This window comes from Sarcophilus harrisii, chromosome 5, assembly GCF_902635505.1.
Source record: "Sarcophilus harrisii chromosome 5, mSarHar1.11, whole genome shotgun sequence".
In the NCBI taxonomy this organism is placed as follows: domain Eukaryota; kingdom Metazoa; phylum Chordata; class Mammalia; order Dasyuromorphia; family Dasyuridae; genus Sarcophilus; species Sarcophilus harrisii.
In genome coordinates this window covers 267,184,067-267,256,155 of record NC_045430.1, presented here as the reverse complement: position 1 = coordinate 267,256,155, position 72,089 = coordinate 267,184,067, and positions in this window count along the sequence as shown.

Genomic DNA, 72,089 nt, shown 5'->3' with positions numbered 1-72,089 from the left:
GCACATCCTTGGTCCTGCCATCCAATGACATGAATATGTAAACAGCATGGGGGGGTTTGGCATTTTGACAAGGTTAACCTTTGCCATGTGGGCCGTTGGATCTCATTAGCAATTGCAGACAGCTCTCGGGCTCTGCTGGAGGAGGGAGCGAACATGTGATAGATGTGCGTGGAGAGAGGTATTGGTGATATACATTTGTTGGCGTTTACATTTGGCTTTATTGAGGCTCGGGCTGACAGCTCATTGCAGCATTATCATTTGTCATTCTTGTTCTGGAGGTGCACGAAAGGTAGCATTTCAGTGTCTGCAAGAGCGTTCCCACCCTTTTGCTGAGAAGTGGGAGGAAAGGTTTGGCGGCAGCAGAGGAATGGGAACTGAGCGGGCTTTCCATCTCACAGTGATGGGGAAGCTGTCAAAAGATGGACGTGTTTGCATGAGTGAGCCAGTGTGAGTGTATGTGGATGTGTGTGTGTGCACAAGTGTGACCCACTTAGAGAGAGCCCAACATCACCAAAGAGGAAGTTCGCAAATAGGTCGCCAACAAATCCTGTGGAGACGTCAGTTTTGAATGGTGCTATTTAAAGTTAAAATTATATATATATATATATAAAACTTTATATAATTTTATAATTTTAATTTATATATATAATTTTAACTTCAATTTCATGTGTGCATGCTTATATATACACACACATGAAATTGAAGTTAAAATTATATATTAATCATTATATATACTCCATATATGTATATATAAGCAATTGAAGTTAAAATTATATACACACACATACATATATATACCACATATAAAATTGAAGTTAAAATTATATAATACTACACACATACATACATGTAAAATATAACAAGTGATTTCAACCCAATGGAAATATACAACAAAAATTCAAAGAATGCTCTTCTGAACCAGATTCATTATTTCACTAATTGAGATTTGGCCATAAAACTTAAAAAAAAATACAGGAGGTGATTTCCAGCTCCATCTTGATGACCTTCTTCTTGAAAGGACTCATTTAAATATTAGCTCTAGAGCAATCCCCTGGTGCATTGGGGTAGTTTTATTTATAGATTAATTAATATTTTTCACCTCATCTGTAAAACATGAGGGAGGTAGGACTAGATGCAATCCAAGGTCCCTTCCAGCTCTGAATCGATGTTCCTATGCTCCAGAACAGGATTAGGTACTGGGGAAATAAAAATGGAAAACAGTCTTTGCTTTTGTTTAAATTCAGTTTTCTTATGTATAAAAGGAGGGGATTGGACTCAGTAATCTTGAAGGTCCTTTTTCGCTCTGACACGATGATTCCATAGTTATTTTGAGAGAGGGTCACTTGGGTGATTTCTGTAAATCCTGCCCCAGTGTGCCAAACCCTGAATTTTCATAGATTGCATTCAGTTTTGGGAACAGTCCCAAGAACTGTATGTTTCTTTGGCTCATTTTATAGAAGGCTGAGTCCAGAAAGCACCCCCTTCTCTCACAAGAAGGCCAAATTCTAATCTCCGGATGCTTTGGAAATCCTTTATCCTCTAGTTAGAATTCTGGGATTTACTGTCCAGTACCTAGTCTCCTGGGATATGTGGTTGACAATATATCTCTTCTTAACATGTGACTCTTCTAATCATTAACGGGTCTTGGTGGGGTGAAGCTGTTTCTGTTTCTCTCCTGCTTATTTCATTCTTGCATCTCTCCAGAAGAAAAGTAGAAGAGAAAATCTGAAAAAGAGAAAAGGATTGAAATCTTCAATAAAAACTCATTTTGATAGGATTTACAAAATATGGCTTCACTCACAATAGTCTGTCTTCTCATGTATTCATCCTGGGAGCAGTCCCCGTCATTGAAAAACCATCATCCAGTAATTGCCGAAGGGAGACTCCAAACCAATTAATTCATCGTATGGGTAGCTCTCCGCAGAAATGTTTAATGGGAAACATCTTTTATTATTTTTTTCAACAAGATACCAGTGGACATATCCGTATCTTATATATGGTTTGGAGACAAATCCTCTAGGGTTTTTAAGTTAATTTTAAGTTGATTAGGGGAAATCTTTTGTTCAAGTACTTATGCATTGAATCAATTAATGGAGAGAAAATATGCATAGAATTATAAGGAGGGTAATGTAGAAAGGATAGAGGAGTTCTGGGTTTGAATCCTGACTCTATCATCTACTGACCATATGACCTAGGGAAATTTAATTCAATTCTGAACTGCATTTGATTATTTGAGTTACATTCACAAAAATAAGGGATAATAATAATCTTACTACTTATAGTGGTAATATGAAGATCAAATGATCAATCAATCAGAAAGCATTTATTAAATATTGATTATGTCTATGTCAGGTTCTCTACCAAAAGCTGGAAGAAATGATAAAAATGAACATTATCTCCTCTCTAGTAGCTTACTTTCTATCAGATAAGAAAATCTGTACACACACACACACACACACACACACACACACATATATATATATAATATGTAAATATATATGAAACAAATACAAGGATATTTGGATTAGAAGAACTAGATGCTGGGAGTGGGGGCAGGAAAGACACCCTCATGGAAGGTGGTATTTGAGTTGAGTTTTGAAGGATTCTAAGAGGTGGCAGGGAGAAGGGAGAGACTTTTAAGGGCATGGAGATGGGAGATGGAGTGGAACAGCTGAGCTAAGCTTGACCATAGAGAAAGCAAAGGAGAATAAAATATAATTAGTCTGGAAAAGCAAGTTGACATCATATATGGAAAGTCAATTGTAAACCTTAACCTTTAATACTTTGGGGGGTTTATGAATCAATCAACAAGCATTTATTAACCACTTACCACATGTCAGGCACTGTGCTAAGTACTAGGGATCAACTAAAGTCAAAAACACTATCCTTAACCTTCTAATTTTATTGGTGTGGAAATTCCCTCCATCAACAGACATTATGACTTCTATAAAAGCTGACATAAATCAAGTTCTTTAAAATTTACAAAGTGCTTCACATATATTATCTTACTTGAATCTCTTGAGAGGCAATTGGATTTGATTGCCTTTAAGGTCCTTTCCAGCTCTAAATTTATGTTTTTGTGGTCCTATAAGATGATAACTCCTTGATAAAATGGGCAAAGTGTGTATTATCATTCCCATTTTAGAGATGGATAGAATGATGTGCAAAGAGATTAAATGCCTTATTTAGAGTCACATAGCCAGAAAATGTCAGAAGAAGATTTGAACCCAGAACTCCAGTCACCATTTAATATCATCTTTATTATTTAAGTTTTTTTTAATTCACTATATCCTCCCAAATCCATTATCCCATGGTTGACCTGGTGATGATAATTAGTGCATTTGTTTAGGCTGGTCCTTGGGTGGGAGACACGCCATCCATCACTGGGTCCATAAAGTCAGTCACTCAGTCAATTAGCTGATACAGGAAGCCTTTCCAGAGCAATAGTTTATCTCAGTGCTCATGTGTCGCTTTTGAGGATCCTCTGGCTGCCTCCACACCACCAGGAGGGATGATTCAGGGCTAGCTAAGCCCTAAAACATCATAGGAATATAGTAGAAGCCGACAAGTAAATATAATTTAATTTACATTGCCTGTATATTTAAAAAAAGAAACACACTTATTATATAAAGAGAGACCCACTAGCCCTAGTACACTGGTTGAGACCTACCTAAAATAAGGGTTCTGCCGTTTCCCACCCTCTTTAGATCACAGCAGAAACAGAAGCTGCTGTTCCAGAAAGGGAGGCACACTGAATAATTAAAGGTTTCCTTTTGTTTCACTTGATCTATATCTTGGGATGCTCTCTAGTTGGTCTCCTGCTGGGTGAAAGACGCAACATCCAATCTTTGGCATCGGCTGGGGGAGGTTTCAAAGAAAAAAAATTAACGAAGATTTATGAGGTGATTTATCTTTGGTTTTTAATAAAGCCAGGAAGCAACATTATAAGCCAAGGAGAAGCCCTGGGAAAAACAACCGTGTGCCAACAACAGAAATTACTTGTGGAAAACCACTTGCTTCCAAATGAAGCATCCTTTGGTTCCAGCCTCCAACCTTGAACATGTTTATGAAGCTGGGCTGTCTCAGGGGGGCAATTTGAAGCTCTGAGTGTGAAGGGGCCTCTTAAGGGCCGTCTCAGGGTGTTGCCCAACTCTTTGGTTGCTGTTTGAGCCATGATTTCTTCAGGGTGGCGGCTCCTCTCATGGACCCATATTGCTGCTGAGCTAGTCCAATTTTCTCCCTATCAACATCACCCAAGACGGTCCAAGCCAGTCTTATTCCATCCAATCCATCCATTAGGCCAGCTTAAGTGTTTATCAAGTGCCTATTATGTGCATTGTAGTAGGCACCGAGGATACAAAGACAAAAATGGAAAAACGCACCTTTTTCTTGAGGAAGAGCTATGAGGTGAAATGGATAGAATGCTTGACCTGGAGTCTGGAAGGTTTGAATTTAAAATCTGGCCTCAGCTTCCCCAATTGTGCCATTTAATTTGGGCTTAGTATCCCCTCGTGGAGTTGTGAAGACTAAATGAGATAATAATTGTAGAACATAGTGTCTCGCACATAGTAGGGACTATAGAAATATGTATTATTATTATTATTATTATTGCTTTTATGGCACTTACATAATACTGGAACACATGTTAAATGTCAAATGAACAAATAAACTCATGTTTCTTAAATACCTCTTCTATACCAGGATCTATTTTAAACCTGAGGAATTCAGAGACAAATAACCCTGTCCTCAAGGAGTTTCCATTTGGGGTAAGGAGAATAGCTTTTACATAAATGTTATATATATTTGGAGAGAGAGCCAGAGAGAGAGAGAGAGAGAGAGAGAGAGAGTGAGAGAGAGAGAGAAAGAAGGGAAGAATTGAGGAATGGAGGAAGGAAAAGAAGGAGGGAGAGAATATTATTGACTAAGTAAATTAAAAAAAATTCTGATAAGTAATCACTCATGAGCTAGTACCTGAAGTAGGTTTTGTATTTTAAGAAGAATTGTAGAAGGAATGAATTCCTAATCTGAGGAATAGCTTGGGTAAAGGGTACAAAGATTGAAGATTTAGTGTTTAGTTTGGGAAATGACAAGTTAAATGAGTTTGGTTGGAATTTGTTCCTGGCAAGGGAAGTAATATAGGGCTTGAGTGTAAAGGACTTTGAAGCCAGTTTGAAGAATTTGTATTTTATTGTAGGAGAGGAAATGAACTTGACTAGGGGAATAACATGGTCATACTCCTGCTGTAGAATTTTATTTCAGCCCTTTTCCAGCATCACTGTCATTATTCATCAAGTTTCTCTCTACTGACCCACCTCCAAATGGAAGCTCTTTTTTGCAACAAGTGTCATAAAGCAAAATTGTTCTACCTACTTTGTCTAAAAATGTATGACCCATCATCTTTCTGTCAAGAAGTGAGAGACAGACTTTGTGATCTGATTTTTAAAATCATAACTGGTCGTTGCATTGATCAGAATTCTTAAGTCTTTTGAAGTATGTTTTAGTTTTAAAAATTTTTTGTAGCCATTTAAAAAATTCCTCTTATTCTGCTCACTTTACTCTTCATCAGTTCATATAAATCTTCATGGATTTCTTTAAATCATCTTTTTCATCATTTCTTATGGCACAATAGTATTCCATTGCCTTCATAATTTGTTGCGTTGTTCCTTAGTTGGTGGGTCCCGATTTTCTTTCCAGTTCTTGGTTCAAAGACACACAAAATATTCTGTTCACATGGTTCCTTTCCTTTGCCTTTGACCTTTTTTTCACTAGTGCTATGATTGGTTTTGCTGAGTGTAGTAGCTTTCGAAGGGTGATTCCAAACTGAGAAGAGGTTTATGGATTTTGTAAAATAAAGGCATTGGAGCACATGATCACTAAAGTCCCTTCCAGTTTTAAGTCCCACAAGCCTCTGTGGGCACAGCAGAAGTCTTGGACCTCAGGGGCCCTGACTAAGCCTGTAGCTCCCTGAATTTACCAGGCAGGTCAGTGACTCCTTTGAATTCAGAGTAAAAGGAGAAAGTGTTAGATTTTGAATCAAATGGTCTTGGTTCAAATCTTTTTGCCACCATGACCCAAATTCTAATCTGACTTCAGAAGCTTGCTGGTTGTGAATTGTGGGCAATCTCATTGCCCTCAGTTTCTTTATACATAAAATGAGGGGAATCAGAGGACCCACTTCTTAAAGTTATTGTGAGAATAAAGTGAGATAGTGTTTGCCAAGTGTCTTGCAAATTAAAGGCTTACATAAAAATGCTATTATCATCATTTAGATTACTTTCTTTATCTCTAGAACTTACTTTCTTCAGGTCTAAATTTAAGAGTCTTTATTTTTTGATCAGATGACCTTGAAGGTCTCCTCTAACATTAATTTCCTATAATAACCTGATCCATTTCCCACACTTAGGGATCAAAAGCCATCATCTTGGCACTTTTCATGATGTCTCTATAAGAGACATCATGGTAGAGGAGATAGAGATCCGGGAAGATCTGGGTTCAAGTTTCTTTTTTGACATATACATGGCTGTATGATTCTGGGCGAATCAATAACAATTTCAAGGCTGTAGACAATTCTTTAAAACTAAGCTGCTGAGGAGGTGCTAAACTTCATCTGGAGAAGGCATTCCCTCACATGAGAATTCCTCATAGCACCGGAGTCACAAGCCCCTTTCTCACAGTGTTTTTGAACACCTGCCTTCATCCTCTGTGATAGGAACACCTGCCAGGTCCCCTGAGCCTTCCTACCCATAACAGCTATGATGTTTGTCATCCTTTCCTCCCCCAAGGGCATCAGATGCTTGAGGTTGCTCGAACCATTCTTTGGGAAATGCTGGCTGGGTGTCTGGAGCACTCTGCTGACATTGATTTGGGAAACTTTATCAGCTGGGTTGGACTTCCCATCTCTTTAAAATCTGGATAAATCCCTAGCTCCTAAGCAGCCCAACTCTAGAGGCGATAAAAACAAATAGCATTCCATGAAGTGAAGGGAGAACTGGATTAGGAATCAGAAGACCAACGTTCAAATTCAGATTTTGCTATTTACTTTACTAGCTGTGTGTCTTGGGCCAAATAGCTTGAATTTTGGGGACTTCTACTTTCTGGTCTGTCAAAAAAGGCAGGTGAATAGTCCCTAAATGTCCTTCTCATTTGAAATTATGCTTCATAATCCAATTTCCATAAGGAATGCTGACCATCAATGTGTAATGAGAAATGGTCTAAAAAAAAAAAAAAAACAACTTAATTGTGGGCCCTCAATGAGAAGAATCCTTTGGTGATGAATTTCTGTGTTTGGTTCCATTCTTAGAATGCTTCTGTGTTTCATTTCTTTACACATGACATTTCAGAGCTCCCTTGAATGGGCAAAGTGGAGAAGCAGATGAATGGCTAAGTTTATTTTTGGACTTGCTTTACTCATTCAAATGTGTTTCTTGAATATCTATTCTCTACATAATGCAGGGCCAGCAGAATCTCAAAGAGAAGCACAACACTTAATTCTTGCCTTCAAGAAGCTTATACCATTTAGAATCCAGGAAATGTTTTTAGTTTCCTTTAATATTTCTAAATATTCTTAGAATATTTTAATTAATTTAATAAATATTTTAAATTTTCCTTAATATTTTCAAATTTTTTTAGAATATTTTCATTAATTCAATAAATATGTTTAATTTCTCTTAATATTTCTAAACATCCTGGGCATATTTTAATTAATATAATAAAAAATTAAAATATCCCTGAATATTTCCAAATATTTTAGAGTATTATTATTTTATTATTTCAACAAATGGTTTAGATTTCCCTTAATATTTTCAAATGTCTTCGAATATTTTGGATGATTCCAAAAATGCTTTCAGTTTCCCTTATTATTTCTAAAATGGATTTCGTGCTTTTAAAAATACTACTGTCATTACTCAGTATCACACCTTAACTCATTCCCCATATGGAATCCTGTCTCTGAACACACAAGTAGAGCTAAATAAAAAGAAGAGACACATTAGTGATGCCTTAGAATATCATTCTACACCTGCATTCTTAGGGCTGCATTCTACATCTTTAGTGTATCACTTCCTTACTCAGAGAGGGTTGCAATAATCAATCAACCAACCATCATTTATTATATACTTATTATGTGTCAGGAGGTGGGCTAAAATCTGAGAATACAAGGAGAGGTAAAAATAATCCTGCCCTCAAGGAGTGTCTGGTCTATCTAATGACACTTCTCTGGAATCATGATCTGAGTACTGATATCTGTAAGTCTTGTTTTCCTTTAAATTACTGTAAAAATCCCTTGACTGCCAGGGACTCCTGCTTCCTCTACTCCCTAGTGGAATGGCTGGGCAATAGCTGGGCCTATGTCTGTCACAATGAACTAGAGATACACAGGCTGCCTGATCCCTGGTTCTCAAGCCAGTTTTCTCTTAAAGTGCAAATACAAAAAGATTTTTCTAATTTTTTCACCAGATTCCTCCTCCTAGTCCCCATTATGCCATGAAGGTATCCCTGGATCCTCCAAGTTGTTGCCAGCAGAGCTCAAGCCTGGGTAGGTTCATCTAGGCTAACACAGCTTGGCAAAAAGGCCCGGCAACAGTACAGTTAAGAACGGAGACATTTATCCTCGGAAGGGTAACCACCAGGATATGAATATTTTGGCTGATGTGACTCATAAAAATACATAAAGAAGCTTGACCCTGTGAGGTTACTCCTTGGATCTGTAGTAATGGTAGCATGGTGGTCAAAACTGGAATATAAGAGGCTGAAGATCACATAAGTCTTTTCTTTCTTTTTTAATTAAAGCTTTTTATTTTCAAAACATGCATGCATAATTTTTCAACATTGACCCTTGCAAAATCTTGTGTTCCAAGTTTTCCCCTCCCTTCTCCTCACCCTCTCCCCTAGATGGCAAGATATGTTAAACATCACCTTACTCTTAATGTTTAATTTTGTTCAAAGGTCAATGAACCGATAGTTTCTTGCTGTAATTTTTGGTAAATATAGGGACTAGAGCACGTAAAGAAATTGCCATTGCAGAGAAAGAATCCGTCTTGTCTGATCCATACTTGAGCAAGGATTTCCTATTCAATACACCCAACAGGCGGTCACAAGGCCACTACTTGAAGACCTCCAAGGGGAGGAAATTCGCCCTCTCTTGAGTCAGTCTATTATGCTGCTGGATAGTACTAATTATCTCAAGTTCTTCCTTATGTCAAATTTAATCTAAACCCCCTTTTCCACATAATGATTAAATAATCATGCGAGACTTGTCTAGGCCAAACATGTTTAGTTTATTCCATCAATCTCCACATGGAGGATGTAAGGCCCTTTACAAACCTATATTATATAGATTTTTTTTCAAGTTAACATCAAACCATTAATGATTATTCTTTAGCCCCAGCCACTCAGTATCTAATTGTACTATTGTCTAAACCATGTTTCTATCTTTTGACAAGAATAGCACGAGAGATTTTGTCAAACTCTTTTCGGAAGTCCAGATTAACTATTTCTTTCCTGAATATACCAGTTTAATTATATCCATGACTTTTTTTTTTTTTTCTTTCCTCCAGTATCTTTGGGTATGGTTTATCTGGGTCAGATTATTTGAAGAACTCATCAAGGTGCTTTCTTAATGTTTTTACACTTATTTGGCTTCTTCTGCATTAGTCACATTTGTCTTGTTCTCTCCAGTACAAAGGTCATTGCATTTGGCAAAGAACCACCCACACCCACACCCACATCCCAGTATAAGAATTGAGAAATCCTGTCTTCTCTCTCTTGTTTACTCTTTGCTCATCTAACCTATCCAATAGTCTTATTATTTGTCATCATTTTTTGGGGGGAGGAAAAAGCCCATTTCTTTTTGCTGACCTTATTTTCTCACCTGCAGCAGTTCCTTTTGAACTTTAGTTTTCCTGCCATGACACACTTCTTCTGTACTCTTCCTGTTGTTTGACCTTGTCTCCAACTTTTATAAATCTGAATTGTTTGGCAAGTTCCTTATTCATCCACAATGATAATTTCAGACAACTCACCTTTTTACTCCTCAGCAGAACAGGGCTTTTTTTGTCTTCAGAATTTCATTCTGGGTTGACTTCTCCACTAAAATTTCAGACCATGATATGCTGCCTATTCTTTGTCTCAGCCTTTGAAATCTGTTTACCCCAAATCCAGGGCATATGTCAGATAGTGCTTATTTTTTCTTTCCTTATCTATTACAAACTCTAAAAAAGGAAAGCTCACTTCTCCCTTAATTTACCATCATTTTGATTATAGCAAATAATTAGTGACAATCATATCAGAACAGAATTTCCCCTGGTGATTCCTTAAACTTTTGGAAGATGAGATGATCATTAAGGTGAGAATGTTGATTTTTCTTTGAGACTGGATTTCCTTATTTCACTTAAACTGAAAGCCACTCCCTCCTACCATTGATAGTCATAGAAATTTTGACCCAATCCATATCTGACCTGAGTTGATTTGTTCCTCCTTGGAAAATCTCATGGACTTCTGCTCCTGGGATCTCACCAATTTAGTGCCAACTTAGTGAGGACACCCAACCAGCTTTAGATCTGTTGCAAAGAACTCCTGAGCATGTGATGTACCAGATGTGGAACCAACATCCAGAAAAAGGGAAAGATAGAAGTAAAAAGAGAGAGACAGAAAGACAGATACTTAGACCCAGATAGATAGATAGACAGACAGACAGAAAGACACGTACATAGAAAGAAAGCAACTTCTAGTAAATGTTTGGACAATTGAAGATCCCCAATATCATTATATTTTGTCAAAGCCAGTGCCAGGCTTGTGGTTTTGTTTCCCAGCTAATTAATTTGTGTCTTCTTTCTGTTCAGGTGATCTATGGAAGGGGTTCTTAAAATTTTTGCTTGTCACATACACCCCTTTGGGGAATCTAGTGAACCTTATGGACCCCTTCACAGAATAATATGTGTAAGTGCATAAAATAAAAGATGTAAGATGATAAAAGAAACCAATTATATGATTTAGTGAGATACATTTATCAAAATATTTTTTAAAAAACCAAAGCAATTTCATGGACTACTGGTTAAGAGGAATAATAATAATAATAATATTTATGATGATGATATATTATCAATGTTATAATAATAATATTACGTGATATATGATAATATTAATAATGGTATCATAATGATAATTATATAGTACTTTAAAGTTAGTGGAGCACTTTGCAGATATATCATTTTGTCCTCACAACCTTGGCAGGTTTGAATTATCCTCATTTTGCAGATGAGTAAAGATTGGAGGAGATCATATAATTTACCTAAGATTACACAGCTAGATTTTGAGACTACTATTTGAATTCAATTTTTCCTGATTCCAGGTCCAGTGCTTTAATTACTGAGCCACCTACCTGTCTTCTAAAACCCAATGGAATAAACCAGTGGCAATGTGCCTCCCTCCACTGGTCTTCATACAAATGATTCCCCTGTCTGTTTTCTGATTTCTTAATATGCAATTTTCTTCCTATCCACCCTCTTACCATCATATCTCTAGTTCATTTTTATTGCTCTATATTTTATGCATTTGCATATAGAAATTTGAGGTTTGGGGTTCCACTGTGGGGCCCTTTCTTGGGTTTTGTTTCCTGAGAATATTTGGGTCTTTAAGACTTTTCTTTCTACATAGTTGTTCCTGTCTATGCCATTACATCTCTATCATATTGGTAGATGACCATAAGGTGACTTCTCCTGTCACCCTTTTGTTTTCTGTTAAAAAGCTCTTAATTAGATTAAAAAAATCAGCTCTTGTTTGGGGTTTTCAACCCCCAGTTTGGACCTATTTATACCTTAATTTCTGTATTTTAATGGCAGTAATTTCAAAGGGTTGAAATAGTCCTCAGAAACAATGCTCATCTGTTTCAGTGGCTTTCAGAATTCCAGACCTGATTCTGGGGCACTAAAATTTAGAGTTTGTGCTAGGCAATAGCAGGCAGGTACTTAGCCTGGGAGAAGGGGAAATATATATTAAAAAAAAACTTTATTGAAAATATTACCCATTAACCACTTAGGTTTGTCCTTTTGGCAATAGCTCTGACTGATGTGTCTTGAAACCTACTGGTGGAGTCAAAATGGGTTTTTAGCCAATAGCCTGGGGCTGTTAATCAACTGGGTCCAAAAAAATCACCAGGTGAATTACATTCATTGAAGGAGAACTGGACCACAAAAGCAGCTGAGGTTAAAGTGACCTAATTTTAATAGGGGAGTTCTGACTGTGATTTTTTTCCTCTTCCCTATTATTGGACATAATCTGACTCTGTCTATTATTTCTAAGAAAACTGAAGAAGCGTTGCTGGCTCCTGGGGGATTTCTCTCCAAACTGAGCTAGGATTGCTGGCTGCTGCTTTCTTAGCTGCATGTGCTAGGTCTTCTGTGATCAGTTGAAATAGACACCGATGAGCAAATCTGTGCTTTTCTCAAGGGATGAGTGAAAAGTGCCCATTGACTAGGTGCCATTTTTGTTTTTATTTGTATTTTCAGATCCATCCACTGAGTAACAAATGTAAAACAAAAGGGGCTTAATCCAATGCCAGTATTTATCTGGCTTAAGTTTTTGGGAATTTGTGTGTATATGTGCGTGTGTGTTGACTGCACAAACTCCACTCCCCCTTTTTAAAGCTGCTATTTTAGTTCAAGTTTGTAACCTGGGATGTAAACAAAATTCTGGGTGGTCTAGACAGAGTAATTAACCATATATGGGGAAAATCATGCTCCTGCCCTGAATGGGCTCTCTTATCCATAGTGCTCCCACTCCTGGATGCTTTCTAACCATCTTCTTCTTCCTTTTTTTTTCTTCTGAGGCAATTGTGGGTCACACAGCTATGAAGTGTTTAGTACCCAAGGTCAGATTTGAACTCAGGTCTTTCTGATTTCAGGGCTGGTGCTCTATCCACTGCACCTCCTGGCTGCCCCCTAACCATCTCCTTTAAGAAGTCTAGGGAGCTGAGAAAACTTCCCATGGAAGAGTGGAATAAAAAAAAGCATCTTCAAAGATATAGGAAAAGACTGGGGCTAGTGTAGTGTCATGGCAACCCAAAGATAAGATTATTATCCCCCAAAGGGATGCAGGGTCAGTGTGAAAAATAAACACAAAGCAATTTTGACAGTGACTAGGGGACTAATAATTGGGGGAGGTGACACTTGAGCTAGATCTTAAGGGAGCTAAGGGTACTGACCTCCAACCTTACACCAGAAATCGTACCACTGGTGGTATTGAGCACATGACCCTGAGAAGGAATTTAAATTCTCAGGCTATTCATTGGCTTGCGTTGGAAGAGGGAGTTCCCTCACCCTAAAGTTTCCATAACCAAAGAGATCACAGGTTCAGTAACTGTCTGCTATCTCTATCATTCTCTGATGAAAATGCTGGGAAATGCTCTTTCTTTCTCACTGCCCAACTTCTTTCTTCAACTCCTTGTAATTTAGCTTCTGTACCCACTGGTCTGTTGTATCACCCTTCCTAAGGCTATTAATCATTTCTTACTGGCTGTTCCATCCTTAGTCCTTCCTTCTTCGCAGGCCCTAGCAACAATGTCTTGTACCCAGTAGAAGTTCAAGGAGTGTTTGTTGAATTGAAAATTACTGACCATCTCTTGATGCTTGAAATAATTTTATCTTTGGGTTGCCATGACACTACACTAGCCCCAGTCTCTTCCTATATCTTTGAAGATGCTTTTTCCTATTTCACTCTTCTTCCCATTTGCAAATGGATAAGTCCCTTCCAGTTCTCTTATTACCCTTTTTTGTTATATATACATATTTTTTATTTGTGGAGGTGGGAAAGAAGAGGGAATAACCCTCCCCCTTCCTATGACTTCAGCTATGATTAATGGGGGAATAACTCTCATAGTTACAGTAAATTCCATTCACCAAGGTTGATCATGGTTTTCAAAGAAAACCTTTAGAAAGTTGCACAGAACACTATGAAAGACTAAGCAATTTGCCCAGAATCACTAATATGTGATACTCAAACCCAGGTCTTCTTGACTCTGAGGCTAGCTCTCTACCTACCCCACCTTCTGTATACAGGAAGTTCTTGGTTAATGTTTGTAGAATCTGTAGGCTATTGGACTCATGGTGACCCAGAGATTGATTGTGAATTATCAATGTATGATAATGTGGAGATTTCTTTTGGGGATTAGATTAAATATATTTCCACTAAAGTCCTCTACCAATGCTATAGTGCAAAGTGAAGGGGGCTCTGGGTTCTTGAAGCTGTATCAGTGGTGTTCAAGATCCTGCAGGTATTGAGGATTGGGAGGAACAGTAATTGAAAAAATAAAATAAAATGAAAAAAAAATTCCTGATGGAGAGGTCAAGTGGTAGATTAGTGTCATCTGCCAAGCTAAGCGTGTAAAGGCTCATCTCCATTTTGCCTTCCAAAGAATAGTTTGGTAAAATCAGGTGTTGAAGAACATCTGTTCCCAAGTTGTAGAATAATTGCAATCTGTCTTAGTGGACTGAGTACCCCAACTGATAAAGTCCCCTGTCCTTGAGGTGTGATGCCTTAATGCTCCAATTTGTGATCACATCTTTGTGGATAATCATTGCAATGAGGCAGGTCACTATATCTCCCGTGTGGTTCTTGTCTAGGTTTTCCCACATGAGCAGGAGCCCTTCCAATGTGCTCAGGACCTTTCTCTCGTTCTTTTGACATAATATAAATACTAATAACCTTCCACCCCTTTAATTACCCTTCATTCTGGCTATGTGAGGGGATCATCTCTGGTCATTCATCTCTCTGATAATGTCCTTCATTTCCCTTCTCTGGTGCAATCGCTCATTTCTAATGTGTTCTATTTATTCTGTACCCACCATGTGTCTCTCCGTTGCCCTTTGGGCGATTCTCATTTAACACAAAGCAAACACATTCTATTCTATGTAACAACGGGGGCACCATCATTAATCAGTTATATTTCTTTGTATTTGCTTAGGATCATAAATTGAGGAGGAAAATTAGGTTTCCCAAGTTGGGATCCTCTGACTCCGGGGACAGCGATCTTTCTAATGTATTCGTTATACATGTTATTTCTCCCAAATAAAATACAATTTCCTTGAGGACAGGGTTGATTTCATTTTTGCTTTTGCATCCTCTGTGCCTAACAATGTCAATCAACAAGGAAGGAACAAAAGAAAAAAAAAAGGAAGGAAGGAAGGAAAGACAAAAAAAAGGAGAAGACAGGAAGGGAAGAAGGAAGGAAAAAAAGAAAAGAAGGAAAGAAAGGAAGAAGGAAACATGTTCTTTTAAATGCCTACTTTGTGCCAAGCACCATGCCAAGCACTTTACAAATATTATTTCATTTGACACTCATAACAACTCTAGGAAGTAGGTGCAATTATTATCATCCATATTTTACACTTGAGGAGACTGAGGCAGATATTGGTTAAATGACTTGCTCAGGGTCACTCATTGGAGGAGAGAGTTAAACTCAGGTCTTGACTCTAAACCCAGCACTCAATCCACTGGGCCACCTAGATCATTCCAGCATTAATTAAACACTTACTGTGTGCCAGACACTCTGCTCAGGCTGTGAAAATCAGGTCTTTGATCTTTAAAAAGCTCACACTTGAATGGGGCAAGGTGTGCAAACACTGCATGTAAATGATCTCTATCGCTATCTACAGGCACTTGATAAATGCTTATTGATGAATTGATAACTTAATTTGTATTTATTTTGTATACACTTATCTGTATAACTAGATGGATAAAGTACTTATTAAGTGCTTGCCATGTGCCAGGCACAGTGCCAACCACTAGCAAAACAAATACAAGCAGAGGGAAAGCTCATCCCTGCCTTAAAGGAGCTTATATTCTAAAAGGGGAAAATAACATATCAAAAAAGAAATAAAAAACAGGAGGGAGGGCTGGGAGAGTGCCAGGCAGAACAAAGGGGAGAGGAGTCCAGAGCGGTATGACATGGAACGTCCTCCAGCAGAGGTTTGAGGAAGGAAGGAACCCGTGTATCCATGGGAGGAGGAGGCCGTAGGACTGGAGAAGGTTGCTGGGAAGGGAGGAGTGGAGACCTCGTTCAGGAAGTCCTGGGCTGAGCTGGCTTTGGAGGGAACATGACGTGGTCCTTGGAGATTGCCTTCCCCGATGGAATGAGTGGTCCCCAAGAGCAGGAATGGCTGATTTTGTGTCTTTGTATCTCTTGCACCTTGCTCTGTGTCTGGAATATATTTATTTATTTAATATTTAATAATAATTTCTAGTTTGATTGCTCGGTAGTCAACCCAACCTTCACAGCATCTGAGAAATGCTAAATGATAATCAGCATGTCTTCCCTCCCTTAAAAAGAGGGGAAAATCAGCTCTAACTGGGAGAGCTACCTAAGCTGTGTAAGCAGAACAGGACATCTTATTCCCAGCTAATTTTTCTCAGGAACACAGAAGGCTCTCCCCAGTCCTCCACTGGTGGGCACGTTATCCTGAAAGAGGGTTTTCTTGGTTTGGTATCATGACGTTGTCTATACAGCATCAGGGAAAGTCGACCTCCCACCCTTTGCCCATTCACAAAGAAATACCCAGCTGTGTTTGGGTTCCAGCCTTGAAGGTATTAAAACCTTTTCAGCTGATGACCATCCAGGCACCAGAACTGGAAGATAATGGCTCCCTATAGAGGCTGCCTGGGGACACAGGGGCTCCCTGGGGACTCCAATCCGCCATCAATCCCTTATGTCTGGGACCTTGCTGAGGTTCAGTATATACCTGACCTCTGAGATTCCCTTCCTTTCTTTCATATTCCTCAGCCATTTCCTGTCATAGTGCCTTCGTATTTGCCCTTTTACCCTTATGATTCTTTGGTCAGTCAGGGAATAAGCATTTATTAAATGCCTACTATGTGCTGGGGATTGTGCTAAGTGATTTATAAATATCTCATTTTTCTTTACAACAACCCTACAAGGCAGGAGCTGTTACCCCTTTTTGCTGATGAGGAAACTGAGGCAAACAGTTTAAAGGGCACTCCAGGCATCCTAGTGATTGTCTGAGACTGATGTGAACTCAGGTCTTTCTGACTTGGGTAGGTAGGTGACTTAATGGACAGATGACCTAGCCTGGAATTAAGAAGCCCTGAATTCAAATCTGATCTCAGCTACTTACTAGCTTTGTGGTCCTCAGCATGTCACTTAAATCCTGTTTGCTTCAGTTTCCTCATCTGTAAAATGGGCTGGAGAAGGAATGACATATAATTATAGGAGATTTGCTGAGAAAACCCCAAATGGGGTCACTAAGAGTTGGACACTCTTGAACAACTCTCTGACGCCAGACCCTGGGCTCCATTCACTGCACCCCTCCCAGCTTCCTCTACACTGTACGGCTTTTGTGGAGTGTTTACTGATCTTAGAATTAGACATCTGGGTTTGATACCACCTGGACCCTGGACCAGCTGCCGAATCCTACAAAGTCTCAGTTTCCTCAACTGCCATCCTCAAAGCATTTACTTCCCAGGATGGTTGTGAGAATGGAGCTTTGTAAGCCACAGAAGTGCTATGTAATTTTGAATTCTATGACTGCTTTTAAAAATGTTGCTTTCAGGTTTAACATAGCAACAATAACCATGAGAAAAATAATTGATGGAGAGAAACATTTACAGCAAAAAATATCCAAGACCTCTGAGCTCCAAATTGAAAACACCGTATCATCAGAGAGCCAAGGTACCCATTCTGGGACAGGGGTGGTGATAACAGCGGGGGATAAAAGGGAACAGAAAGCTGTTTTCTAAACAGGGGTAGGAGCACAATGACATCCCTGTGGATGGAGCGAGAACTTTCGATGGGGGAATTGTTGGCGTCGTTCTGATATTCCCCCACCCTTTCTGTGATTGTCAAGGGTTTTCTCTAAGGCCCAGAAAGCAGGGTCATAAATCATTTTCTTGACACATCAAGCTCTGTGTTGTCTCTTCATGCAGGGAAGGGGCCTGGCAGAGCCTGGTCCTGGTCAGCCAGAGCCCCCTGGCCCTGCTCCTGTTCTGCATTTCAGGATTACATGGCTCTTTGGAGCAGGATAGGGGAAGGACAAGGAAAGAATATTCATGAAGCTTAATAAAGCTCCCATTTATAGAAGCTTAACATGGAGAGCCCTTTAAGGTGTGCAAAGCACTCCATATATGAGACCTAATTTGATGGATGGGCTGTCTTCCCACGGTGAGATTCTTTGAAATGTTTGAAGAGCCCCGGAGGTGAAGGTGCTGATCTCATTCCCTCCAGATCCTTCCCAAACTTGGGTGGCCCTTTGGCTTTGCCCAATCTCTACGGCAGCCCTTCTATCTCCTTCTTAGGTGATTGGAGCTCTCAAACTCTCACCTACACTCAATCGGTAAGTGCTTGCTGAATAAAGGGATGAAAAAAGCTTTTTTCAGTTTATTAAATGCTTGCCCCATGCCGTGGTGCTGGAGATACAAAAACGAACAAATCAGACAGGGCCGTCCCCAACGGGCTTATATTTTATCAAGGGCAATGACTTGTGTCCGTACAGGTGGATGTAAACAGGTTTGCAGACATATTTAGAGTAGAACCAAGGGGAAGAGGACGGGAAGGGAAGGCACTGGCATTTGGGGAATCGGCAGAGATCTCATGTGAGAGGTGGTGCTTATGTTGAGTGTTGAAAATCAGGTCCAATTCCCTCTTACTTTGTGTGTCTCCTCACTTGTGCTTTCAGATCTATGGGCAGAGAGAGTCATCTCAGGGCCTGACTTTAGGGACTGTTCATAGACCACTGAATTGGAAGTTTCCTATGTACAAGACCAGGAATGACAAATCATACTTACTTCCACCCTCTCTGGTTGGATAATAACTTATTTAAGGAAAATACATGGACTTGAAGTCACCTCAAGATGGGAGAAATCCTAAGCCAGACCTTCTCCCTTTTGATGGGATTTTCCCTAATTATAATGCAATGACCATAACAGATGCCAGACTTTAGTTGGAAAATTGTACTGGTTTGGTAACTAGCATTGCCCATCAATTAGTCAACATTTATTAGGCACCTATTGAGTACCGGTACTGTATTAGACCCTAGGGATACAAAGGGAGACAAAAGACAATCCCTGCCATGGCCAGAGAATATCACAGTACAGTGAAAAGTGAGTTGAATTTGGGGAAAGGAGCATGAGTTCAAATCCCCTCATTGCCACATGCTACCTGCAAGATATTAGACAAGTCACAAGCTCCATGGGCTAAAATTTTGTTTAATGTTGTAAAATGTTGGCCTAGATAAAGTTGGACTAGATAAAGGGGGTTGGATCTGGTCCCCTCTGGCTCTAAATCCATGCTTCTGTCAGCTAAGCAGTTAGCTCAGGAGTTCCATCTACTGCACCATCCTTGGATCTGACTATTGTTGACTTTAAAAGTTGAAAGTAAAGGAGACTGAGAAGAAAGACAGAGGATTACTTGCTCAGTTGGATTCTTTGGCCCCAAATCTAGTGCTTTCCCCATGGAATCTCAATGACCATTACCAGCAACTAGGAGCCCTGTTGAACTATGGTTACATAATGTTCCTTATGTCCCCCACCATGAAGCAATGGCAATCAATTTAGATCCTACCCCACTTATTATTTTTGGTACAAGAACAATAGTTTTGGAGACTCTAAGTTGATATTTAGTTCCGTTATTACAAAGCATTGTCCCACTACTGTGGAACTCCCCCATCCCACTGGAGCTTAAGACCTTTCTTTCTCCACATTTCAGTTCTTCCAACAAGTCATTCCCTATACCAGTGACTAGCAAGTCAGATGTTATTGCTCCTGTGATAGGTCTGACAAGTAGCTCCACAGTGATCAGTGACCCTTGCTCACTACAAAGTATATTTATGTATTTTTTTGACATGTATATGTCATAGTTGTCAAATTCCAATTTGTCCACTGGTAGATAAACGTGTAAAAAAAGATTCTCTCCATTAAATTCTTATTCTGATGTTTCCTCATAGTATGAAAGTGACTTTGAGTTCTCAAAGGCTTTGCCCCGGGACCATGAGCTAAAATAAATCCAATCTAACTGGAGGGACTTCACATCCAAGTCTGTATTTCTGACACCTGATTAATATCGAGTTATTGTGGCAAGAATAGTGGATTTTGAATTAGCCATAAAGTTCAAATCACACCTTGGTGCTTTATTACCTCTGTGACTTTGAACAATCCCTTTAATTACCCCAGTCCTCAGTTTTTCTTTTTTCTAGATCCCTTCTAAGGTCCATTCTAACTTTACATCTATAATCCAGTGACCAGCCTTGCTAAATTAGGGAACGCTAATCACAGATTTGGACAAGTAAAATCTCTTTTTTGTGGCTGTTGTTTGTGGCTTTCATTTCAAAGAGGAACCATGGCATTGTGATTCAGGCATGAATCGGATTTAAGTGACACAAAGGTGTGCTAAGTCGTCAGGCTCATGTTCTCTTCCAGAGTCACTGGAATTCAATGGCAAGACAAAAGTCAGAATGATCGGCCATGGCCAGGGATGCAGTGGATGACCTTGGGGTCTTCTATGTCTGCCCAAGCTCTAGGCGCTCCACTGGCTGCTTTAGCCATGAGAACAAATTGTTCTCATCCACCCATTTCTTGGCAACTCATGAAGACCATCTGCCAAGTTCTAGAAGGATTGTCATCAGCCTTAAGGGAGAGAGATCATCAGTAAAATAATAAATCCCTGAAGAATGGAAACACAAGAACAAAATTAACATTCTTGAAACTATTAAGACTATCAACTCTGTAGACGGAAACCAGAATGCACAAAATTCAGTTTAAATACTATTAGGACTATTAGTAAACAATCGGGACCATTAGCTCTATAGAGAAAAGCAAAATGCAGAAAAGCTAGCATGAAGAGGATCTTGTTTTCATTTTCCCAGGCTTTCAAAATAATCTAAACAAAGCTTCCAAAGTCTCAGCATTTCCCCATGGTCTTTCAGAAAGATCATTTTGCTTATTCAGCTGATTCAAGGTCAGGTATGCAAGGTAATACTGAGGTCATTAACAGATGTCTCCAAATCATGTCTCTCGTACCCTGGCTCTTTTCTTCCCACTGGTTTTTTGCCTCTGTGACTCAGCTCTGGCTGATGAGATTTAACTTCATCTTTCCTCAACCAGACCGCCATGTCACTGCTGGCCATTTCCAAACCTGGCTGCTGCACACAACCATTCCTTCCCTGTCCTTTCCAACTTTTGTTCTTCATTTGCTGTTTTCTCCTTTGAGAATGTAAGCTCCTGGAGGGCAAGGATTTTCTTACCTTCTTATAGTTCCAGAATTGTATAAATGCCTAATTAATACTCATTTATTCATTCATACTTGCTTTTCAAAACCATAATGGTTTTCTGAAGTTGAATGTTTAAAAAAAAAATCTGAAGGATCAATCAAGAACATTACACATTTGTATTAATGTGTTTATGATTCTTATCTCTAGTCACGGAATTCTGGAAAGTCACTTAATTTTAATGGACCTTAGTTTCCTCTTCTGGAAAATGAGGAAGTTGGATATGGTGCTCTCAGAGTTCCATCTCAGCTCTAAAATTTTTTGGACTCCATTTATAATTTATTTCAAGTACAGGAGGTAGATTTTATTAAATTCTCTACACCTCCCCATTCCATTTACTCCTTACACTGTACTTTCTTCCACTTTTCTGAGTATGTCAAATAATATATGTTGCTCAAACAAATATTAATTGAAAATGATAAAAAAGATGGGGTCTAATGAACTTAAATAAGCAGATTGCCTTAATGCAAAATAGACAGTTGCAATGAGCTAGCTGTTGAGAACAGATTTCTGCTTCTCAGGTCTTATTTTCTCTTAAATTTCTCAATTCTTTTTTTTTTAAATTTTTATTTTAGGCAAATGAGGTTATTTGCTCAAGGTCACACAGCTAGTAAGTATTAAGGTATCTGAGGCTGGATTTAACTCACGTTCTCCTGACTGCAGGGCTGGTGCTCTATCCACTGTGCCCTCTAGTCGCCCCATCCCTCAGATTCTTTGAGAAAAGAAAGAAGACTTGCTGTTAATGAACATATACTACAACAATCCCCAATCCATGTCAAAGAACCCTGGTCCGTGGGATTGTTTTTTTTAAAGTAAGTTTTCCTCCTGTGAATTTTTAAGTATAAATAATCTTAGTTCTAGAAATGTTCACAATTCAGCTCCATGATCACTAATATCTCAATGGTGGAAGGAATCTTAGAGCCCTCTCAAGAAGTCTGTCCCTGACCAAACATCCCCTCTAGAGTGGCCCTGAGAAGTGGCCATCAGACTTTGCTTGAAGATTTCCAATGAGAGAGATCTCATGCCTCTGAAGGCAGCTCATTCCACTTCTGAAAGCCTCATTTAGGTTGTTTTTCCCTATAGCAAACTTAAAATTTCCATTTGTAATTTATAGGCTTATAGATTTATGGATCTGGAGCTACAGGAGAACTTAGAGGCCATCCAGTTCAAGGCTCTCTTTGCAGATGAGGAAACTGAGTCTCTTTTCTGGGATCAAGTAGAACAATTCAGTCCCTTTATGCATGACAGCCCTTTGAAAACTTGAAGAGGTAACGATGTTTAACCCTCCCTCTCCCTGAGGCTTCATCCCTCTAGATAAAAATCCCTAGCTCCTTTTCGATGTAGGAAGATAACCTCAAAGTGAAAATTTCTTATTTCAATGTCTTCAATATAGAGAGACACTATCCAATATAATTCCAAGTCTGGATTTTAAACCATGTTGTTGGGGTAGATTCAATAGAAAATGTTCTTTCTCTCTCTCACTGAGTGGGGCATTATTTTGGCACTGGGATGCCCTTTTGAAGTTGACACATTATGTACATTTGGTCCCATAGCATATGGAAACCCAATCTTGAAAACCTGTGCCTTTGGAGAGGGTATGGAGAAGTGGGAACACTATAGAACAAGGGGATCCCAAAGAAGATTCTAAACCTCAGTTTCCTCATTTGTAAAAATGGAGGGACTGACTGGATGATGTAAAAAACTCCTTCAAGCTCTAACTCCCTATAAGCCTGTGATTCTCAGCTTTCTCATCTTATTCAAAGACAGAGCAGTTGTCCTTGGAGTGACCTTCATTGTAGGGTAACAGGGAGGTGGGGGAAGAGAGGATTTTTTTTTCCAAGCCAAGAAAGTGCTTTACTTCCACATCTATTAACAAAATGCAATCTCATTTCTGGCAAAATCTCCCACAGAGAGAGTTTCTGCGAACATCTATTCTTCCTAAACTTAGTTTCCCTTAATGGTTTTTTACATGTGGTTTTAATGACTCTTGCAATCGTAATCTGTCATCATGATTCTTACTATGATAATCTGTTATTTGAGTTTCATTGAGAAAGCACCTGTTTACTTGCCTTAACTACGTCTCGAAGCATTTAAAGGCAGTGAGAGAAATGTGTTAGGAATAGGAACTAACCATGAATCTAAATGCCATTTGCCTCTCCAAAAAGGCCTTTGGGGTGTGAAAGCAATTCTTTCCTTCTGTTTATGCAGGAAATACATCTCCCTCCTTTGAAAAGAAAAGAGAGTGACCTGCAGATTGGTTGGGAAAAGATTTTGTGGAGAGACAGCCACCTTGAAATCATATTTAACCATATAGTCAATGAGCTTTTTTATTTCTGGAGACCTTGAATAATGATAGAGATGGAGCTAAGGGCTAGATATGAATATCATTTTTAAAGGCTTTGACTTTACTTGTAAGAAATGAATGCTGGGTGAAAAAAATTGGAAGGGGATTTAAAACTCTATCTTCAAGGCTTGAGGAAACTTAAGGAAGGGGCAGAATCACTGCTTAGTGTGAATGGGTCACTAATGGATGATGTAGGGAAGGTAGAATTACTCAAATCCCATATTGCTTTTTTTCATATTTTTACTGAAGACAGCGATCTGTGTCAAGGACACGAGGAAGCTCAAATAAGGAAAAGAATTAGTGCTTGAGTAGATAGATCAATAACAGCTGATAGAATTAAGGTAGAAGTGATGAATTCTTATTTTGCTCCCTGCCGAAGACTGGATCTCCAGATTGAGAAACATAAAACAAATAACCTCCTCACTCCCTCAAAAAAGAGTAGTAAATTGAGAATCAAAAGAAGAAGGAATAAAATAAGAGAGCATCTAGTTGTCCTTTATGAATTTAATGTACCATGCCCAGGAAAACTATATCCTCAGTACTGAAAGAAGCTATTGTTGTGATTACTAGAGCTATTGTCCATCGCTTTTGAAGAATCATAGACAGGAGAGGTATTGCATGGCTGAAGATAGCCAAGAATTGTCTCCATTTTTAAAAATGGAGGAAAATGTATTCTTTCAACTTAAAAAGCTGGTAACAATGAAAATGAATGTTTTCATTCAAGTGAATTGTCATTTGTTTGGCAATGAAAATCCATGATATTCACACACCAGAATGTCAGGTTTTTCCTTAATGGATACCCACTTTGTTTTCATTTTTTCCCCTGACACCAAATGAAATTTTGCTTTTGAAGTTTTTTTCCTTATTAGATTTTTGATTTTATTATCATAAGGACTTTCCAGGGAAGAAAATCTGGCAACTAAAGTAGATTGGTGTCAGATCCATGGTTTATGGCCATAGAGAGTTGTCCAGAGTCTTGGGAGGTTGAATGTTGTCCCCGGGATGATATATGGCAGAAATGAGACTTAGACTCAAGTCTTTCTGATTCTCATTCTGAGTCTTTCTGTTCTTTATCTACTGTGGACATTTGGGTAATGTACAATCTTTCTTTCTATTTCTAATCTCCTTGGGATGGCTGCCCAGCTGTGTGATCTAGGTCAAAGGATATAAGGAACTTCCATATAAAACAGAGTTAACAATGAATAATTTTGATACTTGGCTATTTCAATCTGGTGATTTTATTGGTATAAATTGGTACATATGTGTACACATATGGTGCATATGCATATACACCATACACAATGGTGTATATTGTGTATATACACAAATAATTGGTGTATTATTACTACAATAATTGATATTGTAGTCCTAGAGCAGAAATTCCCTCTTCCAATGCAGACTTCTTCCTCCTCCTCCAATAAAAGTCAGAGGTGACGCCCAAACCTGGGCCTTCCAGACCCTCAGGCTCTCTGTGTGAAGCTGCCTCTTGGTGACCTTATATATTTTCTTAAAGTATCCTGAGTGAATTACCCATGACCGCTATTAGCTCATGGAGCTGTCCCCTGTCTTCTTTGGTACAAAACAGCCATTTGTCATAGTAGCTTCTTTATTTTGAGCTCAAGAAGGAACAATAGAAATATTTAGAGATTTGGAAAACAGGTCAGAATAAGCAAAGAAATAATAAATAAAAACAACAGCAATGATAATACAGACAGGCACTGGACCTGGATTTCAATGGTGTAAAGAATTCCTGTATGAGGGAGCTTTCCCTTACCAATTCAGGTTGGTCTTAGGAAGCTGTCAAGAGAACTAAGAATCTCTGGGGTTTATTTTTTCCAATGAACAAAAATCCATTTTCTCCTACCTTCCTCACTCCATTTGGAGGTGGGAGAATAAAACTCTTGCAATAAGTATGCAGAGTCAAGTAAAACAAATTTCTATGGTCATTATCTCTCTCCTTCCTTCTCTCTTTCTCTGTCTCTCTGTCTCTCTCTGTCTTTCTCTCTCTTTCTTTTTTCTCCATCTCTGTTTCTGCTCTCTCTGTCTCTGTGTCTCTCTCTGTCTTTCTTTTCTCTCCATTTCTCTGTCTCTCTCGGTCTCTGTGTCTCTCTCTGTCTTTCTTTTCTCTCATTTCTTTGTCTCTGTCTCTCTGTTTCTATTTTTCTCTATCTCTCTGTCTCTGTCTGTCTTTTCTCTCCTTTTCTCTGTCTCTGTCTCTTTGTTTCTCTGTCTCTTTCTGTCTCTGTCTTTCTCTTCTCTCTGTCTCTTTGTCTCTTTCTCTTAACACTGGTCATCTGTAATCATAATTGAATGTTGTTTTGAGCCAAAATCTAAGTCTTACAAAATTGTTGGTCTTTGTTGTTATTGTATAAAACCAAACTCCCCCTTAATAAAATAACAATAAATAGAAGTTGAATATGAATTGAGGGCTTGGCTAGAATGACCTCTCAAGGTTCCTTGTAGTACTAAGATGGAAACATTCTGGGTTTTCTCCTCCCCTATCACCAAAAAGTGATTTGAGCTCAGGCCGGACTCCTCTCAAGTGGCCATTAGCTCTAATCTATCAGCTCACTTGCTGAAATGAGGGTAAGAGATAATGAGGCATTCAGGTTGTAATGGAAGCCCAGGCCAGGGCTGTCTGGGAGTGCAGCTCAGCTGTGCCATCCACAGGATCCTCAGATGAGCCAACGTTTGCGTCTGACCTGGGGCGGGTTGGGACACTGAGGCCCATGGGTCGGTGGCCTTGGAATAGGGTGGGCCACTGGTACACTGGGTTCAGGGAAAATGTGCTCTCCATTTGATTTCAGAAGAGAGCGTCTGGTTTTTCTCCTGGTCCTAATACAAGTAGGCCTTGTGCTCCTGAGAAATGAGCATTTCAAGGCTATTGAGCCAACCAGCTTGAATAAACAGCTCATTCCAACCCCACAGGAACAGAGCGAAGGGTATTTCTGTACGGGCAGATGAGCCTTTGTCTTAGGGGGCCCAGGCCTGGGATCTCAATGAAATGATGCTGTCTCCGTCTCAGTGTTCACAAGTGGGGGTTGAAAGGTATCCTGCTACTCTCTTGCTGTCGGTGACACAATTTAACAGCTCCTGAAGCCATTTCAGGCTAATTAGACTTTTGGAAAGGAAAGGGGATTTCAGAGACACCCAGAAGGGAAGCTGCCTCCAAACCCATGAGTCTACTGGTCAGGGCTCTGCACAATCAGTCCTATGACCTTATTTCTCTCTATCACCTTATTTCTCCTCTGCTCTTTTTTAGGATATTCTGGCCAAGCTGAAGCTAAGTAGCCGGTCTCACTCTCCCTCTGCATCAGGAGGGAGTGTAGTACAGTGGAAAGAGCAGGAGTAGCTGTGCTCCAATCCCAGTTCTGTCATTTGCTACTTTTACGGTGCCAGACGAGTGATGAGAGGAGAACCTCTGTAGAATGAAGGGATTGAAGGCTGTGGGAGGTGGTGGTCGAAAACCCCAAGTTGGACCCCAAGTGTGTGAGTAATCTTAGGCAATTGACCAAAACTCCCTGGACCCCAGTTTCCCAGGCTATAAAATGAGAGTGGTTGGAAGCTGTCCGATGGAAATAGTGTTTGATTTGGGATCAGAAAACCCGATGCAGCAACTTATCTCAATCTGGGGGGATGGGATTTTTATAGAATGGTATTTGAAGCTCCCAACCAGGAGCTTCAAGAGGCTGAGTAGTAGAGTGGAGAAGGTACTGGACTTGGAATTGGGAAAATCTGCATTTAAATCTTGCTTTAGATATTTACTAGCTGTTGCATGTCACTTAATCTCTCTGGATCTCAGTTTTCTTATCTGTAAAATGGAGCCATTTGGAGGGACTTCTGAGATCCATTGCAGCTATGATCCTCTGAGTAACGTTATAAAGAGGCTCACTTGGGTTATTGTCCTCTTTGTGCCAGTAACTTAATTTTAAAGCAATTCTTCTTCACTTTTACATATGAAGAAACAGAGGCCCACGGAGATGGTGTGGACCTTGACTCTTGTTCTCCTGATTGTTTCTAGCAGGAAACTTCTTTATTTCTTAGTTCTTAGTTTTTTGCCTTGCTCTTGACCAGGATGACCTACAAGTGTGTCTAATCCCTTTATCTCCTGGTTTTCAGATCTCCTCTCAGACCCCAATCTCTTTCATCTCCCTCCAACTGACTAGCTAGGTTCCACTCCTTTCCACGCTTGGAAATGACAAGCAGTAATGGCCTGAAGCCTGAATCAGAAGAAAAGGAAAAGTTGTTCAACCTCTCAGATCTGCTTTCCTCTTCTCTAAAAAGTACCGTGTTGGAAAAGCCTTCTGTGCTCTAGAAATGTGAACTCTTATTAAGTCATTATTCAGAATTTGGTGCAACAAAGTTGAAATGAAACCATCCTGGGGAACGTCCGCACCAATGAATTCGGCTAATGCAAAAATGGGAACAAAGAAAGCCCAGATGCAGATTCCTGTCCTTGCATGCTTAGAATGTAGAGTGCACTGGCCCTCCCCCCTTGCCTCCTCATCCTTTCCCATTTCCTTTTCTGCAACTTTTCTTCTTTATTTCCAAATTGGCTTGCAGAATAATTGAATCCATAAACAGCACTACCAACAATAGGCACCTATCTTTCCACAGCCCCTCCAGCACTGACTCTATTGGACTTTTATCATCTCATTTCACGTGCTCTGATAAGTCAGAGTTGTTTTCATTTACATTTCTGTCTCTGTTATTAATTTCCATGTGGTGGATGATCACCCTCATTTCTCCTTTTGAAAATGATTTGTTCATATCTTCTGACCTCAGCGAGCAGTGATTTCATTTTCTTTTCCCCTTACTCTCCCCTTTTCCTTTCCTCACTTCTAGATAAGTAGTAATATATTATAGAAATATATTATAAAATAGTAATATATTATAGAAAATATAGAATATATTATAGTAATATACTATAGATAAGTAGAATGTTATAGAAATATACAATATATTATAGAAAATATATAGAAATATATACTATATTATATACATATAGTATATAAGAATATATTATAGAATATATAGTAGAAATAGATAAGTAGTAATATAGTATAGAAATAATATAGTAGTAATATATTATAGAATATATAGTCCCAAATTTACAATTAAAAGGTGAGCTAGAATACTGTCTCTCCTAACCTACTGCTGATTTGACATTGGGCAAATCATTGCTTACCCTTGGGTGTTTCTCTTGTGTCTAAGGAGTTTTACTCTTTGAGGCTCCTCTTTAACCTAAACACAGATCTGTGACTTAGCAGTCACATTTGGTTTCCTCTGACACTCCTGAGCATTAGGACCCAAAGGAACAGAGAGCAGAATGGAATCCCTTTCCTGAACACCCACCCGCTTTGCCCTTGCTCCCTGGAGGGGAAGGGGAGAAGAGGGAAAAGCAGATGGATGAAAGGATGCTTGTCCCTGCTTGGAGGGGAGGGCCAATATGTTGCCTTCCCAGGATGCCTCACCCTCCATGCTGGTGACTAAGATTCTTTTGTGGTTTTGTTTGGTGCCATGGAAAAATATTGAATATGGAGTCAGATCTCAGTTGTGCCCCTTCCTACCCAAATGATGTTGGCAAAGGCGTGTTCCTTGTTGGGACTCTTCCATAGAATGGCACATGAACAGAGCCGGGGGGAAGCTAAGGCTTCCAAGAAGCAGAGGGGAAAAGGGATAATAGACTGGACATGGTGGGAGAGAGACACAGCCTATGCAAAGGCACAGAGATGGGAAATGAGATTTAGCCAATGGAGAACTCTGCTATAGAGTGAATGAATAATGAACATGCATTAAGCAATTACCAGGTACCAGGCAAATAAACTCTGGGGGATACAAATACAAAATCAAGACAATCCCTGCCTTTCTAGGGGCTTACATCCTAAAGATGAAAAAGACAAGGGAGAACTGGGAAAGGGCGATAGGGAATCAATACATAAAAGGGAGTGATAGCTGGGAAGGAAGTTATAGTCTGGGAAGTCCCAAAGGTGGCAAATGGACCCACAGAGCAGTCCACTTAGACCTTTTTTTTTTTAAATAAAGCAAAGGTGGCAGTGATTGGATTCTGCCCAGATTAGGTGACCCCTGATACCTTTCCTAGTTCTCACCGCTGATTTTATTCCATGCCCGGATTGCGATGCTTTGAACTTTAGTTGCAGGGAAAGGAGCATGTGAAGACAAACTATTACTTATTATTATTTTTAGAAATAGCCTGAAGGGAGCTCAGATGGGCTTGTCAGCAGAAGGCCCGCAGCGATCTACTTAAAATGGGCGCTTGATTCTTTCTGCAGTCTTGGCAACATAGATTGGAGATGAAGGGGCAGTAGGCGGGGCAAGGGCGAAGAGTTCTGTAGCCCAGGGTGACAGGGGACTGGAATATGAGTGGTCCTCCCAGACTATTTATGGGTTGTTTTATGTTTCTCTGGTGGGGCAAGGAGACATGTAGCAAAACGCCACGTCTAAATCAATACTTGTGATTTTCCTTGGCACTCCTGGTGATTTAGATGTTTTAAATATATGTAATGCCATATTTCTAGCACACCAGGAGAGAGTGATTCTGCTCGGCGCTCTTATGTTGGGATGGTAAATCACAGAGGGATAATAGAGATGCGAAGCCATCAGAAGGACCAGCCGGGCGGAGGCGAAACCCTTCTCCCAGAATTCGGTCACCTATTTCTGTCGCCTTACCGGAGCCGGCTTTCCTGTTGGCCCGATGCTGGCCGTTCATATTAATGGACTTAAAATATCATGATTCCTCTCTGGCTAACACAAGATCTAATTTCTACTAGGGGAGAAGAAGCCTCTTTAAGTCAGTCTCTTACAATCTGTGTTTGCAAATGAGCCTGTCTGCTGCAAGGTACATCACCCACCAGAGAAGGCAATCGCAAAGAAGTTCAGAGCTAATGCAAATGGAAATGTGCCCCACTGGGTTCTGGGAGAAAGGAGTTCATTTCTTGTAACTTCATTAGGCCCTAGGTCCTGCCCTGGAGGTTCTCTGACGTCTTCTCTTGGGAAAGGAACATGTTTCCTTCTCCCATCCCTACCCCTCGTCTGGACCTCGGGGTCACCTGTAAAGGATACGTGAACAGAGCCGGGGGAAGCTAAGGATTCCAAGAAGCAGAGGGGAAAGGGATGATAGGCTAGACATGCGTGGGGGGACAGCCCATGCAAAGACACAGAGAGAGGAAATGAGATTTAGCCAATGGAGATCGATGAGTAATTCAGTTGATTTTGCTGGAACATAGAGTGCATGTTGGGGCAACTAGTTGATGCAGTGGCTAGAGTATGACTCGAGTCATACTCAGATTCTTAGTCGCTGTGTCCCTGGACCTAAGTCACTTTGTTCCATTAGCCTCAGTTTACTCATCTGTCAAATGAACAGGAAAAGGAAATGGAAAACCATTCCAGTATCTTTATCCCCCCAAATCCCCCCCCATGGGGTCACAGAGTTAGACATGACTGAACAGCAACAACAAGAGAGCGTGGCATGATAGTTGGCCATTGCTGTTCCTTTTTCTCAACCCCAGAAAAATACAAGTGAACCCACAGACCATTGAGCAAATGCCGAGACACTATCTGAGGGTCACCCACCCCGAATGGAAAATTCTGGTTCAATTCTGATCTAGGTCAGTACCTTTCCAAGAGATTTCCTAATGCAGCTAGATCCCCAGAATTTCTCCTCCTACCCATGCTGAAATTTATTGTGAATCTCTTACAACTCTCAGGGGAGCAGTACCATAACTAGAAGAAAATGAATAAAACATACCCCCAAATCCATCTATGTGAAAAGGTTTAAACTTCTAACACTTATGTTAGTTGAAGTCACATATTCCATTTACTATAGTGTCTTCATATCTCCCCAAAGATCAATAGAAAGTTGTTAAAATGAAAGCAGGTGGAAGAAACAAGGTTCTGATTTTAATTTGAAGGGAAGAAAGAACATTTAAAATATGTAATTATAAGGTCAATGGTACTGACTGTCCTGTACTGGGTTTTTGAACTATTTGTTTCAGTAAAGGTTAAAGAAATTTGAATCCTAAGGTTGAGAAAAAGACTGGATGACTTTGATAATTGCCTTCCAGGATTGGGCAATCACTACACAGAAGATGGTGATCTGCTTTTTAACATTATCACTGGATTCTTCCATTGAAACTACTCTCCTTTGCCCTTGAGGAGAGCCTCAGTTTACTTTCTTTGACAATTCTTGGATTCTATGACTCAGCCGGAAAGAAAAAAGAAAAAAAAAAGCTTTTTTGTATAACATGAGGAGGATGGACTAAATGATCTCCCAGGGTCCTTCCAAGTATCAATCAGTCTCTGGTGCTATAGATTTCCACTCTCTCTTCCTCTTTCCTTCTTTCCCTCCCACCCCCCTCTCTCTTCCTCTCTCTCTCATCCTTCCTTTTTGGAGGTAATCAGGGTTAAATGACCTGCCCAGGGTCACAAAATTAGTTTTAAAAAAAAGCTAGTAAAAAAAATCCACACAGGCTGGATTTCAAGTCACATCCTCCTGACTCTAGGGTTGGTGCTCTATCCACTGCACCACCCCAAAATCTCTTTTTCCTTTGTTTTTTAAGAGAACCAGTCACATCACAAAGTTGTCTTGACTTGAGTGATTTAGATTAAAGTGAGAAAGAGCCACACAAAGTCATCAGCCTCTCTCTCCCAGATTTACCAATGTCCAGTGGTGGGACAGTAGTCAAGACAATTGGCAATGACCCAGAATGCAGCGGGGTCTTTGCTGTCTTAATGAGCCTTTAGCACTCTGTAGCCTCTGCTTCAACTGCCTTCACAGTGATCGGAACAAATTGTTCTCATTCATCCATTCCACCTGGTAAAGTCTTCTTGTGATTAGGATAGACATCACCCCTAACTCACTGATGGGTTTGAGGTCTGTGTGTCCAAGGTCACTTAGATAATAAATGACAGAGTGGATTTTCAAATCCATGTCCTTTGATTCAAAATCTAATTCTTTATCCACCACACACTGTCATTTTCAGCATTACTTATTGACTGTGCTCAAAATCGGCCTCGAAGAAAAGCATTAGGTTCAAGGTTAGATTTTCCAAATGGGATATGTTTATCCTGTAATTTTTCCTGAAAAATTGCTCCATTTCTCTAGTAATCAGACTACTCTGAGAGGCTACATCAATGACGAACGCCGATGTTCAAGCTTTTTGCTTCACATATTCAGCCCACCAGACAAGGGATCCCTGAACCAGTCGTCTTTCCAATTAAAATGATAATAAAATGGGATTTCCAGTTATGTCTTTCACTCAACTTAAATTCTATCAATTCAAGTTGATATGGTATTTGGCATTTTGGGAACTCCTTCTGTTGAAACAGATCATAACCATTTTTTAGTACATAGTGTAAAGAGAGCTCCCTCAGCAATTTTTCTGAAGCTGATTTGTATCAGATGGAGAGAGCTGATAGTTAAATTTTAAGTGTGAGCATTTACACCATGGAAATCTTTAAATGTTATAAATCAGGGTTTGATTTATGGTTTTGTTGATTGAAGAAAGTGACAGAGAAAATCTTAACCATGGGAGTTAAACTTAAAAGGGTGTCTCCTTTATGTTTTGGAGAGTCAATTGTTAAATGTTTATCAGCATACCTGAGGACACAGCTAATAAATCTCAGAGCTAAGATGCCAAGCCTAATTCATGTGCTCTCATTAATACAATTTGTACTTGTACCCATTTAAGGCCCAAATCCGAACTTCAGTAATACGTCTGGGGTGCCTTAAGGCAAGATGGCTTTTAGATAGATAGATGGGAAGAACTATACATAGTAGGCAATTAAGGGCTTACTGGGAATAGAAATATAAGCAAGCAAAGTGATCTTTGCCCTCAAGGATGATTCATTCTAATAGGGAAACACAATATCAAAAGGAGAGTGGGAAAGGGAAGGGGAATGCTGGCCACTTGCCATGGTGTGGAAATGGCCTTGAAAGGGCATGGAGGCCTGGGTCCAGGTAATAAAAGGCAAAAGTTGGGAAATGCAGGCCAGAGTCCAATGGATATGTGGGGGGAGGAGAGCAAGTGAGGCAAAATGAAGCTGATGTTTGGAGTCTAGGAAGCAGAAAGAGGTTTTTACCAAAGCAAGTCCCAACTCTGGGTCTCCAGTATCAGGTATATCACCTGGTACACAGTAAGCACTTAATAAATGCTGATTGAATAAGATGAGATTAGATCTAGAAACAGATTGCTTATATGGCCCATGGCTATTTTTCATTTCTGTTCTCTTTCTTCCCCCTAGAAAATGTTGAAATACATTAATAGGCTGATGTATTCATCTATACGTTTTCAAAAATGTGAATTATTCTTTATCCTGAATTATGAAATTGCAAATTATAATGTGAAATCTACTCTTTTGGAAGTGAAATGACTATCGTCCCCGTGGGATCACATGACCTTGCCAAGTCTCATTGGTCAGGCTCTCTTTGGGCAGATATCATTTATGGATCATCACAGTAAATATTGGGTTTAGATTCACTTTCCTTGTCATTAACTCCCCTTATTGAGAGCATAGCGTGGCATAATGTGGAATGGACAGAATGCAGATTAGATGGGCTTTCTCTCCTCAAGAATTTCACAAGCCAGTGGAGTTAATGAGCAGAAATCCCTTCTCTTTGGGAGTCAGACATACAGGAAAGGCCTGGAAGATTATTTCCATCCACAGCTGTTGTGTTTCTCCTCTTGGGGGCTGAAAGGAGAGATTGCTATTAGATGAGGTTCAGTTTTCTTCCTGGGAAATGGAATTGAATGAGAGCAAAGAGATGAAATGCAGGCGTCCTGCCTTAAACTCAATATAACTGTAGTAATAACTAACATTTATATAGCTCTTACTGTTTGCCGGATACCATGCTAAAGACTTTACAATTACTCTCTCGTTTGATACTCACAACAATTCTCGGAGGTAGGTGTTATTATATTCCCATTTTACAGATGAGGAAACTGAAGTAAACCAATGACTTGCCTAGAGTCACAGAGTAGCAAGTATCTGAGGCTAGATTTGAACTCAGGTTTCCTGACTGCTGCTAATAAATAGCATCACCTTACCCTTCTAAGGGAGGAGCACATGTGGCTTTGTTCTTTGCAGAGTCCCCAGACCTTTCCACACACAGCTCATGCAGCCTTTCCCCTGGTTAATAGAATTCTCGAACTTACTTTGTATTTACTTGTATACTTGGAATTGGCGGGTTCAGAAGATTTGATTTTAAAAGACTATTTATTCAATTAATTCAATCAATGTTTATCATATATTACATTTATTTAATATCTACAATATACACAGGACTCCAAGCATACAAAGACCAAAATGGAACCAACTGGCCTTCAGGGAGCTTCTCCTTGGAGGGGGAAATGACAAGCTTATGGGATCCCCAGCTAGCTCTGGCATCCTATTTTCTACATCATGCTGCCTCTGGCAGCTGGGTGCGGGAGGGGTCCGTGGGTTTAATTCACCTGAAGCCAAGAAGGAAGACTCTCAGATGTCTTTTCCATCTCTTTTCCTTTCTTCTTATTATTTTAAAATTTTGAACTTAAACACCAATTAAATGAGCATTTCTATATATACTGTAGAACAGAAGGAAAGGGTTGTACACGAAGCTGTACAGACAGGCCTCAGTTTCCTTATCTGTAAAATGAGAACTAACAGTTCTGGAGATCCCTCAACTTTAAATCCTGTAAAAATAGGACCATGCCAATAAGGCTGGACAGAGATCATCTGAGTCCAATTCTTCATCTCATAGATGAGAAAACTCAGGCCTAGGTAATAATCATCAAGGTGGGATTTGAACCCTGGTTTTCTGCTTCTTTGCCCCCTAGAGTGTGGTCTGCTGGAGGTTTGGACGAGCCTCTTCTGACTCAGTTTTAGAGATCCTTAAAGCAGGTTGATAAGAAAGCAAAGAATACAGGATTATAGGTTTAGAGCTTAAGCAGACCTGCGAGACTCCATTTTGTAAATGAGGAAAATAAGACTCGCCTCACAGGATTGTTGGGAGGATAATATTTGTAAAGCACTTAGCATAGTGCTCAATGGGTAATGTTGTTGTATATGGTTCAGTCATTTCAGGGAGTCTGATTCTTCATGATGCCATTGGGGTTTTCTTGGCCCAGATACTGGAGTTGGTCATTTCCTTCTCCAACTCATTTTACAGATGAGGAAACTGAGCAACAGGGTGTCCAGAACACATAGCTAGAAGGTGTCAGAGGCTGGATTTGAATTCAAGTTTTCCTGACAGCACGCTCTGTGCTCTATCCACCGTGCCATTGAACTACTCTGGCATGAAGGAAAAGCTCCATAAATGTTTTTTTTCCCCTCTTCTGTCCCCTGACAGGGTAGGTGACTTGACCAGGTCACACAGAAAATAAATGGAAAACTGATATTTGAACCCAGGCTCTCTGACACTGAATCCAGTATTTCTTCCCAGTGAACCGTCCTTTCACTATGTAATTGAGTGAAAGATATTATTAGTTATCCTTCCCTTTGGGTAAGAAAATTCCTTCATGTTGAGAGGTCCTAACACAATCCATCTCTCTTCTCTCTCTCCCTGCCTTAGTAGCCATCCAGTCAGACAGTCTTTACTGTGATCTTACCTTCTGACTCCATTTGGGGTTTTCAGAGAATCAGAATATTTTGCAGATTTATATAGTCCTTAAAGCAACAGCTAATAGAGTGCAGGAGGACTTTAGTTCAAATCCAACCTCAAACACTTGCTGGCTATGTTACTCTGGGCAAGTCACTTAACCCTATTTGCCTCAGTTTCTTCATCTGTAAAATGAACTAGAGAAGAAATTGGCAAATCATTCTACTATCTCTACCAAGAAAACACAAAATGGGGTCATGAAAAATCAGACGTAACTAACTGACTAAACACCAGCACCACCAACGTAGTCCTTATGCTCCTTCCCTGCAAATCTTCTGTTCTTGGATGGTTGTTCCTTCTATTCGTTACCTTTATTTGCTTACTTGAAAACTCCTGGATCCAGGGAGAAATTATAGTCTTTATCTTATCCCAACTCACCATTGCCCTCAAGGAGTTTGCTTTGCTGTTAGATAAGAAATGAGGACAGTAATTATAGCACAAGGACCTGGCAAGGTCTTGATAAATGCCACATGAGTCCTACAGACAACGCTGGGCTCTTTGGGAAGTGGGGGCCCATGGGAAGCCAGCTGGGGATGGGTGTGGCGGCAGCTTTTACCAGGGAGCAGGGCTGTGAAGGGAAGGCAGAGAGTACAGATGGTGTTCATTTTTTCCAGTTTATTTCAATCTCTCCCCAACAGATAATGCCTCACTGAAGTATTCACCTGTAATTGGAATCCTCTAGCCAAGGGCATCTGTCATCCGGAAAGGGCTAAGGAAGGTCTGCATGTTCACCTTGACTTAGAGGAAAAAAGACAAAAAGCAATCAGGATGGATTTTTGCCAGGTAACAGGAAGTTGTAACTAAATAATAAATCACCAAAATGCAGCCTTCTTGTATGCTCTGCCTTTGGCTCCCACTGGACTTCCTTACACTATTGTTCATTTTTAAATGTAGGAGAAACCCCACATTTTTAAGTCATATATGTGTGTTGTTTTCTCTCTTAAGTATAGAAACATACATGTATATATGTATGTGTATACACACATATGGATATACATATATGCACACAAACATACAGATAGAGAGATGGTTAGATAGATACATGGATGGATGGATAGATAAATAAATGGATAGATGTATGTATGGATAGATAGATTCATAGATGGATAGGTGGATGGATGGATGGATATATGGATAGATGGACAGAAAGATGGATAGATGGATGGATAGCTAGATGGATAGGTGTATGGATGGATAAATAGACAGATAAATTCACAGATGGATAGGTAGATGAATGGATGGATAGATGGATAAATGGATAGAAAGATGGATAAATGGATAGATAGATAGAGAGATGGATAGCTGTATGGATGGATAGACAGAGGGATAGATTCATAGATGGATAGGTAGATGGTTGAATGGATATATGGATAAATGAATAGAAAGATGGATGGATGGATGAATGGATAGGTAGATAGATAGATAGATGGATACATAAAGAGATCAACTTTACCCTACTCCAGTTTCTCATGTGATAGTAATGTGTCAAAAAAAGAGGGCTAGAATCAGGAGAATTTGGGTTCAAATCCCACTCCTAGCTGTGTGACCCTTGGCAAGTCACTTAGACTCTCTAAACCTCAATTTCCCCATCTGTAAAAATAAGAAAAATAACACTATCTACTTGATAGGGTTGTATTAAGGTCAAAAGAGCTAATCTTCATAAAGTATTTTAAAATCTTAAAGCACTCTGTAAATGTTAGTTATTATTATTGTTAATTACTATTATGACAAACAGTAGAAAGAATATTGGACTGGGCATTAGGAGAATCTTAGAAGCTCATAATTGGAAGGGAGCTCCAAGACCAAAAAGCCCTTTTACTGCATCCCAAAGAAGAGTCCACCCAGCCTTCATTTCATGACCTGTATGATGAAGAGCCCGCTATATCATGAGTCATCCTATTCCATTTTTAAATTTTGTTTTGAATGAATGAATACACAGGAAGGAGAATAGCATGACAAGGGTATATTTTCAACACTAATATGACTTTAGTGTTTAAAATTAGAAGAGAGAACGGTGGCAGGGATGCCAGCTGGGAGCATACTGCTGTATTCTAGGTGTGAGGTGATGTGCCCAATTTCCTTCTAACTAGCTATGTGACCTTGAGCCAGTCATATTTTTCAGAATCCTCATTTTTAACAAGAGGTGACTAAAAAGCACAGTTTCTAAGGACCTTCCTAGCAAAAAACCTCTCAAAAAACAAAACTGTGATTAGAGCATCTTAAAATTCTCCTTATGAGACTTCTGGAAATTGAAAGACATTTGTTTCTTAGGTTTGGAATCTAAAAAGCACAGGGGAAATTCTCAGTGCCTCACTAGTGTTTGATCCAAGCACTAATATGATAATGGTGGTAAGTGTAATGGTTGTAAAAACCCAACACCCCACGCATTTGAGCTCCTTGCTAGAGATACCAGTACTCGAGGGAGGTATTACTGTCATTCACTATTGCTGCTGCAGCACAGAAAATGATGGACGACACACGGGAAGTAGTTCCTCTTCATAAGCGTATTTACTGATCAGAGTGAGATCCCACTGGAGAGAAATGACCTCAAAAGCCTGGGGATGGGATCCTCCACCCCTGGCCACGGCATCTGGGATGGGATATTTGTCATTACAGAGATGAAGCATCATTGCAGAGGGCAAGATTATTCCGGATGTCCGAAGCATTTCTCCCCCAGAAGAATTTCAACAGCTTATAAAAGAGGACCTGAGATTGGAACCGAGATCCTCTGATGTCAGATCCATTTGCCCCTTACTTGCAGGGAGGGCAGACTAAGTGTCCTCCCTCTGGATCTGAAATTTAGAAGTGAAAGGAACCCAAGAGATTACATGCAGCCTGCATGATTTTACACATGAGGAAACCAGGTGAGATTATGCACACAGCTGGGATAGAACCCCCCACCTAAATCCAGGTTAAAATGCATTGCCCACTCTTACTAGTGACCCTAAACAAGTCAATTAATCCTGCCTTAGTTTCCTCATCTGTAAAATGAGGTACTAGACAGCACAGTGTATAAAGTGATGGAGACAAGAAGACTTGAATTCAAATCACATCTCAGATCCTAGCGAGGCTTAATTTGGGTCCTCCTGATTTCAAGACTAGTTGTCTATCCACTGTGCCATCTACCTCATTTCACAGATGTGGAAACTGAGTCAAAAAGGTGAAGTCAGCCAACAAGCATATATTCAAGGATTACTATGTCAGGTATAGTAGGAAGTGGTAGAGATAGAAATAAACATTAAAAAAAAGATCTCTGCTCACAAGGAATTCACATAATTATAATGCGATAGACAACAATCTACATATCTATGTATTTATGTATGTATATATGTATCCATCCATTTTGTCTATCTCTCATATATTTATCTAGTATCTATACATTTATATATCTATGTATATATGTATTATGTATCTATCCATCCATCCAGTCTATCATCTATCCATCTATCTATCTATCTATCTATCTATCTATCTATCTATCATCTATCCTCTATTTATCCTCTATCTATCTATGTATTAAATGAATATACATACATGAAACTTATAAAGTGTTAATGGATGACAATCTCAAAGCAAAGGGTCTGGGAGTGTAGGTGAGAAGAAACTGGAAAGCAGCCACACCTGCAGAAGATGAGATTGTAACTGAGTGTTGGAGGAGAATAGGGAAGCCATAAGATGGAGTCGAGTAGCAAGAGATTGAATGGGGAGATGGCAAAGCTGGACTGTCATTTGCAAGGAGCAACAATTAGGCTGACTGGACCGGGATGGTAGAGGGCATGGAAGGGAATAAAGACCCCTCAGCCATTCCCCTTTTCCTTCTGGTCTTGCCTCTGACACATACTGGCTGTGTGTCCTCAGTCTCTCAGTGCCCTAACCAATGTTCTGAGACTTCCAAGTGCAGAGGAGGTGCCGTTGATAGACAGTGTGCCCATACAAATAGTCCAGGCCCTGTTCCTTATACTGTTTCAGTCCTGACCTCTTTCTGCTCCCACATAATGGATGGGATGAGGTTTAGTGGTCAAGGTTGAAAGTGGTTACGATCAGCGGTCAAAAAAGAATCATTTTAAATTCTAAGAAATTCTTAAAATAATAATTATTGATTTTTTATGGACATCCTTGCTTTCTAGCTATTTGGAAAGGGTCATTTTAATGCTACTTCCTCTCTCTTCTCCTGTGGTCATGCTACAATAAATAAATCTAGAAAAGTGGGCAGAAATGGGCTATTCCCCTAGATTTTTAAAGAGGCAGATTTCCATTGCTAACAGGATTGGACTTTGTAAATTCAAAACAATTGAACTGAAAGAAACAGGTGACTTCTCTGGATGACCACCAGGTAAGGGATAGTTCTTGGAATTCAGAAAGTGTGATTTGACTTCCAACCTTCCCAGGGAACCTCCTGAAGAACCATCAATGACAAGATGGAAGAAAATTTCTTTCTTTTTTTTTTAATTATTAAAGTTTTTTTTTTTTATTTACAAAGCATATGCATAGGTAATTTTTCCAACATTGACCCTTGCATAATCTTTTGTTCCATATTTTCCCTTCCTTCCCCCCCCCCAGCTGGCAGGTAGTCCAATAGATGTTAAATATGTTAAAATACATGTTAGCTCCAATATATGTATACATATTTATACAGTTATCTTGTTGCACAAGAAAAATCAGATCAAGAAGGAAGAAAAAGAAAAACTGAAAAAGAAAACAAAATGCAAGCAAATAACAAGAGAGTGAGAATGCTGTGTTGTAGTCTATACTCTATTCCCATGGTTCTCTCTCTGGGTGGGTGTAGATGGCTCTCTTCATCACTGCACAAGTGGAACTGGTTTGAATCATCTCAATGTTGAAGAGAGCCACGTCCATCAGAATTGATCGTCATATAGTCTTGTTGTTGCCATGTATAATGATCTTCTGTTCTGTTCATTTCACTCAGCATCAGTTCATGTAGGTCTCAATGAAAGAAAATTTCAAGCAAATCTTCCAATCCGACAAGATTGGAAGTACTAGGAAATCCCAAAAGAAAACTGAATATACCCGTTCAGCTTGCTCCAAACTCTATAGATTTCTGCCTCTGTTGTTCACCCGTCATTGTCTAATATCTTTTTCAACTTTGTCATCCCCCCATTAAAATGTAAGCTCCTTGAGGAAAAAAGTTATCTTTCTTTTTGTATCTTTAGAATGCTTGGAATATTGAAAATTAATAATTGTTGGTTGATTTCAACCAATCAATCAATAAGCATTTATCAAGTGTCTGCTGTGTTCCAGGCACTATGCTAAGTGCTGGAGATACAAAAAGTGACGAAGACGGTTCCCGTCTTCAAGAAGCTTACAATCTAATGAATCTGATTTGACTTTCTTATAGTTGTTAGATACTATCTTATTCTCTCTTAGTCTGGCTTCTAGCCAGGCATGACACTGGCATTTTCTCTCTGGTGTTCTTTCTTTTTTCTGGCATTCACAAGAGCAGCTCAACACATTTTCTTCTCTACTTTTTCTTTCTCTTTGTTTTGGAGTTTATAGAACATTGACTTGGTATCAATGAAGTCCATTTTGGGGTTGTTGGAGATCTGTTGATTTATAACCTAATTTCCATCCTTTTGGTAGGTAGGGCTACTTGTGTGTCTTCTATAGCTTTAGGATCATTGTGGAGAATAGAATTAAAAATTTAGCTAAGTGATTTTTGACAGATATATATATATATATGTATATATATATATAATATTTGAATTGAGCCAACAATTGTCTCATATCTTTGTGTATTAGTAATTCCTTATTAAATCTCTCTCTCTGAAAGTCATAATTATTTTATTAAATGAGATTAATTCCACACAGTGATTTGATTGTCCATTTGTTTCAAGATGCAGAAAATTTTTGTTTGGAACGAGAATCTAAATTCAGAATAGTAATAAAAATAATAGCTAATATATAGATATTACTTTGAAATTTGCAAGGTACTTTACATTTGAATGAGATATTGCCACTCAGAAAAAAATGACAAATATATAGACCAAATAGAAAGAACAGAGCTCAAAGCACAATATATATATATATAAAATGACACCAAAAGGGTAAATAAAGGTAGAGTGGAAAAGCAACCAAGATCTGGTCAAATATAACAGTCAGTGTTAGTATCACAGAGTCAAACTCCTAGAGCACAATCTTTCTAGAAGTGTACATTGTAGGGGGAGGAATTGCTTGAGGGTCAGTTGGGACATGTCTTTATATTGAAATGAAATGCAGCAATAGTTTGTTTTAAATGGAAAAATCACTTAAATTACCTGTACCTCAGCATCTATATATGTACAGTGATAATATCTGTTCCTACTTTAATGATGTATATTGTTGTAGTGGACTAGGATAGCATGTCACAAACCTGGGGCAGGGTGAGTTTCAATCCACTTTACTCTTCTACACCACATGAGCTAGGAAGCTGTGGAATAGCCCTGTGGGACTTTGACTCCATTAACTTTGCCACCAGGTGGATTGGCTCAAGACAGAGCTATGGACCCTTTGGGCAAGATGTATATAAGGACCAACAGGTGAGTAGTGCCTTAGGGCACAGAGCCCTGGGGCTTGGAATCAGGAAGACTCTTCTCCATGAATTTTGTAACTGTGTGATCCTGGGCAAGTCACTTAAACTTGTTTGCCTCAGTTCCTCTTCTATAAAAGAAGCTGAAGAAGTAAATTACAAAAAATTATAGTTTCTTTGTCAAGAAAATCCCAAATAGAGTCATGGAGAGTAGGACATGACTGAAAAAATGACTTAACGACATATAAGGACCGCTTAATGGATTGAACACAGTTCTTCAGAGATCTCACAAAACCTCCTGATGAGCTGCTTTTACCTTCCTGCAGACTGCTTTTGCCTTTTGTAGGCTGCTTTTACCTGGAGTCACAGAGTATGATTTGAATAATTGTTTGTCTGAACCCTCAGGTTCCATGTGGCCCATTGTACCATGTGCAGGAACCCCTCCCAAGACAACTATAGCAAGATAAATGAGATGCTGTGTCTAGAATCTTTTTGAATAATGTAAGGCAGTATAGGTTGGTTAAACACACTTAATTCAACTAATATTTATTTAAAACCTCTTTTATATAAAGCAGTGGTCTAGTTGCTAGAGAAATAAAGGCAGAATGTGAGTATTTTTATTCTCAAGGGTTTGCATTTTTTTTTTTAAGGAGGAGAGGGATATGGCAGGAACATAAATTTACCACAAGAATATTTGCAGAGGTAGAGAACACACTAATAAGTGGGGAGGTCAGAGAGACTTCTCAGAAGAGGTAGCATCTGTGCTAAATCATGACAGAAAACAAAAACTCTAAAAGGTGAAGATGAGGGAGAATTGAAGATGGGGGAGTAGCTTGGATGAGAAAACAGATATGGAAGGTGAAGAATCAAGTTTGAAGCATGGCTCAGGCGTCCAGTTTGGCTAGAACACAAAGTTCACAAAATCAGTCAACATTTATTGGATACCTACTGTATACCAGGCAGTGTGCTAGGAATTGATATTCCAAAATCAAAAGTGAGACAGTCCTATAAAAGGTTTGGAAAGACAGATGAGAGTCACTTGTGGAGGCCTTTTCGTGCCAGACCGCGGATGCAATGGGGAGCATTTTGAGCAGATAAATAATATGATCAAACTGGGGCCTTCACATAATTACTTTGAATATGGATTGGAGAAAGGAGAGACAGTGGAGGCAGACAGACCAATGAACACATAATAAAAGTAGAATAGGTGAGAGGGCCCAAGACTCACCTGAGCTGCCATTTCCTATACAATAGAGTTTCTTAAACTTTTCCCACTTTTTGTCTAAGAAATTTTTATTCTATCCCGTGTATATAGGTATATGAAATAGGTACACAAAGCAAACATTTACCGATAATAAATCATAATTTTGCAACTACCACATGTCTCCATATGGAGTTGTAACTTATAAATTTAAGAAGCTCTGCTAGCCTGTCCTGTTCTTCCTGGGCTTCAGTAGGACAGAAGACCTCCCATTTCTACACAAATTCCTTTATTTTTCCTTTACGTAAGACCCCATTCCAGCTCTAGGTCTAGGAGCTGGTGAATATGCCATGGATTCTTCTTACCGGCAGTAGAACAGCGGCAAAGAGGCCAGTGCAATGAGCCATCATCACTCCTCATGCACCCATTTTGGGGACCTGCTCCACTTCTCAGGCAGTTTTCTTGCAAAACTTTCTTTGTGAATTGTCTGGAAATAATCAATATCCGCTACATAAATCACCCCAGCCTGCACTTTTGTTGACAGCCCTGGGAGGCCTACTTAGTGAAGTGTCGATCAACCCCAAGGAAAACTTCCGCTGGAGTTTGTTCACCTGTCTCATGCCCAAATTCAGCTCACATTTTATTCAGCCACAAAGGCATTTTCTGGAAAGTGGGCTTTGTGTGGGCATCACCATCTGAACATAATTATCCATCTAATTTCCTTTTTGTTGGAAAATGTCCTGGACGTATGTTGGCTCCGTTTGCTTTATGGTGATGGAAAAGAAATGAATGGGGAGGAAGTAAACTTTAAAGGAGATCCTGAGTTGTAGGAGGAAATGCTTGAAACTTTGGGATGAAAAATAGATATTATTTATCTCTATCTTTATCAGTCAGTTCTCCACCTCTATCTTTATCATCTATTTTTTATTATCTTCTCTCTCTCTCTCTTTAGCATCTATCTCTCCATCTCTATCTTTACTGTCTGTCTCTGGGCAAGTCATATCACCTCAGTGCCCCCAAAAGAAGCTAAATATAATCAGTGGAGAGTGGAAATTTCCTACATAGATGAAATGAGAGAGGGAAAAGTGCAAGAAGGGATATTTGAAAAATAGATGGAGAGAGAAGCTTATGCAAGCTTAGTACTCATAAACTATTTTTGCCTCATTTTCCAGATGAGAGTTAAATGATTTATGCAAAGTCATCTTGCTAACTAGGTGACAGAATTTGAACCTGGGTCTCTAGATTCCCAAGTCAAGGCTTTGTCTATTGTTGAATTTGATCATAAGATTATAACACTTAGTATTAGACACTAGGATACCTGGTTTAAAAGGTGGATTGGCTGTACCAGGAGAGGACCCATTTTATAGTCCTGTTGAAGAATACAAAGCCCCTGGGCCATGGTCATTAAGGAAGAATAATCATCTGGATGTGGTGAAAAATTGAGTGTGGATGAAAGCCCAATATTTTGGTCAGAGGGATTAAGTACCTGTAGGAAAGGAGCATCAAGGATAGGGGTAGAGAGAATAGAATCATCCCCAGAAAGATAAATACTGTATTTGCGGGTTGTTACTCTGAGGATAAAAGAATGAGGGAGCCCCCATCAATGATCATTCATGAAAATGATCAGTTACTCTATACACAGAAAAAATATGAGCTAGAATGTGTTTCTGTTGCCTAGACTTTTCCCTATGCTGTGACTGCTTGCTTTCTTCTCTTCTACCTTTCCAAATCCTTCTAGCTTCCTTCAGGATGCAGCTCATGCACTACTGCCTAAGGGAAGTCTTACATTTGTTAATTCTCTCTCCTTCTCCTTAAATTATCCTATATATTCTTGTCTGTTTACCTATTGTAACTTGCTTGGTAGAATGGAAACTCTTGGAGTATACTCCAAAAAAATCTGCTGTTTCACTTTTGTCTTTATATTCCCAGAGTTGAGGCAGTCACGGCATACTGGGTAGAAATCTGGCCCTGGAGTCAGAAAGACTTTTCAGCATCTCTGGGCAGTGGTATAAGTTTATAAATTGCAGAACACTTGGCTGATTGGAATTGACAGCGAGTATTTCCTTGTTGGAAGCTTCTTGTATAAATTAAAGCAGAACCTAGACTGAAATAGCCAGATCTTACTTGACCCACAGAAGGCATTGAATCAAGACTTGCTGAGATGAGTTGAGCTGAATTAGATTTTTCAGGAGCTGGCTCCTGAATGAGTTGTTTGTGACTCTTGAAATGACAATACATGGGAAGCATGAATCCTTGGGCTAGAAAGAGTCTTTGGGTCTCTGAAAAACTATAGCTTTTGGTCCTTGTGCCCTCTCATGAAGCAGGCACCTGTCTATTGAAAAATGATGAGAAAGTCCATTTCAATGTTGTATCCGTCATATTTTCGAGCCTTCCATGGTCTACCCACAAGAAAACAGTGTGCCTAAGGTGGTAGACACAAGAGAACCCCACCCTCAGAGTATGATTAAATCTATGACAGTGGTTTGGCTTCTAGTGAATGTGTATCAGTAGACCTGTGACCATAAGAGATCTTAGACACCATTTTAGATCTCATCCAACTTTTTTTCCCCTTATATAACAAAAAAGAAACGAAGGTCTGAAGAACTGGAATTAGAATCCAGGTTCTGTGATCCCAATTCTGGTTCCCTTTTAAATATTATTTGGGTCAGAATACCTTGACAATCTAGTTCAAATAGAAATCAAGACTCTTTACTTCCAGTTCCTCACTGGAATGGGAATGGGGCCATTGACCACAGGCAGAGTTGAATGTTGTGTGATTGAGGAAGTTCTTAAGCTTTATTCTACTGCGTTGTTGGCCTTCTGTGCTGGTCTCCTAGATAGCCTAGTGCTCAGGCACTTAGTGGGCATGCTCACTGAGAGACACATTTAGAAAAATCCAAGATAAAGTGAAGAGCCTCGCTCTCATGGAGCATGATAAATGGTTCTGTTTCCTTCCTCGAATTAAAAAGAAGATTCCCTTTGTAACCCCCAGGCATCTTCTGCCTTCTCTATTTGCTGCCCAGAAGCCCTAAAGAAATTTAAAATGCAGCTGTTTGACCTTTTTGGTTTGGTGATCACTCAGGCTTGAGTTCTTTGTTAGCAGAAAGCTTAGCAGAAATAACTCATAGGATACACTAGCTAAGAAGGGTTTAACCAGACACCAGTGATGACTTGGGCATAAATCCATCAGTGGTTTAAATCAGCTCCCCTATCTGAGAAAGGCAGACTTCATATGCTGAGTAGTTGATTTTAGAACAATAATAACTTCCATTCACCACTGAGTATTAAGTTTTTAAAGCGCTTTATATGGTGGTCCCTGGTGATCTTCCCAAGATGCTTGGGATGCATGGAGGGCAGATCATATCAACCTGGTTTTATAGGTGGGGAAACTGTGGTTCTTGATCATCTGTGAATTACCCAAGACTGACTTAAAGTCAGTTGATGGCAAGAGGTGCAAACCCATTCTTCAGGTGACATGTCTAACCTCCTTTCCTCTACTCCATAGCAAGGTATGATCTTCAATGAGAAAGTAATAGAAATGGCTAATTCTTGTTGAAACATTTTCAAAGCTAATGAAAAAAGGAGTGTCTTTGGAGTTGGAGGAGCCATGTTCAAATTGTGTCTCATTTATAAAATGAGGAATTGGGAGTAATAATGATAACAACAAAATAATAATCAACATTTGCGTGGCACCTACTATGACATGAAGTGAAGCACTTTACAGTTAGGATCTCATCTGACAGCTTCTAAGGGCTCTTCTGACTTTAGAGCCTGTGTTCTCTACTCACCTCTACAATCCTTCAAGAATCAGCAAGGTGGGATCAAGTTTGGAGAGTCAGCTGGCTCAGTTCTTCCAGAAGTCTCATATATCTAAAGTGGGGCTAATGGCTGCATTGACCTCACTGAGGTGTTGTGAGGATGTGTGAGATGATATATGAAAAGAACTTTGCAAACTGATCGTACTTACTGATACTAGTTGCTACCATTGCTGCTGCTGCTACTACTATTACTGATTGGTTGGTTGCTGTCCTTTGTTCTGAAACAAGAAAAGAATGACATCAATGTATTAGAATCAAATTGGCGTGTCTGACTGTGGCTGATCAGACCAATAAAATGTTTGGAATGCTCCACCATGGGTGGGAAATAAATGGTCCTTATGAATATTTGGGGTGAATTCTCTAACTTTGAGCATCTCATGTTTCTTCTGAGCTAATTCAATTCTGCTTTGCTCATAGAACACAGCACCTTCTCTAATAAGGGTATATCCTGTTGGATGGTCCTCTGCCAGTATTTCCCATATTGTACAATCAATCCTAAAATTCTTAAGAGAGACCTTGATAGTGTCCTTATATTATTTTTTCTGAGTGCTTGCTTTCTGTGACTTCTCCCTAAAAGAGCCTTTTTGCCAGTTGTATATTTGGCATTTGAACAAGGTAGCTTACCCAACAGAATTGCCCTCTCTGCAGTAGAATTTGAATCCTTGGCAGCTTAGTTCAAGAAAGGATCTTAGCGTCTGGTAACGTATCTTGTCAGGTGATCTTCAGAATCTCTCTAAGACATGCTTGCCTGGGTAATGCTCTTAAGCTTTCCCAGTCACCAATGGAGTGGTACAAGACTGTGTGCTTGCATGATGTTTTAGCCATGATATTAAACACCTGCAAAGAGACCAAACATGGCATCAAAGTCAGCTACTGCACTGATGGTAATTCTTCTCTTTGAAAAGGTTACAAACCAAAACTAAAGTGGAGGCAGTGTTTGGTCCATGTTTTTTGTTTGCAGATGATTGTGCATTCAGTGCAGCCTCCAAAGCTGAGATCCACAAAGTATGGATCAATTCTCTGCTATTTGTGCTGTTTTTTAGCCCAAAATTAAACATCAAAGTACTCCATCAGCCAGCACCATGGTGATTCTTATGTGGAGCCATTGGTTATAGCAAATGGAGAAGTTTTGAATGTTCTGGATTGTAGCGTTCTGCTTTCTAGCACCTCACATTGGATGCCAAAATATAGTGTCCAGACTAGCTTTCTGGAGGATCTTGGAACCAGCCTTGGTCTTAGTGGAGGAGTGAAGTAGGCAGGAAAGCCACTAGGATGGTCAAGGATGGAGTGTCCTAATTTCCAGTCCTCTCAGCCCTTAAATACCTCAGTATAATTACATCATTGCAGCACACTAAGCATGTGCCAAGTAGGGAACATTATGTCATCATAGCACACTGTGCAAGCGCTAACTAACGATAAGCACCCTGCTATTGACATGTAAATGCCTCTTATTGTAAGAGTTATTGAACTTGCTTCAAGTAGAACATAGGTAGTCACTCCCTCCTTGACCTCTCAGGAAGAGTGAGAATATCAAAAGGAGATGGGGAGCCAAATCAGACATTGTTAGCAGATTCTCTGAGCTGAAGGGTCTTATACCTTACCCAGAGTTTCCCCATTATCTGCGTCCCTCTACACTGGATAAGTTCACTTACCTTGGCAGTATCCTTTTCAGAGATGTACTCATTGATCATAAGTTTGACACATGCATTGCCAGGGCTAGCTCAGTGTTTGGATGGCTCCAAGGGAAAGTGTAGGAGAGGAGAGATATTAGACTGACTACAAACTGAAGGTCTACAGAGTCATTGTGCTGATCTCACTATTGTATGCCTGTGAATCCTAGACAGTGTACTAGCACCATCCCGAGAAAAACCACCATTATTACTACAACTATCACCACTTGTCCCATCACCACTGCTACTTATACTATCATTGCTATGACCACCACCACTACCACCACCACCTACTACTATTACTGATCCCTGGGATACCTACCGTACCAGACTTTGTTGAGGAGTTTGGCCCATGTCTTCCATGTCTATCATGGATATCTTTCAGAGCTATTTTAAAAAACATGCCTCTGGTCTGATCTGGGATAGGGAGAGAATAGATCTGGAGTATCATGTTTCTAGGCTCTAGGAGGCTTATAAACAACAGCAGGGTTGCTATGGAACACTTTTAACAGGTGTATAATTTTTGGTAACTTGAGGACAAGGCCACCACGGATGATCCCAAATGGTCCTCCCTTAACTCTGTAACAAGATGGTCAGAGACACTAGAGACACCCTTTCCTGCCAGTCTCTTGACTGCTTTCCATAAGAGTTAGTGAAGCAGCAGAGCACAGTGGTACATCCTCAGGAGGGACCACATATTGGGATTCATTGTCTCTCAACAAATAGAGCCTTTTGTTGTTCCTTCTCCCTTTCTTCTCACACTGTAGTCCTTTACAACTACACTACATGGTCGTATTTCTCACGTTGTCCTCCATGCTTAATTCCAGGGGGCTGCACGTGGTGGGTGGAAGTATCCATTATATTTTCTGTCCACAATGATGTCTGCCTTCTTCTAGGCCCCACTTCTCAGCTGAATTGCCTTCTCAGGGGGCGCTAAAATCGCCATGTAATTTGGTCCAATCCTTCTCTTGTTCTGTTTGTGGGAAGCTGTGCCGATAAGTGATATGAAAAGGGAAAACAAAGAGGCAGCAGGCTGGTTGGCAGGGAACTTCCCCAAACTGAGTCGTGGGGAGCCAGAGACGCCCAATTCAGGCTGCTTTTGTGATCTTATTGTGGCCCACCTTTTTCATGGGAACAGTTCTGGAGAAGCTCCCAGAGGTGTTGTGAGAACTGACTAATTAATCAAGTTAGCACTCGGGAGAGGATGAAAGCAACAGAAGGGCTAATTTTTATTAACATAGATTCTTTTTATTCTCTGGGATTTTTCCCCATCCATTATCTTCTCTGTGTGTTTTTGTATTCAGTCTATTAGTCACCTAGAAAAGATAAAGAAGACTACTTTTCAAATCCATAGCAAAAGGATTAAGGACAATTGAGAGGACAAATGTACTTTTTTTGTTGTCAAAAAGAGGCTCTTTAGATAGAGGCTCACTTTTCTTTGGGCCTTTCAAGCTTAAAAGGCTTTCTAGGGGCACTTGAAATCCCCTTTGCCAGATGCAGATGGTGTTGGCAAAGATATTTCATCTTATGAGCAAGACTGTGACTGTGCCTCTGGGGGGTCCATCTTGGAAAAATTCTGGCATTGTTCGTGATTTTACTTGGCACAATAACTGATTTCATTTTACTTCTGTGGAATTCATTTTTACTGAGGGTACTTGGGGCTGGACTGAGGCCCATGAATGATGCTCTTTAGTCTTCTGCTTGGGAAGATTTTCCCCAGAGGACATTCTTGATCCTCCAAGTTATTAGTGATGGGGTACATGGGGTACAGCTTCTAGGGGAAATATAGCAGTAATCCTGGGGCCCCCAGACTTTAGGAGTACTGTTGTTTTAACACTGTCAATAATCCTAAAGTCTCCTGGCCTTAGGAATAGTATCATATAGTTTGTCAGATAAACAATCTATCGGTTGGTGATAACAAAGTTCCTGAGACAATGTAAATAGACCACCCGTCAAAGCTACTGTAAGCCATAAAACTAGCAAATAAGTAGCATGAAGCTCCCAGTCTCTCTAACTTTATCTTCTTGCTCCTGGTACTTTGCTAAATTCTTTTGGAACTTAGCCTGTTTTAATTGGCATTATAATTATAATAAATTTTGCCCCTTGGCTTGTAGATGGGTTCAAGCCTACAAGTTCTCTTGATTCATCTCCTGATACTAGACTGTCACTTCAACCTTTCAGGGTCTCCTTTGAACCTCAACATTTGGTAGCCCTGTAAAGGGAGAGGCTGGTCCTCTCTGGCTTCATTTCCTTCTTGTCAAGGTAAACCTTCCATTCTGTTCTTCCTTGATCCTATATCTGGGACACCCCAAGGCACTTAAAGGCTTGTTTGGGTCATTTTGAGAGCCATGCTCGGTAAATATTCCTGGACTGGGGATATCCAGATTTGGAAATTCTTGCAATTTTTGCAAAAATTCCTTCCTAGCTAGGGAACATCTGCCACCTTTTCACCCTCCCTGGGATGCCAGAGGAGGCAGGCCCAATAGATGGCTTTTGGCAAAGAAATTTTATGGCTTTTGGCAAAGATGAGGCAGTCCTCTGCCATGTCATCTTTGTCTGTATCTGCATCTCTGTGTAGAATGTCTGTGTCATGTTAGTCTTGGGAGTTAGTTTTTGTTACCTGGAGAGATTTAAAATGCAGCCAGAAAGAAAAAAAATCTTTTATACTATAGTTTGAACACTGGGTGATTTTTTAAAACATCCTTGACTTTCATCTTAAAGGGGGAAAAGCCTGAGTTTTTCTGACCAAGCTAGGACCAACAGAAATAAAGCTAGCTAATTAAAATTATAGAACTGCCAAAATAACATCTTAGCAGATTCTCAAGATTTTCAGAGCAATGATTAAGGAGTTTGGCAACTTGTCATTTTCAGATTGCAGAATTTCCTGAGACATTGGGGATAATTTCAAGAATTTACCCCATTCTGAAAGAAGAGAGTAGAAAAAAAAGAGAAACTAGATAAATAACAACTTTTTTTTCTAATTCTTCCTTGATTTGTTCAGAATCCCCTTCTGGAAAAGCACCTTAGAAGGTATTAAGGGACCATCTCCATAACCCTGATCACTCAGCATGCTCCATTCCCCGGAGTCCCACTTTTCTCTCAGCCCCTCTCATCTCAAGATCAGATTAGAAAAAGAAAGTGCTGAAGAACTGTAGGGAAACTGAAATTCTGCCTCACTGTAAAAGCAGCAAAAGCAGTGGGGACTCTGTGCAACCTTATCCAAACACCTCCCCAGTCCAGTTTTAGGGGGCAGAGTTAGAGTGAGGGGGTCAGCATTCCCTGAGCTCCAAAAAAATGGAGATCCTGGCACCAAACACCCCTGTCTTCAGCAGTTCCTGTCCAGCAACTGACTAGGAAGAATCTGGGTCCCCCCCCCAGCACCAAGCATGTCAGTGTGAGGAGAGAAAGCCAGTCAGTTTCTGCATTTGGTAAGCCCACTGTTCTCTGTTTTAATTGTAGAAATGTATTAGCTATGTAATTTATGGCAAATTAGTTTATCTCTACCCAGTTTTCTTATTTATAAAGAGAAATAATAATGGTGATTGTTGTGAAGATCACATGATTGCAAAAGTACTTAGCATAAAGCAAATGCTGTATGAATGTTAACTATTTTATTGGATATAATTGCCTCCTATTTGATAACTTTATATGGGTTTTTAGATGTGACCAACATAAAATGCCAATGTTGAGGCAAATGATTTTGTGTGTTTGTAATTTGGAAGCAAATTCAACTAAATTAAAGGCTCCCTGGGACTAGGAAGATAGTGCATAATAGAAAGATAATCTCTCTTTCTTCCTCCTTCCCTGACTACAGCAGGGATACATGGATGGAGGGGTGAGAGGAAGAGAAAGAAAATATACCCAGTTCAGTGAAATTTGTTACTTGAGATATGCTAGTAAAAGCAGTTTTAAAGGAACTTTAATCAAAACCTACTAAAAAGATATGTACATTGTAATCTATTTTCACTGATAGTGTTAACAGAAGATTTAAGAGTTTGGGAACTTTAGGAAAATAGAAAAGCAGTTTGTTGCTATTTTAAAAATTCTGGCAGCAAACAATCTGCTTTTGGCTAACTAAATGGCAAATTAGAATTTAGGGAATCTCATAAATTAAAGTCAAGTCAGTTTGAAAATCTGTTCTCAGTTTTAAGTATTGTCCTGCTTTCTCCCTAAAACAAAAGAGAAACTTATTTAAGGGAACAGGAGGAGAATCTGAAACCCTCGCTGAGAACTTCCAAAGCTGTAACAGCTTGGGTACAGAATAAACTGAACAACTAAAAGAAGGTGGAAAGTTAATTTAGCCTTACTAATCGTGTTTTATAATGTTTTGTAAATGTAATTTAGGGAATTAGGTATTTTCATTTTTGCTAGAATATTAAGAGGAAATTACAGCTAAGACTGTTTGGCTATTACTTAGGAAAATTCTAAGATTGTTAACTAAGTTATTTGGAGTTATTGTCATCAGGTTAAACCTAAAATTGGTAATTTCTGTGTGTGGAACACACAGGTGTTGTGGGTGGGATGAGGTGAAAGCCTTATTAGTTCTTTTTCATTCCTCTCACAACCGAGCCAGTGAATGGGTCTTGTTTTCTTGAAAACGGGGAAAGGAAGAAAAGTTACTCTGTGGTGAGCCTCAATAGCACATTGGAGGGTAAGTGACCCCCCCCAACCCCTCCCCTAAGACCTTTACTTAGAGGGCTGAACTCATTGTCCTCACCAGAACTTTATAATTGGGGAAAGGCCCTCCAAACCCTTGTGAAAAATCCTGAAGGGATTGTTAAACCTCCCTCATCCTGAAGCTCATCCAGAAATGGGGTACATTCTCAGGGGAGGACTGGCAGATTGATTTTACACATACACCCCCTTCAAACTGCTTTTGTTTTTTGTTGACACGTTTACTAATTGGGTAGAAGCCATCCCTTGAAAGACCAAAAAAGCCTCAAGAGTTTTTGCTAAAGGAGATCATACCTCTTTTGGGCCTGCCCAGCTCTTAACTGAATGACAATGGCCCAGCCTTCACTTCTCAAATGACCCAGTCTCTTGCTTAAGATTAATTATCATCTTCACTCTGCCTGCCATTCTCTCTTCCCAGTGCTTAACACTTTTAAACATTATGGTGCTTGTACCCTATGCTACCTGAGCACTAAATTGACTGGATGTGAGACATTCATGATGCCCTCTTCTAGCCCCCCACCAACTCTTCCTCTGGGAAGGATTTTTGCTTACTATTCCTAGTAACTCCCATACTAACTCTACTTTTGTTAATTTTTTTTTTTTTTGCTCATTTCTGGCCCCTGAATTTTTAATCTGCTTGTAAAATTTGGTTCTTCTAGACTCCAGGTCATGAACTTATCATCTGCTACCTGATTCTGACACTCAGCATCCTCTGGATGCTGCTGTAGCATCTTCAAGTCACATGTCTCCCCTCCTTAGTCTGGACCCTTCTAGGCAGGGCCAGCTCCACACCACTTATCAGCCTGAAGCAACCCCAGAAGATGTGACCTTCATCTCTTTGTCCCAAATGAATCTGGGTCTCAAATTACTTGAGAGGGGGATGATGGGGTGCAGGGTTGTAGCTTCTAGGGGAAATATAGCAGTAATGCTGAGGCTCCCTGACCTTAAGAGTGCTATTGTTCTAACAATTTGTCTGTCAATAATCCTAAAGTCTCCTGGCCTTAGGAATACTTTAGTATAGTCTTACAAACATTGCTGACTGAAAGGTAAACTTGGTCAGTATAACAAAGTTCCTGAGACAATAGTGAATAGGTCACCCCTCAAACCTACTATAAGTCATAAAACTAGCAAATAAGTAAGCTCCTGGTCTCTCCAACTTTTCTTATAAATTTATCTTCTTGCTCCTGGTATTTTGCTAAATTCTTTTGGAACTTAGCCTACTTCAACTGGCGTTACAATTATAATAAGCTTTGCCCCTTGACTTGGAGATGGGTTCAAGCTTGCAAATTCTCTGGGATACCTCATGACACTGGTCTGTCATCCCAACCTTTTGGGGTCTCCTTTGAACCTCAACATTAGCATACTCCCTTTCTTCTCCCTAGTTATTCTGTACTTATTATAATCTGGTCAGAGTTTGGGCTCACTATTCCTAAACAAGGCTGGTTACAGATCCCCTTTCCCCTTAAGAGTTCCAGAGGTACCCCTGAGACATAGCAGGGTGGCTTTTTCTAATGCTCTCCATTCAGGCCCCAGCCATTGATTAGCACCCCAGTTTCATTTAATCGATTAAAATCAGGCAGCTTTTACAAAGCTCTATTGTGAAGTTGTAGTAAGAACAGAAGTTAAAAAACATGTCCTTCCAATACCTAGGGATGTATTCTTTTCTGTACTATCTCAATTCCTGGAGAGAGTGGGCTCAAACTTAGCAGTTTTTACATAGCATTAGTCCCACCATGTGCAATTATAAATGGGGCACAGCCACTGGATAAATTCTCCTCTCAGAACTGGCTGTCCCTCAGGTCATACCTTAGGACCTTATTGCTAGTCTGCATCTCAAAGCTCATTCCCCAAGGCCTTGCTTTTGGGTGGACTGGCTGGCCACAAAACCTGTTTTCTGGATCTTTGGTGGGTCACCATTCTGACCTTTCAAAGATCATAATAACATAACTGTCTCCAATGCTCTTTTTAAAACAGGAATGAATAAATAGTGGCTTCTGAATACTCCCCAGTTTTGGACAGACAACCAATCAACAGCCCATCTCTATATCATTGTAGTTAGCAGACCAGAATCTGTTATGGAATGTTTGCCCATGCAAACTGGGGCACAGGGCACCTCTATTATATGTTATCATATATTTCTGGAAGCTGACTCCTCGGCCTATATAATGTGGATACTGAATTATCTGAGCACACTCCACATGTTCACCAGCCTCTTGTTAGAGATATATTTTGTGTTTTATTTCTTTGCGGATATATTTTCCTTTGCCAGTAAAATGTTAGCTTCTTGAGGGCAAGCATTCATTTTTGTCTCTGGATCTCTGGAACATGGTAAAATGCCATGCACAAATAATTACTTGTTGAATAAATGAACAAACGAATGAGTGAAAAAATATGCTACCGGTACTGTCACCCTTAAATTTAATTTGGAAGTAAAGTTGAGAGTACTTCTTTTTATGCTTAATAAACTTGTTTTCAAGGACATACAAATTAAGAGTGAAATAAGATTCTGGGTGAAAGTTCTTATCATGCTTTTTTTTTTTTTGGACAATTTTTAATCATAAGCATTTCTGCAAAGTTACACCCTCTACTAATGTGAATCACAAAATCCTTGTATGGTTTGGTGTAGTTTCCAAGAGTTACTAGGGTAGAAAAATTCATCTTTCTATGACTAACTTGGTTTCTTTCCAAACTTAGCTGTTTTGATCCTCAGATGGCTGATTTGCCATCCATTACTGGAAGCACCCTGAAAATCTTGTCAGTTTAGTAGGATTGAGCCTCCAGGAACCCAAGGTCATCTCCATGCCATGAATTAAACATCAGAGGGGAATTCTGGTGGGTCCATTAACCTCTTTCTCACTGGCATTTCTGGAAGCAACAAGACTTCATCAGACTTGGTCAATGTCCTATAAAACTACTACTAATAATAACAGCAACAATAACAATAATAAATATATACGCAGTATTTTAAGATTTGCAACATGTATGTGTTATCGCATTTTGGTCCTTATAACAACTCTCTGAGATGAATTATTATTTTCCCCATTTTACTGATGAGAAATTTGAGGTTGAATGAATTTAAGTGACTTTCCCAGACTCACGCAGCCACTTAATGACTGAGGCAAGATTTGAACTCAGTTCTTGCCTCTGAATGCTATCTCTAGTTATCTTCAATTCTATGTTCTTCTTCCAATGCAGCATTAAAGAACAAAGATTGAGATATATATTTATTCTTGCAGACATATAAGAAGTAAACAAATGACAACTATGCTTTGGAGAAATGACCTTTGAAGGTGAATACTTAATGCCTCTGTAGTTTCATCAGTAGTCATCAAGGGATATGGATATTCTTTTCTTTAATGAAGGTTAGAATTTTCCTCAATTTTCAAGAGTTATGGTGGACAAAAAAGAATCACATCCTATGGCCAACAGGGTGATGATCCAATGGGAGTCTCTTCTTCTGCCATGGAAAACCTATTTAGGAGACTCCTTGGATACATTAGGATCATACTCACAGTCTAAATAGCCTTGTCATTGAGCTTGAAGCCCAAGGTAGGGCCTGGGTGAACTTAATCACAAATTCAGTTAGAGTCTCATCTTTGAGGAATTCTGTCACAAGCAAAAAATAGAACTACTCCATTCCCATGCAATCAGTCTTGCTCTTCTTGTGATGTTGTCATCCTGGAACCTGCTCTCTTGAATGGTGAATTTCCAGCCATTTCCTGAGAAGCTTCAGTCATATTTATTTCACTCTCAGATCAACTCACTCTTTGGACCAATTACTTCATCATCAGATTTTCTTGTTCCAGTGTGGATAACCTTTCCTTTCCTTTATCTTCTAGCTACTTTTATCTTTGTCTTCCTCTATTAGAATGTTAGCTCCTTGAGAGAAAGGACCATTTTGTTTTCTTGTATTTACACCCCACAGTATTAGGCCTAATACCTGAAGCATGGAAAATGCTTAAAAATGCTCATTTGATCTGTCTGTCTGTCTATCTATTTATCCATCCATCTATTCATTTCTCTAGCCAAACTGTTTAGCCGTTTACCATCTATTTCTTTAGCCATTTGTCCTAACTACCTATCATCTTTATTTTTTTTCATTCAGCATCTATCCATCTACTTTCCTACCTAATGTCTATCTATCTATGTATTTATTATTCATCTATATCATCTATGTATCCATCATCTATCCATTCTGTTTATCCTTTTATTATTTGTCTCTCTAGTCATCTATTGTCTGTTTATCTGTCTATTCACCTATTTACCTCTCTATGTAGTCATCTATCTATCTACAAATCCACCTACATAGTACCTTCTTATTATCTATCTTCTATCACTGTCAATCTATTTGATCATTCATCCCTCCTCCCTCCCTTTCTTCCATCTTTCCTTCCTTCCATCCTTCCTTCCCTTCCTTCCCTTCCTTCCCTTCCTCCCTTCCTCCCTTCCTCCCTTCCTCCCTTCCCTCCCTCCCTCCCTCCTCCCTCCCTCCCTCCCTCCCTCCCTCCCTCCCTTCCTTCCTTCCTTCCTTCCTTCCTTCCTTCCTTCCTTCCTTCCTTCCTTCCTTCCTTCCTTCCTTCCTTCCTCCTCCCTCCCTCCCTCCCTCATCTAACGAACTAGAACAAATCAGTTGCTGCTAGCTTTATGTGTCAGACAATTTCTTCTGCAAAATAAAAGGCCAAGAGCTGACAAAGCTTTCCAGAGCCCTCAGTTGTCTCTGTGGCATGAGGAGGCAACAGAAAAGGAGCTATGGTCTATGATGTCAACACAGGATAGAAGCGACTGGGCATGAGCTAGATGCTTGAGTGTCAAGAGAGGGAGGACAGTTAGAAGGGCAGCTGACAACCCAAGTCCCTGCTTCACGTTGATATCTCTTCTGTTCACACCATGGTGATTGTGCCTTTGCAATTACTCCATTGCCATAAAATACTATCTCTAAGGGAAACTCTTCAGGAAAGCACCCAGCAATTACCTATCATTTCCAGGTTTGTTCTTGCTCAGAAGGCAAGCTCTCAAACAATGGGTTTTTGAGCTCCAGTCTTTCATTTTGATGCTTAAATTTGCAGGATCCCCAGGACCATAACAAGTGGTGATTAGCGCTCAGCAAAAGTCCCTTTTCCTTGAGGCCCGCTAACTTGATGAAAAGGGCAGATAATGGTGCACCACAAGAGTCTCAGCAACTAACACGAGGAGGAGGCTTTCATTAGGGAAATGTACCGAAAGCTGGTATTTTTATGAAAGCGACTGGCGTCAGATGCACCGTACCCCACATGGAATACTTAATTACAGAAGAAAGTGATGTGTTCCAGTTGACAGAATAATCTAATCAATATTGCTTACTCCAAACTCTAATTTACTTGTCTTACAACTCATTAAATTTGAAATATTATTGATTTTCTGGTAGATGGCTTAGAGGATAAATAAGTACATTTTTATCTAGGGGGACCTTGGCTTGAGTTTGATCAGTGAACCCAACCCCAATAAGTTGAAAAAGCTGAAATCTCTTTATTGGGTAGTGTTTGTGATATAATCACAGCAGACATCCTCCAATGGTGCAAGTAATTTGCTAGTACAGACCACCTCCAAATAATTCACCCCCCCCCCAAGTTGTGTTGTTTCCATATCTCTGAGGAGACCATCTTTACTCTGTGTATGGGGAGTGGGGTGGGGAAGATGGGTGGGGGAAGGGAATGAACTCTATAATTTAGAAAACCCAATCTGGCTAATGTGTGCCACTCTGAAATTTCATTTCCATTTTCTGGTAATTTTTTTTTTTCAGTTCAAAGGATGTGACTCATCTTATTTTCCTTCTGCAATGGAAATTGCCTCATTTATATAGCTTTCAGAATACTATCCTTTTTTTCCTTTTATGTAGCCTGGGTCAGAGTCTATTGTTTTTCTGTGAAAGAATTTTTCAAAGGTAAAAGTATAACAATTTTGTAAATAAGTATGCAAAAAAACCCTCCTAACCCCCCAAATAACAGCCTGTCCTCCTTTTAAACTAGTGTGCTTGGCTCCTCCAAAGCAGGTGGTAATACAGTAAAATTATTAAGAGCTTTAAAAAAATTTTGGTCTGGACCTTGATTTTATCAATGCTTAGTGTGAAAGAGAATGCTTAGTGTAAAAACTCCACCCACCAATGCAAATTGGGAACTTATCTGTCACTTAAATCACCAGAAGACAGAAGTCAAAGATATCGTTTCTCTTAGATAAACATAAAAAAGCTAGGTAAGTAAGCCATGAGAGTATAGATTAAAAACCTTGTCTTTAGCTTTTTATGCCTGTTGGAGATGATTTTAGTTCTGAAATGGGCTTTTTAGTTTCTGCTTCTACATATTTTGTCCTGTTTTAAAATTCTTGACAGATTTTCTGAAATGCATTTTGGGAACACAAGCACAATATAATGTTAAATAAAGATTACAAAGAAATTTCTAACCTTGAATAGGGACTACATCCTGGAAGCAACATTGGCTACAAGCCATTAAAATGCATATTTAATCCTGGCTTAGGATGTTTTGGCTATCAAAATGGAACAAAACCACTCCCAGACTCTTTTCCTATTTGTCTCCTAATTTGACCCCTGATGATATTTGGGTTCTAAGGAGATATTTGTATCATTTTCTTTCATTAGAATATATTTCTTTAATTGTTTAGTTACTTATTTTTGTGCCCTCTAATTTACCTTTTTATATTTCTTATGACTCTTGTATTTGGTTTTGATTTGGTTTCTACTTAGTTCTAATCTTTTCATCAGGAATGCTTAGAAATTTTCTATTTTATTAAAGATATATTCCCTCTCCCCTCATGTGGGGTTTTACTCATGTGACAGATGAGGAAACTGAGGCAAACAGAGCTAAATGACTTGCTCAGGGTCACATAGCTAGTACATAAAATTGGATTTAAGTCAATCTAGACTTTAAAAACCTATGAGTTAGGTCTTCTTACTCCAGAACTGGCACTATATTCATTGTGCCAGTTAGCTGCCAATTGCCATTGTACCTGAAATAAAAGTTTTAAGAATATAGAGTCATGGTGGAACAGATCTAAACCATCTGGAGACAGGATGTCATTCTCGTAATGCTATATGTTAATGGAATTCTCTCAAAGATGTTATTGGTACATGTCCAGATGATGAACTTCCCCCGTTACTTTTATTCCATTACAGAGAGCAGTCATCTTATTCACATGTGCATAAGTCTGCTGAACACTAAGTATAGAACAATAATACTAGGAGAGTGATCTGTCCCAGGCCATTTCCTGAACTCCATCTCACTAGAGAAGAAAGAGGTACAAAAAGATGGAAGACGCCCTTTCCCAACTGGTTTTGTTTAAGGATCAGAGAAAGATCAATGATTTCCTGTTTCCTCGTGGATGATTTGATTATAATTATGGAATTTCTTCAGCCAGAAGAAATCTTACAGATCACTTAATCTGACGAGAGATCTTAGTGATCAGCTACTCCATTGACTTCTCATCTTGTTCTTAGAAGCAGAGAGAGCTCTGCAATGGAAAGAATCAACAATAAGGCAAATAAAAGGAAAAATGATTAATTTGAGAAGTATTTAAAAGTGGAATGGCCTACTTAATACATTATGGCCCATTGGTAGTTTTCCAACAAAGACTGGATATTTATTAGTCAGATATGAGTTAGAGAAGATTTCTATTTAAATAGGAATTGTGCAATATCTGACCTGTGAGGTCTGCTCCAATATTGAGATTCTTTGATTCTGTCATCCAGTTCTATTCAATTCAACTCGACAAGCTTATTAAATGTCTTCCAAGTATTAGCTAATATGTCAGCTACTGGGAATAGAATAACAAAACATTGTGATGTTCTTACCATCAGTGGGTTTCTAATGTGACATTAGAGATGCGACACAAATACAATGACAATACAAAATAATAACTGATAAACCTTTGTTTCACTGGCAGGAAAGCAGAAGAATTTTTGGAGGCTCTAGAAGGCTTCAGAAAGACCGTAATAGGAGGGCCAAAGCTGATGACCAGAACTAACATTTGTATCATCATAGGGAGAGCCTATGTCTTCATTCAAAGTCAATAAGAAAAGTGCTTTATGAGAATAGACTTGAGTGGAAAAGTACCTTAGAGCTCCTGTAGCCCAAGAAAACTGAGGCCTAAGGAGTAGCAAGTCATCAGATCATAAATCTGGAGCTGGAAGATCCTCAGGAGATTATCTTATCCAATCCCTGCATTTTATAGATGAAGAAACTGAGACCCAGGGGCATTAAGTGGCTTAGCCAAAGCCATACAGATAATAACCATCAAAGATGGAATTTGAACCCGATTCCTCTGGCTTCACAGCCAGTAGTGTTTTTTCCATTATACTGTCCAACAGAGCTCAGTTTGAACTCAGTTTCTGTAACTACAAATCCCAGACTTTTTCATTTTATGAAATAGCCTCACTCATGTATGATGGGAAAGGTAATTATTAATATGACCTCAAGGAAGGTTTCCTTAAGCAGGGGGAAGCCTGGGTTATGATTTTCAGGACATGTGGGAATTACACAGCTTGGGATAAGGAAGGGTGGGAGCTGGAGGAAGGACTGGACAGGATGGGCCCATGAGTCCACCATATTGATTGAACGCCTCCTTTGTGTCAAACTCAGCTTTCTGGGAATCCTTGGGGTGGAGATCCTTATTTCTCATTTTGTCTCAGCACTTCTTCCTTGCCATATTGCCTATGGCCATATCACTTGGCTGTGCTTGTTTTCTCATCTAAAAATCGGGGATAATTATAATGACCTACTTTTACAGGATGTGGGGATTCACTAATTGATAGTTATGGAAAAACTCGGATGGCACTTTGGAAAACTTAGGTATCTTTGGATTTCAGCCTCCCTCTTTCAGCAGGCCCCCTCCCTTCATCATTTAATTTGGGTTAGAGTAAGAAACAGAGCCACTGAGGGATTGGCGAATGCAAATGTTTCCTCTTACAAAACTGGGCTGTTCAGGAGCGATGGCGGTGGGAGCTTGTTGTTGGAGCTCCCATTAACAGTCACTGATCAAGAGGACGGGAGCCTGAACCTTAAGGGTCTAATTAATTACATCGATTGTCATCATAGAACAGCGGCAGAATCCAAAATCCTGATGAGATACAAGTCTCCCCCTCAATGGCTGTCAAGGCGGACACTGATATTAATAATATTCTCCCTAAAAAGGGGCTGACCTCAAGGTGAACCCTCAGAACCCTTAGCTGAGAATCAAATTGCCGTGATCTCCCCCCTCAAAGTTCTCTAACCTCCATCCTTGAAGGCTGGCATTTTATTCATGACAAGGACTGATGTCTGGTTCACCAGTATTTAGTAAGAGATGCACTTGTCTTGGTTTTTTATGTAACTTGGTGGTAAGAATGCTAGATTTGGACTCCTGGGTTCAAATACTGACTCTGCTGATGATGGGCACTTTCAGCAAATCATAATGCATGAGGTCATAGCTCTAGAATTGCAAGAGCCCTCACAGGCCAATTCTCACTGTTTACAGATGAGGAAACTGAGGTCCAGGGAGATTAAATCAAGAAAGTCAGGAGCCCCACTGTCCTATTGATCAACTTAGTTCCTAGAGCAGCAAGAATACTAAATTTTTTGCCCCTAATTCTTAGCCTAGATTCAGTAACTGTAGCTGCTGCTCTCATTCAAATGAATAGAATATATTTTTGACCCTGGGCAGGCATGGTAACCTATGCTGGGACTGGGGAAGGCTACACAATATCCTTTGAATGTTCCTAGGTTAAGGTTTCCTCCATTCCTTTGGTGAAATCTTTCTTTTCAAGTCTCACAATCCCTTCCTTGCTCTGTCTCCAATTACTTTTTCTCCTCCAACAAAACCCCTTTGGGGCTTGTGTTCCTTTCTCTGCAGAGGGTGCCCCCAGGTGAGGAGGGGTGCCCCAAGCCGGAGGTTTCCTGGAAGGGGGGATGGGTGAGTGCCTTTCTCCCCTACTGGCTGCTTGGCTTCCTTAAGCCTCTGGTGGTACCCCAAGAAGCTCTCTTCATTGAAAGTGTCCCGGGCTTTCCCCTTGAGGGAGGATGTTACGAGTTCTGTGCCCAACCTAAGAGCCGGGAAGTTTAAACAAAGAGCTCCAGCTGCTTGTTCTCTGATGCTCTGTGCTGAACGGGCTTCCCCGCTGGCTCACCAGATCCCTCAGCCCACTCTACCTACCCCGCTTCTCTGTTTACTTTCATCTCCTGCCACCCCACTGCATCCTGGGGGCCATCTGTCTTTGTGGAGGATCAGGCGGTGAATAGATTTTGAAAATCAAGTTTTATTGTTGTCTTTTATAATCGCATCATAGTAGTCCTTTCTCGGTACACTCCCCATGCAGGCTAGGGAGCCATCCCTCCTAACAAAGAAAAACAGTTGAGCAAAACAAGGAGACACACCGACTATTTCTGACAATATATTCAGCAATTTGTACCCATAGTTCAGCATACTGTATATTCCTTGTCTCCCAAGGATTATACAAATAGCCAAATCTAGTCATTATCTCTTAAGGACTACTCTCATGTAGCGACTATCCCTACGTTCTTTTTCCAAGGAAGGCGGGAAGCTATATTTTCTTAGCTCATCTTTGGGGTCAAGATTGAGCATAAAACCTACAAACCGTTTGTCTTTGCTTTACTAATGTTCTTTAATCGACTCATTGGATCTTTGATTTCAGACCTGGAAAAGCCATCAAGCTTCAATCCCTCAATTACAGAAGAGGAAACTGAGGGATAGGATAGGTTTTAACTTGCTCATGGCTACACAGCTAATGTGTCTGAGTCAGAATGCAAATTGAAGTCTCCCTAACATCAGTTCTGACACTCCCTTCACTCTACCAACCAGTTGTTTCCTAAGGGGTATGTTCTGGCCCAATGTGGCCCCAGTCTTGGCTATGGTCATCTTAGATATGTCATAAGTTGCATGAAATTTTCCCTGGAATGGAATGTCTATTGGTTGTCTCAGAGTTGCCCTTGTTCATTTTGGTTAAAAATAACACTGTGCCTTGAGTAAAAAAATCTTTGAGGAACCCTGCCATATTGTTGTCCTTGACCCTATCTGAAGCAGTTCTCTCATTCTGGTTTTCAATCCACAGTCATCAGTGGATAATGGGCCCATAGATGCATTTTTAGCCTTACCACCCACTCTCTCCTCCATCTTTTGTAATCTGGTTCCATCTAAACAGAAGGCCTTCTCTAAGTGGAGGCTACTTTCTCAAAGTTCCCCCATGATCTCATCAATGAACCCAGTGGCGGCTCAGTACTGACCCTTCTTGACATATATGACTATACTCTATTTCTGGATTCTTTCTTCTTTCTGGGTTTCAATGAACTCTATTTTCTGAGCTTTTTTACCTCTCTGCCTCCTCCTCTTCTGCCTCCTCCACTATCCCCTTGTGGTCTTTCCAATTCTTCAGAGTGGATGTTCCCTAGGTTTCCATCTTTGGTCTTTCTTCCGTCTCTCTTCATGCTCTCCTTTAACAAGCTCATTCATTCACTTCAATGACTTCAACCATTACCTCTGGGTAGATGACCCTCTAATATTTATCTCCGGCCTTGACCTCTCTCTGGAACTGTCAAACAACATCTACATGGAATCTTTCTGTCCAAATAGATCCTCAGAAGATTGAAGACAAAGCATTTCTTTTTTATGCTTTCAAAGGATCCTGGGGGGAGAAAGGAGGATCCAAGATGGTAGAATACAGGCCGGGACCCAGCTGAACTCTCTCCAAATTCCCCTTCAAACAACCTTAAAATGTTATTTCAAATCAAATTTTGGAGTGGCAGATCTGACAGTCAGAAGGAGACATTTTCCCACTCTGAGACAATTTAGTGGGCCTGCAGATGGGGTCTATAACACAAAAGTGTGTCCATGCCCAGTGTACACCAGGGGCTGGTGTGACAGCAGCAATAGCACCTTAAGGAGCTCTCAACCTAGAGATCATGGGAGTGTGAGCAGCTGGCACTGATTGACAACTCTATTGCCCTAAAGAAGTTCTGGGTTGCAGTAGATTGGGAATCCTCAGGGGGTTCTACATTGGAAAAGCAAAGACACACACACACACACAGACAGAGAGAGAGAGAAACAGAGAGACAGAGAGAGAGAGAGACAGAGAGAGAGACACACAGAGAGAGAGAGACAGAGCTAGACAGAGAGAGACAGAGAGAGAGAGAGAGAAAGAGACAGAGAGAGAGGAGAGAGAGCATGAAAGCCAGAGGGAAGTAGGAAGGGAGGTGGGGAGAGAAAAGGTTCTGGGTTTGGAATTAGAAATTTTCTATTCAAATCACAGCTATGTCACTTAGCACCTTTGTGACCTTAGATAACTTGTGTAATCTCTTTGAGCCTCAGTTTCCTCATCTGTAAATGGAAGGAACAGAACTAGATGAAGAGAAGCATTAAAAAAATGCTCTTCCTCCTCCTCTTTCTCCTTTTTCTTGTCCTCCTTTCTACTCTTCCTCCTTCTCCTCTTCCTCTTCCTCCTTCTCCTCTTCCTCTTCCTCCTTCTCCTCTTCCTCTTCCTCCTTCTTCTCCTTGTCCTCCTCTTTCTCCTCCTTCTCCTCCTCTTCCTCCTTCTCCCTGTCCTCTTTCTTCTCCTCCTCCTTTTCCTCCTCTTTCTCCTCCTCCTCCTCTTCCTCTTCCTCCAGATTCTTCTTTCTTCTTCACTTCACTTGGACAATGATTTACCAAATCTTGAACACCTTTTGCTTCTGCATTTTCTCTTCTAGCTACTACTTTCCAGTATAGGGCCCCTGAGGAGGCTGAATTTGTCTCCTAAAAGGGTTTCCTGCCTCTACTACTTCGTTGTCTTCAACTTATCTTTCACATTGATATTGGGCTAATTGCCTAGTAAGGTCTCATGTCTGCTCTTACATTGCTCCCTATTGCTAGTCAAGTCTAAACATCTTTGCCTGACATTTAAGGTTCTCTACAACCTAGTACAATAAACCTGTACTTTCTAGGCTTGAGTTATAGATTGGACCACTTATTCTCTGTTCTCAAAAAATTTCCTATACTGGACTGGCAGCTTGGTATAGTGATGGTAAGATGAGTCAGCAGAACCTGGAACCTGGATTCAAATTGCCTTGGGAAATATAGACAAATTACCAGGGTCTCAATTTCTTTAGATTTAAAATAAAGGTCCTGGGCTAGGTGACTACTAAGGTTAATTTTGCTTTTGGGTCTATGAAGTATTAACTCTTCAGCTGTAGTGTGAGAAGGGTTTAGAATTCTGGCCCTGTCTCTCCACCCCGTTGAAGTCCTACCCTTTCTTTAAAACCTGACTGGAATATAGCCTTTTCCAGGAAGGCTTCATTTATCTCTTTGATGATTAAACCAGTCATTCAACAAGCATTGATCTGAAGCACCTACTAAGTGCCAGCACTGTGAGGAGTGCAAGAGCGGGGTGGGGGAATGTAAAAACTGAAAGGATCCTGCATTTTGAGAGTTTAGATTCCGCGGGAAGGAAGCACTCTTTAGTTAGATATAGGAGTATAGCAGTAGTTTTTGGACAAAATAAAATAATTCAATTTATTGCCTTCTTACAATAAACCTTCTAACATTTTATGTCTTACAAATTTCTTTTTCTCTCTCTTTATTTCTACATAGGGCATCATACCCTAACCTGCAGGGGCTCTGTCCAAAGGAATGGTAACTTTTGTTTTTGATGGTTGAAATCTCCCAAGATACCTTGGGGTTTGCTAGCTAGGTTTCTTTCTTAAGGACCAGACCCAAATTACTTTGGCTCTCACTGATTAGGCAACACTAGTCCCAAGCCAAGCCTCCATTACTGGGGCCCATATTGATCCAGAGTGAATGGATATGATAGCACCATTTTTGTTTTGGCCAGAAATCCTGAGGGTCTTCCCTTCCCAGATTGATATTTTTCGACTAGTTGAAAACAGCTTTTCTTAGCCTCATTTCTTACCTAGCTTCAGTCAAACTGAGATCTGGAAAGACCTTAGCTTAAAAAGGCCAAGGTCTCCCACAATGCATCCAGGGTCATCTCCAGTTGTCCTGATCTATAACTTGCCACTGGGCCCAGACGGCTCTGGAGGAGAAAGTGAGGCAGATGACCTTGCCTAACCCTGTCTAACAAATCCAATTCACTTGTATATCACAGCATCACCTCCCTGATGTTATGATCCCCTTTCAGAATGAAGATCAAACAAAAACAATGAATCTTCTAACATTTTATCTCTTTAAAAAACTTAATGGGGAACATACATTTTCCCCCTTTCAATTACTTTTTGCTAAAATTACTCATTTTACCCAGTTTGACATACAGCCTGCAATATTTTGACACGCAATCCTCTGGCTGCTCTCCTCTGGACCTCTCCATCATGCCCCAGGAGCCTCATCAATGTGGAAAGATCAGCTCAGCCTTAGGACTTGGGCTTGGTCAGTTCTCTCTGCTCCGAGGTGGAGGAAAGGGGAAAAGCAGGAATGGGGCTCCTCCCTCCCCCTGATTGGGGGGTAGAGACCTCTCCTCTTAGAACCTCCATGTAAGGAAGACGGCCAAGGCAGCCAAGACTGTTGAGTGGAAGTGGGGAGAAAGCTGTGAGAAACTGATAAGACGGGACAACTAGGTTACTTTCCCCTTGGACCTCACCCAGTATTTTTCTTTCCATTTTTCTAGTCCCCTTTGCTCTTGTTCCTCAGCTTCATATAATTCTTGTTATTGAAGAAATTCCCAATAGAAAATTCCCTCTGCCAAAGCAGGCAGGCATTTTCTCTGGGAGTTAGTCTTAATACACACAGCATATAATATTGTGCCCGATAAGGACTTTCATATGTATTTTATTTTCTTCCTCGTCTATCCATATCATGTGGGCAGCTTGGCCATACGATGGATAGATCGCTGGGCTTGGTTTTAGGGAGACCCGAGTTCAAATTCTGCCTCAGACCCCTACTAGTTGTGTGACTCTAAGTCCCTTAACCTCTGTCTACCTCAGTTTCTTCAGTTCTAAAATCAGGATAATAGTACTTACCTTTCAAGGTTGTTTTGGGGATCACATGAGATAACATTTGTTATGTGCTTAGGTAGTTCCCTTCCCTTTCCCTCAGTGCTCATCCCAGTGTTCTGCATGCAGGATGTCCTTATAGATTATTTCTTGAGAGTAAGTCAGTTTAGAAGTTGGTTGCTTTGGCCTCTGCTGAGTTTCAGGCCCCGAGTATCTGAGAACCTCAGGACACTCCATACTTGGAATCCTTGCTGGGATTGGGATTGATTGAAAACTTTCCTGTTGCTGTCAGCGGGCTGGTGATAAGCTCTCAAAATGTCACACACTTGGGGGCAGGCATGTGAGAAAGCCATGTCCGGCCTCTGGCAAAGAGCAGATGCTTCCAGCTCCTCATCCACCTCTGGTGACTTCCCGTTTTTCATATCTCCCCATGATACTAATTCCCATTTTTTTTTTTTTTTGAGCAGACATTCTCCTTGTGGCATTCTTTTATATCATCAGGAATATCAATGATTAAAAAACCTGTTTGTCTCACAAGCCCCAGCTAGAGCTTCCCACAGAGCTCCCTCAGGGTCCCGTCGACCAACAGGTGCTCAGTCATGCCATCTGTGTGTCGGAGGGGCTGCGGGGAAACGGCGGGCTCTTGGTGCTGGGAGTTTGGAAGTCAGGCTATTTCCCAAAATATGGTGTGTTCTCAGGCCCATGGAGGACTTCCTGGCTCACTGACATCTGGACTAAAAACTCTTGATCTCTTGAGGACCAAATGAAGGAACACAGAATAACACGTTCCATTTGTGGTTGAGTGGGCAGTTTGTGTTCCTGTTGGAGCAAAGCTCCTCTTTGGACATTTTAATAGCTCCTTCTGCAGAAGTTACATGTGCTCATTAAGACAGTTTGCTGCCACAAGGGCACAAAAGGAATCCTCTATTACTGGGCCTCCTACAAGAGTCTCCCATCATTATTTAAGATTACCGTGGGTCAGGGATAACAGCCTTTCCATTTACTGTAAGGGCCTTTTTGTCCAGGAAGTAGCCTATAGAAATATCATGAAATAGCAGTAACAAACACAGACATTTCAATAGTGCTTTAAGGGTTTTTTACTACTAGGAATATTGTCTCATTTAATCTTCATAGAAATAACAATAGCTATTCCATTTATTTTTAAAGCGTCTTAAGGTTTTTTGAAGTCCTTTGCATATTATATAAAGGAACATACGAGGTGGGTACCATTATCATCCCATTTGTTCAGATGAGGAAACTGAGGCTGAGACTTTCAATGACTTTCACATTCGTACAGCTAGTAATTGTCAGAGATAGAGTTGAAGTCCTTTGCGTATTATATCTTACCTCATTTGACTCACACAATGAACATATGCGGTAAGTACCATTATCATCCCATTTGTACAGATGAGGAAACTGAGGCTGAGAGTTTAAATGACTTTCCCAGTCATACAGCTAGTGATTGTCAGAGACAGAATTGAAGTCCTTCACATATTTTATCTTACCTCATTTGACTCCCACAATGAACAAATGAGGTAGCTACCATTATTATCCCATTTGTACAGATGAGGAAACTGAGGCTGAGAGTTTAAATCATTTTCCCAATCATATCGCTAGTCATTGTCATAGAATTTGAACTTACATCTTCCTGACTGCAGAACTATTATTCTAAGTAGAATTGATGGTCTGGAAAAGTACTGAGGAATAGAGGGCTCAATTTAGGAACAGTAAGGCTTTCGGAAGGATGGTATGATAAAAGGTTATGATACAATAATGGGATTTCAGAGTTTCTGAACACAAGAGGGGGTGACCATCCACACCTTTCTCCTATGAATTAGAAGTAGCGTATTATTTGAAAACCACTTATCAGCTGCCTGCTATGTGCAATGCATTATGCCAGGTGATGTGGGAGAGCCAAAGGGGAGTAAGACATGGTCTCTACATTCAAGGAGCTTTCGAGATAAAGGAAGAGAAGGAAACCTAAGCTCTGTGAGGGCTGCAGATCTTTTGTTTTGTCTATGCAGCCTCAGCATGTACCTAGCACAGAATCATTCACATAATGGATGTTCACAAATGCTCGTTGAGTTGGCAAAGCCATGGCAAATAACTCAAGGCAGAATAGCTAATCAAACCCAACTAATATTCATTGAGTAACTGCCATGTATGTATGAAGTGAGAGGTAGAGGAGAGAGGGAGAAATGGAGGAAGGGAGAGAAAGAGGAAATGAGGAAACATGTCAGGTACATTTAGACTACATTTAGACTGTGCCAAGGCTACTTCAGGTGGCAAAAGTAACCTTGGTGCCATAAAAAGTCAATGCACTCCAGAATACAGAGTTTAAAGAGACTGACACCTTACATTGCCGGTACTAGGTCAAGAGAAGTTGAAAATGATCTCTACAATGTTCTCTGTCCTGAGAAACCAATGCTTGGAAGATTGCTCTTGTGAGTCTTACTTGTACCTTTCTCTGAACTGATGTATCACCGTGGTAGGGAGATGGAGAGGTTACCTGGGAGTCAATTAACACTCTAGAGACTCATAAGGGGCTGACAACCATTTGGCTGATTCCTTGTTATTACTTTGTCATTCTGTTTTAATTAAATGTCTTTGCCTAGAATTAATGTATTGTTTAGCTTGGGCTGGCCTAGGGAGATCCATCAATGGGGGCTCATAACACCAAAGCCTCCTTGAATTTGCCATGGAACAGAGTATCCAGATGCCCTTGGAATAGAGCAACGCTCTCCTATCACTGCTTCCACTCACCTAAGTCCCCAGGACACAGAAATAGTGTGGACATTGAGGTCCAGAAGCTTCTAGAGACTTGGAGTCCTCCAATCACCTACCTTTAATAGTAAAGTTTCTCCCATCCACTGATACCCTGTCTTGACTCATTCCCCAAAGTTATCATCATCTAAACCCTTATTATTCTCTCCATCCCAGTGATACTGAATCTGTGACTGCAGAAGAAAATCCCCTCCCTC